At 39.4% G+C, this 70,665-nt stretch overlaps 4 protein-coding genes and 6 non-coding genes across 22 annotated transcripts in view; 7 read left to right on the forward strand and 3 right to left on the reverse strand.

Moving 5' to 3' along the window:
• Nucleotides 1-255: 255 nt before the first annotated feature.
• crcp (calcitonin gene-related peptide-receptor component protein) lies at nt 256-8,624 on the forward strand. 3 transcript variants are annotated; one of them, XM_060936223.1, is made up of 6 exons: nt 256-525; nt 1,151-1,187; nt 1,339-1,437; nt 2,329-2,423; nt 4,299-4,356; nt 7,812-8,624. In XM_060936223.1, exons 1-6 carry the CDS (start codon nt 518-520, stop codon nt 7,953-7,955), a joined length of 441 nt encoding a protein of 146 aa, XP_060792206.1. In that variant the 5' UTR covers nt 256-517; the 3' UTR covers nt 7,956-8,624. The 3 variants fall into 3 exon arrangements, with proteins under 3 accessions (XP_060792206.1, XP_060792207.1, XP_060792205.1); XM_060936224.1 differs by having other exon boundaries at nt 257-464; XM_060936222.1 differs by having other exon boundaries at nt 473-771.
• A 1,806-nt stretch (nt 8,625-10,430) lies between these two features.
• On the forward strand, nt 10,431-24,025 carry tpst1l (tyrosylprotein sulfotransferase 1, like). Of its 2 annotated transcripts, XM_060936226.1 has the most exons (5): nt 10,431-10,962; nt 17,168-17,225; nt 17,446-18,300; nt 22,164-22,362; nt 23,740-24,025. In XM_060936226.1, exons 3-5 carry the CDS (start codon nt 17,462-17,464, stop codon nt 23,782-23,784), a joined length of 1,083 nt encoding a protein of 360 aa, XP_060792209.1. In that variant the 5' UTR covers nt 10,431-10,962; nt 17,168-17,225; nt 17,446-17,461; the 3' UTR covers nt 23,785-24,025. The 2 variants fall into 2 exon arrangements, with proteins under 2 accessions (XP_060792209.1, XP_060792208.1); XM_060936225.1 differs by having other exon boundaries at nt 17,168-18,300.
• Nucleotides 24,026-24,963: 938 nt separating this feature from the next.
• trnaw-cca (transfer RNA tryptophan (anticodon CCA)) lies at nt 24,964-25,035 on the reverse strand. Its single transcript has one exon. It is a non-coding gene; the product is annotated as a tRNA-Trp (tRNA).
• A 92-nt stretch (nt 25,036-25,127) lies between these two features.
• On the forward strand, nt 25,128-25,199 carry trnae-cuc (transfer RNA glutamic acid (anticodon CUC)). The gene has a single exon. It is a non-coding gene; the product is annotated as a tRNA-Glu (tRNA).
• A 2,928-nt stretch (nt 25,200-28,127) lies between these two features.
• Nucleotides 28,128-28,199, reverse strand: trnaw-cca (transfer RNA tryptophan (anticodon CCA)). Its single transcript has one exon. It is a non-coding gene; the product is annotated as a tRNA-Trp (tRNA).
• A 701-nt stretch (nt 28,200-28,900) lies between these two features.
• Nucleotides 28,901-28,972, forward strand: trnae-cuc (transfer RNA glutamic acid (anticodon CUC)). Its single transcript has one exon. It is a non-coding gene; the product is annotated as a tRNA-Glu (tRNA).
• On the forward strand, nt 28,923-44,938 carry zgc:152891 (uncharacterized protein LOC767741 homolog). Of its 5 annotated transcripts, none has more exons than XM_060936228.1 (15): nt 28,923-29,001; nt 30,286-30,469; nt 30,575-30,788; nt 31,079-31,160; nt 31,288-31,377; nt 31,705-31,820; nt 31,922-32,094; nt 35,765-35,908; nt 36,095-36,298; nt 37,632-37,718; nt 37,956-38,125; nt 38,660-38,781; nt 39,639-39,739; nt 40,691-40,861; nt 44,616-44,938. In XM_060936228.1, exons 2-15 carry the CDS (start codon nt 30,323-30,325, stop codon nt 44,793-44,795), a joined length of 2,001 nt encoding a protein of 666 aa, XP_060792211.1. In that variant the 5' UTR covers nt 28,923-29,001; nt 30,286-30,322; the 3' UTR covers nt 44,796-44,938. The 5 variants fall into 5 exon arrangements, with proteins under 5 accessions (XP_060792211.1, XP_060792213.1, XP_060792210.1 ...); XM_060936230.1 differs by lacking the exon at nt 28,923-29,001 and adding an exon at nt 29,050-29,168 and having other exon boundaries at nt 36,170-36,298; XM_060936227.1 differs by lacking the exon at nt 28,923-29,001 and adding an exon at nt 29,051-29,168.
• An 8,375-nt stretch (nt 44,939-53,313) lies between these two features.
• On the forward strand, nt 53,314-53,385 carry trnad-guc (transfer RNA aspartic acid (anticodon GUC)). Its single transcript has one exon. It is a non-coding gene; the product is annotated as a tRNA-Asp (tRNA).
• Nucleotides 53,386-53,856: 471 nt separating this feature from the next.
• Nucleotides 53,857-53,928, forward strand: trnad-guc (transfer RNA aspartic acid (anticodon GUC)). The gene has a single exon. It is a non-coding gene; the product is annotated as a tRNA-Asp (tRNA).
• A 4,639-nt stretch (nt 53,929-58,567) lies between these two features.
• Nucleotides 58,568-70,665, reverse strand: part of st6gal1 (ST6 beta-galactosamide alpha-2,6-sialyltranferase 1) — a 94,592-nt gene continuing 82,494 nt past the window's right edge. For 4 of the 6 annotated variants that reach the window (XM_060936235.1, XM_060936234.1, XM_060936232.1 and 1 more), the window contains 5 exons: nt 70,068-70,165; nt 68,378-68,479; nt 67,492-67,533; nt 62,982-63,156; nt 58,568-62,162 (listed from right to left, as the gene is read on the reverse strand). In XM_060936235.1, the coding sequence (XP_060792218.1) occupies nt 61,888-62,162; nt 62,982-63,156; nt 67,492-67,533; nt 68,378-68,479; nt 70,068-70,165 (692 nt within the window). In that variant the 3' untranslated portion in view covers nt 58,568-61,887. The remainder of the gene's footprint in view (nt 62,163-62,981; nt 63,157-67,491; nt 67,534-68,377; nt 68,480-70,067; nt 70,166-70,665) is intronic. The other 2 variants (XM_060936237.1, XM_060936236.1) reach the window with 1 other exon arrangement.

Genomic DNA, 70,665 nt, shown 5'->3' on the forward strand with positions numbered 1-70,665 from the left:
AGAAAGACGCGGAACAAAAATAAAAGGTTTCTGAATTGTAATAGACTGATATTTTGCACGATTACACGAATAATTTGTTTGCCAGTCTAAAAAAATTGACTTTTTTGTTTTTTTGTATTTTGATTTGTCGTTTTTGTTTGATATTTCAAAAGTATTGTATGAACATTCTGGCACAAAATTGATTCCATAAACTAGCAAACAGAATTTAGGTGTTTTTTTTTTGTTATAATCAGTCTGCAATTTAATATCCCTTGAGATCACACCTCAGCCCGGTAGATGGCGGTAATACACATCGATTGTTAACCGCCAATAAATCGACAGAAGAAGAAGAAGACCTCCTTCAGAGAATCTAGTGTAATAATGGAATGACACTGTAGGTGGCAGCAATGCAACAAACTGGATGCCAGCTGCCATAAAACGCCATAGAAGAAGAACTATTTGCTGTAGGAACATACAACCTTGAGGTAATGTTTCCACCCGACTACTTTTCAGGATCGGACCGGTGAAAACAGCAAGGATGGAAGTGTGAGAAGCGATTTTTAAAATAACTATAAATGAACTATTTAAACATGTTTATCATTTCTATGTTTTGTGCAGATGTTACCTAGCTGGTTGAATACACTGGTGTGTTGGCAACATGTTAAAATGGTGGAAAAGAGAAGTTTATAATTTTAACTCTACATGTTGGGTGACAACAGCGGTAGAACATCAGATGTTTCCGAATGGCAGCTTTGCCCTGAACCCCACCTTTGTGAAATTCAACACGTGCAGGTTTTGCTCAGTGAATGTTGTAATGTTTGTGTATTTAGCAACTATCCTGTAAAGTTCTCCTCTGTCCCTGACAGTGAACTTCGATAGTGGCCACCTCTTTAGTTCTCTAATGTTGCTTTGAAATCTCACATCAGTGTTTAATTGTCAGTCCTCTTTTAGTTTTAAGTTTGTAGCAGATACATACATACTTTGCAGTCCATTTAATATAGAACATCTGTGCAGTCGTTTGTAACTGCAAATGCTGGTGAAATGTATTATGTTTGTCCAACTTTCAGTATGCTAGAAAAAAACCTTTTATATTTTAACCAAGTTCATGCAGAGAAGTGACTCGAGCTGTTCATACTTCACAAATTAATAATCTATCATGGCTGCATTGCAGGAGGGATGCTAACGCTGCTATGCTCAGCAATTATGAGGTCAGTAAAGATTCCCTGAACCATATTTATACTGTTATATAATGCCACAATCAATACTAAATCGTATGTGATTATTTTTCATGTATGTTTAAAGATAATGTTACTCGGGCATGTTGGTCCACTGTGTGTTTGTGTGTATTGATAATACTAGGTGTATCAGCTGCTGATGGAGCTGAAAGAGAAGAGGAAAGAGAGCGTTAAAAACAAGCACAGCACTGGGCAGCAGAACCTTAACACTATAATGTATGAGGTTCGTGATATAACCATTGGCAAATGAATCCCATTGATGCCTCAGCAGTTTCATGAACAGTTCAGTGCTTCCAACTTACCCCAGATAAGGTTGATCAACCAAAATATTTTTGATGATTCCTGTTCTTGGCTGACAAGCGTGAATTCCAGTGTGCCTGTCTGCTGTTGTAACCCATCTGCCTCAAAGTTCGACATTTTCTGTGTTCAGAGATGCTTTTCTGTTCACTGTAGTTGTAAAGAATGGTGAATTGAGTTCCTATAGTCTTCCTGTCAGCTCAAACTAGTCTGGCCACCCTCTGACCTCCCTCATCAACAAGGAGTTTCTGTCCACAGAACTGCTGTTCACTGAATGTTTTTTTGTTCTTCACACCATTCTGCGTAAACTCTAGAGACAGTTGTGCAGGAATTAATATTCAGGGGATCATCAGTTTCAGAAATACTCAATCCTCGCAACAACAACCGTTCCACAGTCAATGTCTCACACACACACTGAAGAAATACCTCTTCACTGAGCACTTAAATGGGGCTAATCTACTTTTTAAAAAAATCCTTTGACTTGTGGGTTTTTCTTGCTGGTATACTCGCTCAGTTTAAGCTTGATGGTATTCTTAGACCCTTAGTTGTTGAAGTAGCTGGCAGATATTTTTAATGGCGATTATAAAGTTCCTTTTCAAGCCACTCTGGCTAAGGGCATCTGCTAAATGCTGTGAATGGAAATGAATAGTATTATAATGAGAGACTTTGGATTTTTTTTTCTAACATTATTTATCTTCAGTGTTTGAATTGAGAACCAAGATGACGATGCTTATAACAGAGTATGTGTATACTTTAATATAAAATAAAGTTGTTCAGCTTCTTTGATTTTGATTTACATTTGTCTTTTCTTGAATAGACACTTAAGTATCTCTCCAAGACACCATGTGTTCATCAGAGTCCTGAGATAGTGAAAGACTTCTTAAGTGCGATGCTTCCACACAAACTCACCAAGTGAGTACAGCAACTCCTGTTGTTTACAACTTAATTGTCCACACTATGCTTGGTTTTGAATGGGAATTTGTAGTTTCAAAATGGCTCTACAGCAAGATTTAGCTGCATGTCATCACTAATTACTGAGTGGTTTGTCTGCCCTCTGCTGAGGAGTTCTGTAATTTGCACTGCCTGATATGGCACAAGGGTCATGTGATATGGTCCAGCTCATGTTCTGTGGGTTGCACATGAGTATTAATTAGTATTATAGGATTCAAAGACAAAGGATTTTTAAATACAAAAATAAATGGCTTCATAGGAGACACTGAGATGTTTCTTACATTGTATTATATTGCTGTATTTTGTTTTCTTTTTAATGAATAGTTATTTTATATGAGTAGAAATTTCTCCAATAGTGTTTTCCTTCAGCATATGAGGTTTACTAAGGCATACATGTGTGGAATAAGGTATGTACAATCATATAAGCCGATATACTAGTTTTTACAAGAATTATACATTTAAAAAATAAAATAGGACTATATTTTGATATCCCTTTATTTAATCATTATACAGTACTGTGAAAGTTTATGGCACATGTAAAGAAATGCCATAGAGTGAAGATTCTTGAAATGAAATGTTTCTACATTTAAAAAAAAATACTATAGGGGCGTCATGGCTCAGGTGGCTAAGGCGTCATACCATAAATCCGGGGACCCGGGTTCGATTCTGACCCGAAGTCATTTCCCGATCCCTCCCTGTCTCTCTCTCCCACTCATTTCCTGTCCTGTCTCTACACTGTCCTATCCAATAAAGGTGAAAAAAGCCCAAAAAAATCTTTAAAAAAAAAATACTATAAAGGATCAGTAAACAGTAATAAATTAAAGTCAGTATTTGATATTAGACAATCCTTTGCTTTAAAAAAAACCCCCCAATATTAGTCTCAGGTATGATTAGTGCAGGTTTGTAAGGAAATGAGCTGTAGGTTTTACTGAGCATCTTGCAGAACCAGCCACATTCTTCTGGACACTTTGACTGTCACACTTGCTTCTTAATTTTGAAGCAAAACCCAGTAGCCTTCATTGTGTTTTTGTCTGAAAAGTGCCCTTTTATGTAATATGCTGCTTTCTTTACCGAAATACATTTTAATTTTGTGCTAGAAAACTGGAAATCTAAAATGTTTTTGGACTGACTCGATACTATAGAACAAAGTTTGTACTAAAAATGAAGTGCCTAAGCCTTTTGCCTAGTACTGGTTATTTTAAATTTCATCAGTGCTAATGTTTATGGTTTAGCTGTAGCATTTCTGAATTTTTGATCCCTTGCTATAGCAATACAAGACACTTCTGCTTTTTCAGTAATCAGATCATATCTGAGTAAAACTGGCCAGTTCACTGAAGGTCAAAGGATGTGGGATGTATATGCATTTGTGTAGTGGTTACTTTGACTTTATCTAACTTTACCTGACTCTTATCTGGTGAATCTTGAGTCGTGAGAATTCACAAGCTTCTTTCTAGTGAGCCAGTAGAAAACACAAAGGTAGGACTGCAGTATGTGGACTTTTGCCTCACTGCTTTCTTACTGTTCCTTGGTGCAGATTTTGAAAACAAATGCCGTCTCATTCTGTTTCATTTTGGTTCGTGTTCTCTCTCTCTCCCTTCTAGTGTTTTCTGGTTAGCAAAAGTTGGCACCTCTGTTTTCACATTTTTGACTGTCTTGTGGATTCTTGTTGGACTGTACTGTGAGATATATGAAGCCTTTTTTAGTCTTTAAAATATGTCTGTCTGTCTATGACACATGACTATGCAACCTGTTTTGCTTTTGACCTCAGATTCAGTTTTTTTTTCCCCCCAAACACTAACCATTCTGCCTTGTCCTACATTTTCTCTCTCTTTGCAGAGCAGAGAAACTGCAGCTGCTGAACCACAGACCACAGACGGCTGTTGAGATCCAACTGGTCAGGCTTTGATTTGTTCTCTGCCTTGTAATTTGTGTCTTTTCTGACTCAGTCTGTCTCTGATGAGGATAGGTAGTCATGTTTCATGTACTGTATTTTGTAGACTATAAAACATGGGGTTTTCTTTTAGCCTTCTTGCAGCTGCTGCAACGTGTACAACAAAGTGATTATTTTTGTAGTAGACTAACATAGTTGTCTGGTTCTTTTATAAAATGTTAATGAAAACATTACAGCCAACTGCTACATGAATGTGGCAACTGAGGTACACTGGGAGTTACACCAAAAATTAGGTTGTTCAACTTGAAAGTGGCAGAATGGTTGGTCCATTGATTTTTACTACAGCATTGTCGAATGCTCGATTCTGATTGGTCAGAAGGTGCTGACGGTGTTGCTTTTCTATAATAGCAGTTCTGACAGTAGTTTCGGCTGGAAGTCAAATCACAGGTTTATGTTAATGTGCTCTTTCTGATGCATTTTCTTGTTTCTATAGTGACAACTTACACAGGGAGTTGTATGTATAAACTTTTTTTAAACTTGTATTTGGAAGCGTCTCCAGTGGTGTTAATGATTAGTAGCAGTCAGCGGTTTAACTACGTTTTATGACGTTGAAGAATCTTCAGGGCTTTATGCTTTTACAGGTTCTTGTTGGCATGACAGACTGCATTTTGGCTGGTGAGGGAAACTGTTTAGCATTATATAGTTTAAGTGATACCTGGAACTAATTTTTTTCACAGACATTCCATGGCAGGAAATGTGACTACAGATGTGGATAAATTTGTTGGTACACTTATAGCTCATTGTTTTCAATGCTTTATTCCTCCTGAAAAGTAATGAAATTAAAAGCAATTTTCTTATGTATACTTGCATGTAATTGGTATGTCATAGAGTAAAGCAAAGTGTGAAAAGAAATGATTTGTTATTCATTTTACAAAAATATCCTAAAATAGCCTGGACAGATTTGTTAGTACCCCTAGAAAAGATTTATAAATAATTGGATTTTAGTGATATTTCAAACTAATTTTTTAACCTTAATTAGTATCACAGGTGTCTTCAGTCTTTTAATTAATGATTCAGTCTATTTTTAAATGGAGAAACGTCATCATTTTGCCTTTTGGTATCATTGTGTGCATCACATTCAACATGGACCAGAGAAAGCAAAGGAGCAAGTTGTGTGAGGAGATCAGAAAGAAAATTATAGAGAAGCATGTTCAAGTTAAAGGCTTTAAGACCATCTCCAAGCAGCTTAATGTTCCTGTGACTAGAGTTGCAAATATTATTAAGAAGTTTAAATTCTATGGGACTGTAGCCAACCTTCCTGGGTGTGATTGCAAGAAGAAAATTGACCACAGATTGAACAGAAGGATAGTGCCAATGGTAGAAAAAGAGCCAAGGAGAACTTCCAAAGAGATAAAAGTTGAACTCTAGGGTTAAGGTACATCAATATCTGCTTACAACGTCCATCACTTTTTGAGTGACGGCAGGCTCAGTAGAAGAAGACCCAGGAGGACTCCGTTGTTGAAAGAAAAAGAAAAAAAAGCCAGACTGGAAATTTATTAAAATGCATATTGACAAGCGACAGTGCTTCTGGGAGTATGTTCTTTGGACAGATGAGACAAAATTCAAACTTGTTGGCAAGTCACATCAGCTCTGTCCACAGAAGAAAAAACTGAAGCTTTCAAAGAAAAGAACACCATACCTACTGTGAAACATGGAGGAGGCTTTTGCTGTGTCTGGCACGGGGTGCCTTGAACCTATGCAGGGCACAATGAAATCTCAAGACTGTCGAGGCATTCTGGAGCGAAACGTACAACCCAGTGTCGGAAAGCTCTGTCTCAGTCGCAGGTCATGGGCCCTCCAACAGGATAAAGACCCAAAACGCACAGATAAAGGCACCCAAGAATGATGAACAAAACATTGGACTATTCTGAAGTGGCCTTCTGTGAGCCCTGATCTGAATCCTATCGAACACCTCTGGAAAGAGCTGAAACACGCAGTGTGGAGAAGGCACCCTTCAAACCTGAGACAGCTAGAACAGTTTGCTCTGGAAGAGTGGGCCAAACTACCTGTTGGCAGATGCAGAAGTCTCATTGAGAGCTACAGAGATCGCTTGTTAGCAGTGAGTTGCTGCTAAAGGTTGTGCAACAAAATATTAAGTTAAGGGTACCATCATTTTTGTTCATACCATTTTTCATTTGTTTTATGTAAAATATTCAGTTGAATCAAAAGAAAAGTCTGATTTGGGTTAAGCATGATATAAACAATGATGAATGCCATTAACTTTTTTTTTTTTTTGTCAGTTTCAAGTTTATTTCAGAGATAGTGTTTTTGTTTTGTCCCCCCCCCCCCCCCCCCATGGAAGGGTACCAACAAATTTGTTCATGTCTGTAAATGAAGTATGACCTGTCATTCAGTAATAAATAATAAATGTTGTTACAAGAGGAATAAAACACTTCAAGACTTGCTGTTATTGGAAAGTATTTAAAGGTTCTGACTGCAAAGTTGAATTCTGGGCAAAATATTCTATTTCTGTTGCTGTTAGTTTTGAGATGTTTTGTTGCTGCTGCACACACGGTGTATCCTATGTGTAAATGTTTTGCTGAGATAAAATGCGTCCCATGTTTTACGATTCCAAGTGAGCAACAATACCATGTGACCACCGTGGGGCATTTGACCTACTTTTAACCAAAACAAGTTGGCGTGGGCAAACATGGCAGACTCCGCTCTCCTGCCAGCGGAAAAGGAAAGCTTGCCTAGTGAGTGCAACTGCAAGACAGAGCAAGATTTAGATGACGCATCATTTTTATGGACTGAAAAAAGATATATTCATCTTTTGTTTCATGGATCTATTTGCAAATGTCAACCACAAATTACATCCCTGCAACTCAAAACTCTGAGATCGATGCAGAATCATGTTTTCTGTGTGCCGCCATCTTGGTGTGATGCAGTTACATGGTTATGCTAATTAGTTAAAGCTCCTCACGTTTGGCTATTTCTGTAGGGCCATGCTGTTTACCTTAAGAGGTAGGAAAACAGTCCCAAAACGGAGAAAAGCAACCCTCAGCACATCGAAATAATCTCATCTCGTCCGCATGATATTGTTTTTGCGAGACATAGGAAAATTCCATGCATGGTTTAAAAAAAAATTAAATTTCTAATTACTTTGTAGTCAGCACCTTTAACTTTGGGGTTGAATAAGCAACTCTGCTTTGGCAACAGGCCGCATCACACCACCCCCTCATTGATTATTTTCCTATAATACTACACCCACAAATAGTTTAATACCTTATGTGACTCGCATAAAATTGACTGACAGGTAAATACTTTTTTCAGGTGGAATTTAGTGTGTGTGTCTTTACCTGTAATGAAGCTTATTTTCTGGAGGTACTTTTGGAACATACTTTTCTGGAATGTTCTATTTGAGGTCAATATGTTGATTATACCATTCCCCCCCCCAGATGGTAGAAGAGAGTGAAGAACGGTTGACCGAACAACAAATAGATGAGCTTATTCAGACTGTCACAGATATTCTTCCTGGAGATCCTCAGCAAGAAGGTGGTGCCACAGAAGACCCTGAAATGGACGCGAGCACAGATCAGTGATTTAAAAAAAAACATTTAAAAATCCAGAAATTCTTTACGTCATCATCAAACAGTTGTTTAAAACATCTGTTTATCCAAATGACCATGTACAGTATATTAGGTGTCTGAAGTTTTGACTGGAATAAGTAAGTAAGGAGAATTTGTAAAACCTGCAGAAGACATTATTTGGCTTAATTGTAACGTTTGTACATAAACCTATTGTAACTGAAGCCACATAGATCCATGTCAGCTTACAAATTGCCTTTATGCCTGCAACATTTTACATTCACTTTTTGCGTAACATTTTGCAGCTGAAGCTTGCAGCATGTTTACAAAGAGCAGGTTGGTATCAGTTCAGCATTGGCTGAGATGCAGAGTTTTGATATTGGTATCATATTGAAATGAAAATGGGGGAAAATAGCAACTTTGAATTTCATAAGCCACTTCATATGAGATTACTCAACAAAAATGCATGGTTTGAAACACCTTGCACAATGCTAAACCGTTGGTTGTAAGTTTATCTTGCTGAGCTCCGGTGCAAAAGTAAAAAAGGAACTTTGCACACCAAAAAGGGAAACTTGCGTATAACTAAGCTGTTGTTGAATCATTTTGAGTTTCATTACATTAATGAAAGTTTGTATTGCTTATACGTTCACTGTGATTAATTAAAGCTGGATCATTACATGCTGAGGAATATTTATTTGCTTCATTTCATTGGAAGTTTTTATGAGGTATTTGAAGGTTAAACTTGTTCAGTGTGTGGGCTCCCCCCCCCCCCCCCCCCCTTGTTTTTTGTACTGTGGTTTTGTTGAAACATTTTCAGCAGTACTCTAGTTGCTAAAACGGGTCGGGGCAAAAGAAAAAGTTAAGAGCTGCAAAGGTGTATTTCCCCTCCTACATATTTCCTGCATTTTTATGTGAATATATACACTACCGTTCAAAAGTCTGGGGTCACTTTGAAATGTCCTTATTTTTGAAAGAAAAGCACTGTTCTTTTCAATGAAGCTCACTTTAAACTAATCAGAAATACACTCTATACATTGCTAATGTGGTAAATGACTATTCTAGCTGCAAATGTCTGGTTTTTGGTGCAATTATAATATAATAATAGGTGTATAGAGGCCCATTTCCAGCAATTATCACTCCAGTGTTCTAATGGTACAATTGGTTTGCTCATTGCCTCAGAAGGCTAATGGATGATTAGAAAACCCTTGTACAATCATGTTAGCACAGCTGAAAACAGTTTAGCTCTTTAGAGAAGCTAAACTTTAGAGTTTCTGGAGCATCACATTTGTGGGGTCGATTAAATGATCAAAATGGCCAGAAAAATGTCTTGACTATATTTTCTATTCATTTTACAACTTATGGTGGTAAATAAAAGTGTGACTTTTCATGGAAAACACAAAATTGTCTGGGTGACCCCAAACTTTTGAACGGTAGTGTATGTAAAGTGGATAAGTCTTTGCAGTTTTATTCATTCTGTTTAGAAGCTAAGCATAAATACTTGCTTGAGTTCATGATATTTTTATAGTGCTTGACTCATCTGTCTGTGTACAGGCTTTCACACAGGAAGCTTTTATAAAAGCCTGTAGCACTAATCTTGCTTTTATTACTAAGCTTGTTTCACTATGTGCTTGTATGTTATTTTAAACAGTGTGCTAGATATTCTCATTTTACAAGAATGACTTTTAGATGTAGTTGTTTGAGAAGTGAGGATCTTGTTTCCTGGCACTGCTGGGATTTGAACTAATACAAATCATTAACTCTGAGCATTAAGCAGTCATAAATAAGACATGTGCCTTATAAATGAGAGTTTAAACTTAAACCACGAGGGGATCCAGAGCATTTATATTTTTAATGGTGTACTGGAGGTCATTGTTAACAAACTAAATATCAGTAATATTTCCTTATTACAAGCTGCTCATTTTCTAATCTTAAAAAGCATCATTAGTAAAATTAGGAAATATTTCAATACAGATGTTTGGTGTCTTTCAGCACAGTGTAACCTTTTTGGGTTCTGTAGGTGGAAAGTTTAGAAATAATAAATGCAAATACAGAAGTAAATATAATTGGCTCATTTTTAAGCATCTAAATTAGACTGTTGCAGTCAGAAGCGGTTAATGGAAAGGTTTTACACTATATAAAGTCACTGGCTGAAAAAAGGTTTGAGATTTAGAGAATATAACTGACATGAAGATATGGCATTGGTGTGTCAGTATTACAAACAGCAAGGTAATTACAAGAGGTCAAACATTTATTGAGTTGAGCGTTAAGGAAGATGGAAAATGAATGGCTACTTGGCAAAATGATTAACACTGGTCTGTGTTTTGGCAACTGGATATTTCAGCTGGACTGCCAGCTAGCATGATGCTAAAATAGCATCTATAATCTTCCCTTACTTAGCTTCAGTGCAAAACTGAAGAAGAAAGTTTTACACAGCAAACATGTCTTGGCTAATTGGCTGTATCTTGTGTAAGGGAAAATTTGTGTATATTTATAAATATATGCACAGGTACATAATTGAAATGCTGTCACTTTTACTGACTACATATTGAGGACCGGAATACTTTTTTTTTTTTTTTTACCAACAGTTAGGACATTTTCGGCAGGTGAGGACATTTCGGATGGTCCTCACTTTTTCAAAGGGCTGCCTAAGGGTTAAGAGTTCGTTTTAGGGTTACTTTAGACATTTAGTTGTGAAAGTTAAGGTTTATGCGTGTCCCCACAAAGACAGAAGTACGCGCGTGCGCGCGTGTTTGTGAGAGAGACGAAGGAAGGACGAACGAAACCGTGAAACTGCTGGCTTCAGATTCAGAGCTCCCGTGTTAACGCTGCTGCTAGTGCAATTATGAGCAGAGATGGAAAACATGACGGGTGATTTCTTTTCCTCGTTATGCGGCCAGATATTCACCTCATGTCCGCACGAGTACTTCGGATTACTACAGTCATCTCTATCCAAAAAAGAAACACACACACAAAATACACAGCGTGGGTATGAAAGACGGAAGAATGGAGCCGTTTTTCTGTGGTAAGACATCATGAATTAATAAATACATTAAGAAACACTGGCTCTTTTCTCTTTGAGTCGTGATATTGTAGGTTAGCAGGGTTTTTTTCTTTGCTCCTGTACATTTCGCTGCATAGTCGTAAATGTGAGGTGCTAGCTATTGGAAGCTTTAAGCTAGGCTAAAATATTCACCTCAGAGTTAGAGGCTCACACAGCTAAGCTACTGTTTTAGCTTGCACCAGTAGCTTGTTTGTAGTATGCAGATTTTTTTTTTTTAAACGTACAGTTAGGGCATGATTTGTATGCAGAGTAGTTTCGCATCCAGGCCTCTTTAATACAGTGTGTGTGTGTGTGTGTGTGTGTGTGAACGTGCTGAATTTTGTTGGTTTCAGTGTTCTGTACTGCAGCTCAGTACTTATTTTGCAGCGGGTGACCAACGTTTCCTAAAATATATAAGTTGACTGTTGACGCATTATGTTCTACTTTAAAGGGATGCGCTGTTAATGTTGGTCTCTGCCGACCATAAATTAAAGGGGCAATAATGTATGCATGCTCCGTGTCCGAAATCGCTCACTCATTCACTACTCCCTATATAGGGAATTACTGTATAGAGGACTATCTAGTGAGCTCATTAGTAAAATGAAAAACACTTTCGGATACTTGTCCGTCGCGCTGGTATTTACGTCATTACTGTCGCACAATTAAAACGTCCCAGATCAGTCGGCTGGTGGATTTTCAAAATAATAAATACATGCATGTATTTTTGTGATAAATACATATTATACTGACCGTACTTCCTACATTAATCAGTACAAAGTACCTACATCTTTCGTTTTTTTAATCAAGGGTGAATACTTTCCTCTTTGAGACTTTTAATTTGATTTCTTTCAGCGCGACCGCAATGCATGATGGGATATAGTGCTTGGTTAGTGACCATTGGTTGTACACTACTTTTCGTGATGCATTGTGGGATACTTGGAGTGCATTATATAGGATGTAAATAATCCTCACTAAGGTTTTGGACAGCACTACAAAATGGCGTCCCCACTATATAGTGCCCTATATAGTGAGTAGGGAGCAATTTCTGACACAGGGATGGTTCTCACTGTTTATGAAGTTCATGGTTTACAAACGTGGTAATTTTATCCTCAAAATGTCTCACATCTGCCAATAATTAAACCCCTGACATCCCCTTTCTCTCTCTCACACACACGTGTGTTTGTTCCACAGTTAAGTTTTAATAGAATATAAAGTTGAGCTGTATACTTTTCCATCCATCATCTGTAACTGCTTATCCTGTGCAGGGTCACAGGCAAGCTGGAGCCTGTCACAGGCAAGCTGGAGCCTATCCCAGCTGATTATGGGTGAGAGGCAGGGTACACCCTGGACAAGTTGCCAGATCATCGCAGGGTTGACACATAGCCCATGTTTACATTAGACCGTATCAGCGGATCATCAGATTAACGTTTTTAAAACGATTAATATGCACATAGCAACACCAATACACGATTTGCGTGCACACAGCAATACCAATACACGGATACGCTCGGCTCCGCAGGCATCCTGCGCTCCAAATCACTCCGCCCTGAACAGCGAGTGCCCTCTGGAGGGTGCGCACTCCGGCCTTGCGCAGCTCACAGAGCACGCGAGTGAAGTGAACAAGCTGTGATTCGGGACTGAGCCGCTGTGTGTGTGATCCCAGCGCATATCACTTACCACTTGCAAGTGGAAGGATGGCAAGCCTAAAGACAATCATAACTACACAATGGGCAGTATTTGCATCAGTATTTGCAGTATTTTCATACTTTTATACTCTTTAATGAAAGGTGATACAAGGCGGAAGTCCGCGCCGTTTTTCAGCAGTCGCGTCACATGACCAACACCAGCGAATCAGGAAGGTGGATGTCACAGTGATGTTGTCCAATGAGACGCCAGCTAGAGCTCAGCACAGCGTATCCGCGTATTCTGAATGTTTACACAGCACCGGAGCTGACACGATCTGGATTGAATACGTGGACGCTGGCGGATTCCCGTTTCCCGGCGGTTTAATGTAAACGGACAGTGCATCCGCGAAGAAAACGAGACAGATACGGTCTAATGTAAACGTAGCCATAGAGACAAACAACCATTCACACTCACGGTCAATTTAGAGCCACCAATTAGCCTAACTTGCATGTGTTTAGACTGTGGGGGAAACTGGAGCACCTGGAGGAAACCCATGCAGACACGGGGAGGCCTCCATCAGCCACTGGGCTTGAACCCAGAACCTTCTTGCTATGAGGCAACAGTGCTAACCACTACACCACCGTGCCACCCTGAACTGTATACTGACTGACTGAAAACAAACACATATTTGTCTGACTGTCCTTGTGAGGACTTTCCAATTAATAATTGGAAAGCCACTAATTAATTGGCTCCCTTTAGTTTTTTTGAAATAGAAGAGTAGAAAAAAAACGTAGCCAAATATCCCCACAAGGTAAAAACTATCTGGTATTCCTGTCCTTGTTGGGACACTTGGTCCCCACTAAGACACAAAAATATTTCTCACTCAAGACTTACTTAAATATAGGCAGGAAATATGGGGCAAATATATTCTCTGCACATTCACTGGATATGAGCAATCGTGCGCTCTGATTGGCTACTCTACTACTAGGATATCAGCTCATATACCATGAGTAGAGAAAAACAAAATGGCAGAGCGTTTTGCTGAACCAACTGAGGACGAAATAAGAACTCTATTCAAAAACAAAACCCCAAAAATGATCAAGTATTTAAAAGAAACAGAAATGGCTAAAAGAATATCGTCCCCCCCCCCCCCCCCAATATCTGATTTTACACAGTTCAGCTGGTAATGCACCCTTAAGTTGCTTTGCCAACTACCAAAAAGCCTGAAAGAAAAAAACCCAAAAAAATTACAAAAAAGGCAACAAAATATGGAATAAAAGTATTTGATGGTAAGAACATTTTTTTAATTTTTCAACTATTATTATTATTATTATTATTATTATTATAGCACTTTCACAAATTGCTCCTGTCATTTCACCAGTTAGTTTACATTCTAAGCAGAAATTATTTTGCCAGACGTTTTGTATAAAATTATTTATTGAATTTGAAAAAAAATGCTCGGTTTCTCAAAATTCAATTAATGTGGAGGGAATAAAAGTTATTCCACTCAGTCTCGTCGTACATGGCTTATGGACCCTTTTCACGTGACGTCACGACAAACGCGGCCGCCATTTTGGACGTGTACTACCAGTAGTTTACCACAGCCAGCATTGAGGAACGGCAGCAAAGAAAGTGTTTATTTTCAGCAAGACTTCCATCATGCCACTATATTGTTGTGCACCTGGATGTAGTAACCATCAACAAACAAGGCAAGGGTTATCATTTTATCGGATCCCGGTAGATGCTGACCGACGGAGAAGATGGATAGCGGCCATAAACAGGAAAGATTGGCAGCCCTCGGCATACCAGCGCTTGTGCAGTGACCACTTTGTTGGAGGCAAGAGGAATAAAATTAGCCAGAAAAGGCATTACATTGCTGTTAACATTCTGTGGCGGCGAGTGTGTAACCAAATAGGCTAAAATAACCCATTGTAACCGCTTTGTTCTTCTGTAGTAGCTATTAGCTAACGACATTAGCTAGCGTTGTGTTCCTTTGCTGTTGGTAGACTGTAGGACAGATCAGAGGCAGTGTCCTACAAACAGCGCTTAATTTGAGGGGGAGCAAGCCGGAGCGCGCTCCGGAACCTCGGGCGTTAGCTCCGGCAGCTATTTACACTGGATCCGGTGATCTGACACCTCTTTTGACTATGAAAAAAAACAACAAATAATTAAATAAAAAAATGCAAGTTTATTTAGTGTTAATGTCTGATGTTGATATGTCTTGTTGGTGATTTCTCTCATGAAACGACATCTACAAAATATCTGCAGATGAACTTAATTTGCAGTGTTATTACAAAACATGCCCAGAAGCGCAGCGCCGCGCCCCCCTCTCCACCTCTTTTTTTCCGCACCGGAGCCGCTCATCCTCTGCGCTCCGGAACCTCCCACTTTACAAATTAAGCACTGCCTACAAATAAGTGTTCAAACAAGAGTTTTCAGATCAATACCTGTGTATGGCAATGGGTTTTTAACGACATAGGTATAACGATCATGTGGGCCGAAGTCAGGTAAAGATGAGGGCTTCGTGTACTTCCGTACGTCAGTGAACAATCCAGGCGGAAGCAGATAAACGTCGCTCTCTAAGCCTGCTAACCTCAATTTTTGCAAATACCTCTCCCTCTGCTCGCCCTGTAAATGCCCTACGTCGCTGGATAGTGAAGGTGTTTTCTGCATCTCACTCCTTTTTCTTGTATGTTCTCCATTTGTCGCCTTCCTCGCATTCAAACCAATTCGAGCCGAAGTCCGCTACATGTCCAGAATGGTGGTTGCGTTTACGAAGGTCACGTGACTGAAAAGGGTCTATAGCCAACTTGGTGCTACGTGCTTCATCAGCTATCAGCTCATGTACGACTCGATTTCGTGGAATAGCTGTTAAATATTTATATAAATATAAAGAATGTGTAACTGTATTAACAGTGTAATAGAACATATATATATACTTACAAATTAACTGGCATCAAATCCAGTGATAAAAGTGCAACAGTTTTCCAACAAGTCAATTTTTTTTTTTAAAACAGCAGAGTCTATTCCCCTCAGCCCCCAGCAGAAGAGTCCAACATTCAAAGACATGCAGGTTAGGTAAAATACCCAGCCACTGGAGTTGCACAAGACAGTGCATACTTAGTGGCAGTCCCAAGGCCAGATAAACTGGGGAGGGTTGCATCAGGAAGGGCATCCGGTGTAAAAACCTATGTCAAATAAAATATGTGGAACAGATCCACTGTGGCAACCCCTAATGAAAGCTGAAAGAAGAAGAGTCCAACTTTCAATTTTTATTTCATTTTGCTGATACAGTTATCATGTGTTCTGATTGGCTCCTGAGTAATCTGCAATAATGTCTGACGTGCTGGTGATAAATTCCATGCATTTTCAGTGTAGTGAGGCCGAATACCCCATAGGGCCTAACGTCCCACTTTGCCTTACTGACTGACTGAACACACACTTCAGTAACTGCTTTCTCCTGGTCAGGGTTCATATCCTGCAAACACTGGGCATGAGATGGGAGTCCTTCATTGGGACATTTAGCGTGTCAAACCTACCTACAGGAATGTTTTAGGGAGGTGGAAGGAAACAGATACATGGGGAGAACATTCAGTTATTAAATTGAAATGAATTAAACTGACCATAAAGTACTAGGTAGAATAAGACCAAAGAACAATTGAACACCTAAACTCAACTCGTGTAAAATTTTCAATGATGCTAGTCTTTTCACCAGTTGATCACACAGTTACAGAAAACCAGCCTTGAATTGACAATTTGTGAAATGTTTTTCATGTGTCATTGGCTGGCAAAGTCCAGAATGTAAAATATAACTGTTTTGTCACACCTGTAGGCAAATTTAAATGCAAATACTATCTATTTTCAATGCAAATTCACTCTTTCCAGAGATAGTTTGATTTGGATACAGTTTGAAAGGTCAGACAAATTTCAGGATATTTAATGGCTGCATTAAGAACTGTTGATAATTAAACTGGTATAAGGTTTACAGTTCACAGGCAAAGTTTGGAAATGAAACCTTTCTTAAACACAGTTGTTTTATTGAACATGCAGACAGGAAGATGACAGACGAAATACAATGCCACAAACAACTGAATGAATGAGTGAAAGTCCTAACAAGTTGAAGGGTTTTATTTAAAACAGGAAATGGAATGTATTTGTAAATGTTTAAAAGGAGTGTGGCATCTTTCATCAGGAATTTTTTTTTGTGGATTATTATATCAGGGTATTATAATAATAATCCACACATCATAAATCTAAAGAAGATTTATTACGTGTATCTTGGTGAATGTGAATGGTAAATGTGATAATGTTATAAACAAATAAATGTGCTTCAAAGTGATAGTTTCAGTAATTTTGTTAAACAACCCAAAACCAGTGTCTTACCTGGTTTATCAGTCCTGGATATGTGTAAATTTGCCCTGGACATCAGTTTAATTAGAGGATAGTCTGTTGTTTATTTGCAGTTGCAGTACAGTAATGTTAATGGATCATAAATAATTCCAAAACCTTTGCATTTTGCCTATTTTTCTAACCATCTGCTTTCTTTGTTCCCATTTTCCAGAGACAATGGAGCAGATCAACAGCCAGAAGCTTGATATAACAATCAGCCCTTGAGCAAGGTTATAAAAGGCTTTTATCTCCAGACTGTTCTTTTTCCCCTGCCCCTCTACCTTACCTCCACCCTACATTCTTCTCGGTCTCTTCTCTTCTGTATATCCTTGACTTTTTGTTTCTTATTTATCTTCTTTTCATTGAGACTTTTTATACTTTGCTACATGCTGCTTTACTCTATATCGCTTTTTTTCTTCTTTCTCCATACCTCACACAAACCTATTTCAGTATCTGGATTTTCACCATGAGGAAACCAACTCGTCGTGTCTTGCTGGCCTGCGTGGTCTTCAGCTCCATCACAATCTTTTATCTCAGCCTTAGTGCCATGGAATGCCCACACTCCCAGTCTAGGCCCAGTGCTTGGGCTGTATGGGCAGCTAACCAGCGTCTGGGCAAGAACCTCAGTTACTCGCTGCCTATTCCTCTAGAATATAGTGAAGACACTCCTCTGATTTTTGTTGGTGGTGTCCCTCGTAGTGGCACTACTCTAATGCGAGCCATGCTGGATGCCCATCCTGAGGTGCGCTGTGGAGAGGAGACACGCGTCATCCCCCGCTTGTTAGCCATGCAGGCTAGCTGGAGCCGCTCACCTCGTGAGAGGACTCGCTTAATCGAGGCTGGCGTCACAGACGAGGTCCTGGACTCTGCTGTCCGTTCCTTCCTCCTAGAGATCATTGTGGGTCACGGTGAACCGGCCCCACGCCTCTGTAACAAGGACCCTTTTGCTCTGAAGTCTCTTGTGTACCTCTCCAAACTCTTTCCACGTGCCAAATTTGTGCTGATGCTGCGTGATGGAAGGGCCACGGTTCATTCCATGATATCACGCAAGGTGACCATCACAGGATTTGACCTGACGAGTTACCGGGACTGTCTAGTGAAATGGAACCGAGCAGTGGAGGTCATGTATGAACAATGCCAGACTGCGGCCAAGGGGAGCTGTCTGCCTGTGTACTATGAACAGCTGGTGTTAAATCCAGAGGAAGTGATGCAAAAGCTCCTTCAGTTCCTGGAGCTGCCCTGGGATCAGGCTGTACTACACCATGAGCAGCTGATCGGGAAAGCTGGAGGAGTGTCACTTTCTAAGTGAGTGATGTCCTAGGGTTTTAACACAGACACAGTATATTCTCCCTGTTCTGTTGTAACAGAATCAATTTCACTTGTCTAACATTCCCATGCCAGTTCGGTAAAAAGCAAGCTATGCTCCATGTGGTGTTCTGCTAAAGACCAACTAAAGCAGTGTTTCTCAGTCTTTTTGTAGCCAGGGACCCCTTTAACTGGAAAAAAAAAATTGCATAGACCCCCACCCTCAGTATGGATTTATTTCATGAACATTATTTTAGATTTTTCAAATAATATTTTTTGGCACCATAGAGCTTTCTATTCCTGAATTTTCCTCTGATAGAAGGCATTAGGGCTGAGTTGACTTTGGTGCTTGGACCCCTAAATATAATACCTTTGTGGCTTATGATTTTCATTAGGCGTGTAAAAATTCACCCAATTCACGATTCAATTTGATTCACGATATTGGGTTCTCAATTCAATTTTTCCACAAGATTTTTGAAAAAAAAAATTAAATGAAGAAAATTTTAATACAAAAAGCAACAATTATTTTCCTGCTATTTATCAACTTAAATATTCCTTTCATTAAATTTAAATAAAAAAAGTTTTATCATTTTCTTAAAGGAAAACTCCGGAGTGAAATGCTTTCTAGGTCTGTTTTCACATTATTGGGAGTGCATATGTTGAGTTGCTACCACAATCACTAGGGTGCATCAGTTGCCCTCACTTTCATAAAATCTGATGTATTTTTGTTTGGGTGTTCCTTTTCACCAATAAAGACATCCTGTAAAATTTTTTGACCATATTCAAAAGTCTAATGGTGGCACCATGAGGTTCATTTTTTGCCAAAAAACACTTATTTTATGTTTTCGCGTAAAGTTTGAATCACAATGTTGGACTCCATTTATTGATTTCTTGTGACCCAGAGATCATGTTAAGAACCTTTGCAAGGGATTGAGAAGCATTAATGTGATTCATAATACATTTGTATTGTTTAAAAGTAGTTGAACAATGATTCAATGAACAGCTAAAACTCAAACGGTGCTTGATAATATATTTAGAATATGTACTAAAAATGTGTATCTAAGATATTTGGTATACTCTATAAGGTGCCATAATGTTTCATGAAAAGTGATCGAAATTTTGTCATAAAAGTCATAAAATAGCAGCTTTTTCCATAACTTTGAGCTCCTGGTGCCACCATTAAACTTTTGAATTTTGTCAAAATATTTCACCCAGTGTGTTTTCTTACCAAAAGGAACATAAAAACAAAAATGCATCATGATCGGAGGAACTTTTCATTTTTAGGGGGCAACTGATGCACCCTAACAATCACGTCAATCGGATGTGTTTTGAGAAAATTAGTTTTTTGCGATTTCAACCGGAAAGCGCTAACACGGCAGTGCGCGGGGCATGTCTTTTTGCCGATACAAAATGCTAGTTTTAAAACCATTGCAAAGCTCAAAACAACATGACAGTTCTGTGGAAGTGAGTAGAGGGTTCCTACAAACAAAACGAAGTGTCCCTGGCTCTGCAAGTGCACAGATAGAGTGTGTAGAAGAGTAAATATAAAGCCAGTGACCTTACCTGAATTTGGTCTTCTCCAGATGCCATCTTCATGGGACAGTCCGTAAAAGTCGAGTGCCGAGTGCAGAGCCCATCCCACTGGAAATGCACAACATACCCCACGCACTGCCGTGTTAGCGCTTTCCGGTTGAAATTGCAAAAAACGAATTTTCTCAAAACACATCTGATTGACGTGATTGTGGTAGCAACTCAACGTATGCACTCCCAATAATGCGAAAATAGACCTAGAAAGCATTTCACTCCGGAGTATTCCTTTAATATCCCACAGCAATTATTTACCCACATTTGTAAAGGTTGTAATAAAATAAAGTAGCCTATTAAATAAAATATTCCTTTCATTACAAATGCAAAAAGTTAATAACAATTAGGCCTTTTTTTGCAATAACATTTATGAACATACTATCTGTATTTGCTTCTCTTTTCTTTAGCTTTCAGCCGTTTGTAAAAAGAGAGCTTTGACTAATTGTTAAATCTATATGTACAGTCAATCACATAACAGCTCTTTCCCATTTTAGATTGTGTGTGTGGGGGGTGGAGCTGTGTTAAAGTCCTTATAACGCTGTGTTACTTTTGCCTACAGTGAAGTCACATGTATTCGTTCTATTTTATTTTGCCCTCTGCTGTCTAAACAACAGTTATATCGAGGAAAAATGAAGAGATTTCACAGCCTGATTATAGTCTCATTCTCATTATCTCTAGCCGCTTTATCCTGTTCTACAGGGTCGCAGGCAAGCTGGAGCCTATCCCAGCTGACTACGGGCGAAAGGCGGGGTACACCCTGGACAAGTCGCCAGGTCATCACAGGGCTGACACATAGACACAGACAACCATTCACACTCACATTCACACCTACGGTCAATTTAGAGTCACCAGTTAACCTAACCTGCATGTCTTTGGACTGTGGGGGAAACCGGAGCACCCGGAGGAAACCCACGCGGACAACGTGCAAACTCCGCACAGAAAGGCCCTCACCAGCCATGGGACTCGAACCCGGACCTTCTTGCTGTGAGGCGACAGTGCTAACCACTACACCACTGTGCCGCCCCTGATTATAGTTACGATTCATTTTTTATTTCTTCGAAACCTCATAAATTTGTATCGCGAGTTTATCCTCACTCAAGATGTCGTCATTACATGCCTAATTTCATTCACTGTAACCTTCTTGCTGTGAGGCGACAGTGCTAACCACTACACCACCGTGCCGCCCCGATTATAGTTACGATTTATTTTTTATTTCTTCGAAACGTCATAAATTTGTATCGCGAGTTTATCCTCACTCAAGATGTCGTCATTACATGCCTAATTTCATTCACTGTAACGAAAATAAACAAACAAAACAATCATGGACACCCCAAGCTCTGCTTTATGGCCCTATCTGGGTCCCTGAACCCCACTTTGACAACCACTGCACTAAAGGACTCAAAATACACCACCCTGTTCTCTGTTGTATTCAGTTCAGTGGTTCTCAAACTTTTTGTAGTCAGGGACCCATTAAACTGTAAAATAAATTCTGCAGACCCCCAGATTATAGCTTTATTTTATTAATTTTTTTAAATTTCATTATGTTTTTTGGAGCCATAGAACTTTCTATCCCTGAAATTTTCACTGATGGAAGAGGTTAGGTCTGAATTGACGTTTGTGCTTGGACCCCTAACTGTAATAATTTCGATAATGTGACATTGTGATTTCCACCAGTGTAACAAAATTAACCACCAAAAAAAAAAAAAAGTGTCATGGACCCCTTAGCTATGCTTCCCGAACCCCTGGGGGTCTCTGAATCCCACTGGTTTAGATTATTTGATAGTGTATTTCTTTGGTATGATATATAAACAAATAGTGACAATACTGTCATTATAGTGACAATAATCTGACAGTAAATAAAACAAATAGCATGGACTTTAACAACATGGTCTGCATTTTAACAGAGATGTTGTGCCTTCAGGTGGTTTATAAAACCTGCAGTGGAAAGTCACTTTAGACACAAACTTTTTCAGTGGTACATGATTATTCCTCAGAAATGTAATCATTTTTATTTTGTTTAATAGGTCTGTGATCTGGTGTGAATGATTTTACTCCAGAATGTACCTCTCTTCCTGTATACCTTACGCAAATAAAGTAGTTTACATGTGACTATGCAAATAGTACAAATATGCAAAATTATTTCAGCCACTTGGTAATCTAACTTCTTAAAAATGAGACATTAAATGCACATCCTTAGACAGCTGTCTGCTGTAACGCATGATCGCTGTGATCTGGGTCTGATTTTGTGATGTATAAATATCTCCGCTTTTCTGCTACAGATTGGAACGGTCAACCGACCAAGTCTTCAACCCAGTGAACACACAAGCCCTGTCTAAGTGGGTGGGACACATTCCTGATGATATAGTGAAGGACATGGCTAGCATAGCTCCCATGCTGAAACGCCTGGGTTACAACCCTCTGGCTAACCCTCCAGACTATGGCAAGCTTGAGCTCTTATCCCTGCACAACATGCATCAGGTAAGAAGACTTGCAACAACCCAAAATCAGATGTTGAGAGGGTATGGAAAATGCAAATAAAAGAGAGAATGCAGTGATTTTTAAATTTACTTTGACTTCTGTTTCATTGCAGACAGTATGAACCCAGCATTTCATGTTTTGTCTGGTCAACTTCAATTCATTTGTTAATTCCTATATTTTAGGCCTGCAATACATTCCAAAAAAGTTGGAACGGGGTAGTTTAGTGCTAGTAATGAGGTACAGTAATTGACTAATGATATGATTTGAAACAGGTGATGTCAGCAGGTGATCATAATCATGATTTGGTACAAAATCAGTATCTAGGAAAGGCCTAGGCTTTGAGGAGATGGGCTGGGGATCTCCAGTTTGTCAACAAATGCATAAGAAAATAATTGAAATGTTTAAAAACAGCATTCTTCAAAGAAATAGAAGAAGGAATTTGGATCTTTCACCCTCTCTGTTGCATATCATCATTAAATGATTCAAGGAATCTGGAGGAATTTGTGTGTGTAAAGGGCAAGGGCACAAGCCTAAGCTGAGCATCCGTGATCTCTGATTCTTCAGACAGCACTGCTTCAAGAATCATCATTTATCTATAGTTGATCTAACCACATGGATTCAGGATTACTTTGGCAGGCAAACCTTTGTTGAGCACTACAATACAAAGTTACATCCACAAATGCCAGTCAAACTTTACTGCGCAAAAGGAAGCCCTATGTTAACTGTGTCCAGAAGCGCTAAACAAATTCTAAATTAGTCTCAGCAGGGATATGGCTCTGTTGAACCACTATGCTGTTTGCCACTCCCGGTAGGTGAGGCGAGTATTCCATAAAGATGTAGTGCATGTATTCAGAGACATGTTTCGAGTATGCTTCAGAAACGCCCATCTGTGTCTGTGTTGTGTGAAGCCATGTCCACTGAAGTATACTGTACCTGGGCCTTAAAGGCAAACAGTCTCTTCATCACCAGAGTTTTTACACCATTATTACTTGAATGATAATATAATCTAGATTGCAAGTGAGGCTAGTTTAAGTTATCTAGAACTGGTATCTAGTGTCTGAGACTCATAAGCACTGTTGTGGGTACATTAGGTATGTCATCTGAGGACAAAAGGCACTCTGGCCAAAGCCAAGTATGAACGTACTGTGTATACTTCTGAAAGCGAATAATCAGAAGGGTTTTCAAAAATGAAGATTTATATACATGTTGAACATGCAACCCACATGGAAAACAGCAGCCTTGCCCATTTTGATTTCACCAGTGATATTACCGATTGAGGAGTGATGAAATGTAAAAATGGTCTCAGTAGTGCTGTCTGATCTGAAACAGATTCTCTTTGTATAATCTAACACTCTTCTTCTTTTCTCATTTCCACAGCATAAAGAAGCTAAAGAAAAGACAGATATTTATCATCCTAGTTAATCTATTATGGAGGATCTTGATTCATGTTTCACATCCGGATGAATTCCACTTTCAAGGTTTATATGTTGGTGAAATTTGCAGGATGCTTGAACACAGCATTAGACTGGACTTTTTTTGATCGATGCCTCATAATCACCAGCTCGCCAATATCCGATATGGAAGATGTCTGGTGCATCTATGAAAAGTATTACTATTTGTTTAAGTGTCTGTTTAAAAAAATAAATATTTATTTTAAAAATAACATGAGCTAATTTCACTGAATTTCACCAGCAGTATCAGTCTCCTGAGCAACACACAGGCACAGACACTGCAAGCTAGCATATACCATTGAGTGCAAGTTTGCGTACCCTTAGGACAAAATAAAGAAACTGAAATATAATTTACACCAAGAAGACATTTATTGTATTGGGTTTCACAGATGTTCTTTTATACCAACTAGCAAAGGTAGTTTAGTAGTGTGGATGTTAAGTGAGGAAAAATCTAAATCATATCAAGATAGCGTCTCCTTTTCAGAATGTAATATAAATATTCTGTAAATACTCCAAGCCTGTCACTTATCTTTATAACTACATGAAAACTGACAACTTTTTGATGAATTATAGAATTAATAAACATACATGGGTGCATTCTTTTTTTTCACCTAGAAATCATGGGTGATGCAAACATTTGCATGAATAAACTGGAAAACAGCAGCTAAACAGAAACAGATCAGGTTTTTATAACTCCTTTGGACACAAGGGAAAATGCTATGAAACTTTATACTATGGAACTTCATGTGTACAATTGTACACATTATGTCTGAAGGGGATAAGATGGTTCAGATTTTCGTGTTCTTTTGCATATTCAGTGGGTGCATCGGTTTTGTGTTTTTGTGGGTATTTAATCAGATATCTTGTCTACCGCGATGGAAAAGATAAGACAGCATTGCATGTTCATTGTGAGACAAATGCAGATGTAGACCATTAAGAAATTTAGATTATTAAGAAAATGAAATGTCACGAACATTGCTTGCATTTTCATTTAAATGTCATTTTTACACGCTATTGCACCATATCAGTAAGTATAGTGTAATAGCCAAGACACGGATCAGGAGCATTACCCGTGTTTATGATCGGTGATGTTGACAGTACAAACCTCAACTGAGAGTGAAATTAAACAGTATTTCTAATTAAAATAGCGTGACCCCGACGTGATTTGAACACGCAACCTTCTGATCTGGAGTCAGACGCGCTACCGTTGCGCCACGAGGTCGTCTCCGATAATAAAGTTTGTGTTCTCATATTTAGTGGCTCGATCTGAACGTTATAGTTATGTTAGACTGTATACAGCGTTTGTTATTAACATCCCTGGTGGTCTAGTGGTTAGGATTCGGCGCTCTCACCGCCGCGGCCCGGGTTCGATTCCCGGTCAGGGAAGTAAAGGTTTTTCTTTGTGTTATAGAGGCGTTTTTTATCAAAGCATCAGCAGGACTAAAACGTCCGTCTTCCACCGGTAAAAGAAAAAATATATATCAATATAAGGTTTCACATCTTGATCATACACATAATCTTAACTGCGTTTAACAAACTTTTTTTTTTGCTTAAAGTTTTGTGACTTTGATTTTTTTTTTAAACCAAGTGTAAACGCACCAGCTGTCGTCCAAAAACACACAGAATGATATGAATTGGGCTAAAAGCTGATTTATTTATACTCCTCGGTCGAGTCTGAATCGCATTTCCGGCTGCTCTTCCTCATCTCATCTCATCTCTAGCCGCTTTATCCTTCTACAGGGTCGCAGGCAAGCTGGAGCCTATCCCAGCTGACTACGGGCGAAAGGCGGGGTACACCCTGGACAAGTCGCCAGGTCATCACAGGGCTGACACTTCTCCACGAAAATAGGAAATCTACTGTTAATTACTGTGTTTATATAAATATATAAATTCAGTGAGAATTCACTTGGTTTATAATGAATCACACGAGATTTATTTTCCCCAGTAGATTTGTTTCAAAACAACATTTTGTCCACATTATTTTGTGTTTATTATTCCTACAACGAAACACAGAGCTCATGTTTAGCTCTTGTTCCACGTGTAAAAGCAGTAAAGTCTGGTATGTTTTACGCGACAGCGCCTCCTACAGGAGACGCGCGCTATAAGTGCTTCAGCCTGCGTGACCGTATCAGAAGAAAAAGTCCATTATTAGGATGGCTGAATTTTTTTTTAACTGTCTTTCTGGCAGTGGTCCAGCACCGCTTTTTGTAGATAAGCTGCATGCAGGTCAGGGAGCTCAGTTCGGATGGTGTGCAATTTCACTTGTGAAATTGATCCTTAATTTTACGAGGAACCATACGATAATATATAGGGCCAACTTCATACTTCGGAAGCCATTCAAGTTCGCAACATTTGTCATTCACGTTTTTTGAACCAATCAGGGCACAAGACTATCTTGTGAGCCATTCCACCGAATCGGTGCCATTTCCGTCCCTAGAAAATTATATGTATAAATGTACATAAAAATGTACTTTAAAATACATTTCCTTATTACGCAGAATGTCCTGCACATTGATCTGATTTCAAATTTAAGATATATAATTGTAAGGATTAATAACAACTACCTAAAACACTGAAAAATAGCATGTGTTATCTGTCCCCTCACTCTAACTTTATGAAATATTATGATTAAAATCCTTCAGAAACAGTATTTCTTTTGCACTGTTGTGTGACTCCATATCCTATCCATGGTTTAAATATATTTTTTTCATAAGAAATCCACAATATCTTTAGTTAAAATACACATTTTAGTCACGTCCCTGGGTTTTCACTCAGTCCTGCTACCCAAACATATTACCCCATCTGACAAATTTGGAACATTCCATAAATCACATGCTCAACAGGAAGTTACATCAGTTGTGTCTTCTGAAGGCCATGGGAAGACCAAAAGTTAGTTCTTTCATTTACTTTTCTGTATATTTGATGATTTTTTAACTTTGACTGATAAGGTCAATGTCAACATACTGTCCTGTTACTTAAATTATTTCTTAGATGATATTTGTTTATTTTAAAAATACAGATTTTTGGTAAATCACTAGAATGTGCTAAGTGTGGTCATACTATTAGTGATGACACCATGTGGCTTAATTCCATGTATTAGCTAATCCTAGGCTAAAAACTCATTCCTGTTACTTTCAGAGTTTTGGTAACAGGACTGAAAAAATGCAGCCATCTTTGACTTCCAAACCTTGTAACGTAGCCTGAGATTGACCAATACACATTTTGAATAGTTAAATACGTGTGTTATTATAATCAGTGTTGAAAAGATATAACAAATTAAGTTTAATTTGGGAGTGGTACAACAAGCAAATGGCACCCATTCGGTGGAATGTCCCTTGCATGTTTGAATCAGTTTCTAAAGCATTCCTTGTTTTCACAAATCTCTCACTTTTCCCTCGAGGACTTTTCATGATTCTTGAAAAGTAACATCTTTCAGGATTGATCCCAGACTTTTCTCTTGTCTCAGATGCCGATCCAATGCTGCCTGCATTACTTTAAGAGAGTCTGGTTCGTAGTTTTCCCCATTTTCTTTCCTCACTTCTGCATAAAACTGCGATAGCACCTTGTCTAACTCACAGCATTCATATGCCACTAGAGAGTCGTTTATTTGTCTTTCTGCGGCCCATTTCTTAAACACGGAAAGCCAAAAATTCATGCTTTTTTGGTATTTTCATTTTCGCTTGCAGTTTTCAATTAGCTTATCATTTCTTCGTCAAATATAGCGAAAGGTGGCATTGCTGAGTCAGCAGAGTCAGCCATTTTGTTGACAAAATTTGCTAAATTTTGTAACTGTAACCAAGCAACGAACTAGCCAATAGCATTTCAGAAATATGGCCCCGTGTTAAGGAAAAAAGCCCTCCTTGATTGACCAATCAGAATTGAGTAATTTGGCCCTATGTATTATAAAAAGTTTTAAGGTGGTAAAGATGCTGACAGGCTTATTTGAAACTATGAAAAAATGTGCACAGAGTGGTATCTGTTTACTTAAAGGTTATATAACTGAGACATAAATGTATTTTGTAAAGGCTTTTCTGTTTTTGGAGTTCCTCTACTATTATAAATTTAGTGACATTTTCTCAGTTCAGCTTCTACAAAACTTCCTATTTGGCCTATTTTTCATGCAGTATACAGCCGGCGCATAGAGGTTCGGGTTTTAACTAGATATCGTGACACAGAATAAGCTTTAACAAACGTTTGAGGAGACAGTTAAAGGGTTAAAAGGTTTTACTTGGAAGCATTCTTTGATTTAATTATTCAACTCATGGTTCAGGAAACCAAATGAAAGAATGGTGAAATATTATGCTTAAAAAGAGTTGACCCCGACGTGATTTGAACACGCAACCTTCTGATCTGGAGTCAGACGCGCTACCGTTGCGCCACGAGGTCTGGAGTTACCGGTTATGAATTTACATTTTCTTCAGTGTTTGTATGTTTAATCAGTATCATGACTTATTATAAGCATCAGAAGTACGACGACCATCTCCACGTGCTCGGTACCAGTCTTCAAGTACTTGTTTACTGTGATTTCATGAGTCCAGTACAATTTGATTTTCACTGAGAGGGAACAAAACAAAGCGACAAATAACGGAAGTAGTGATCAATGGTACTATGTGCCCTGTGTATTGCGTAGGTCATGCGAGTTTCACCGTTGAGAGGCGAGACTAGACGCCATACCCTCTCTCACCCACGCACAGACAGATACAGTGTTTAATTGCAATGAATGTTGAAAATCTCATTATTACTAAAGCAGGTGTTCTAAACTAAAAGTTACACAAGGAAAACACATCTGTATTTATGCATAAACATAGAATAATAAATAAAAACATAAGCAAAAGAAACATTAAAAAAAACGTTTGTAAATATTTGAGCATAGTGTACGTTTAGTATGTGTGCACTTTGGTGAGCTGAGTCTGGGACTGGTTTCTGTGCTAGTGAGACTCTGGACCAGCTCGTGGTTTTCATTACTTTATGTAATATATTTAAAATTTAAGAACTTTTTTTTATACAGGTATGATCAATGAAAATCAACATACGTCATGAACCTGCCTTGATTCATATGCTACTATTTTGCCATTACTGCAACGTCTTCCCTGGTGGTCTAATGGTTAGGATTCGGCGCTCTCACCGCCGCGGCCCGGGTTCGATTCCCGGTCAGGGAATGAGCTATTTTCTTCATTCTAGAAATCAGGTACAATTTTGAATCGCCATGAGACGCTGTAACAATTTCCATAAACGTCACTCAGCTTGTAACAAAGGAAGTATTAAGCTTATCAACAACCCACGCACTATGCATAACTGAATATCCAAACAGCACACTGAATATCCTCATTGTGTTTCTCTGTACACGTAGACAAGGTAGGCTAACAAACTTTTGCTTTTTATCATAGGTGTAAATTAAATAATTTAAACATAATTATGAAAGTAGTGTACCATAAGACGTTAAAAATTAAATGATTGCAGTATACTTTCAGTGTGTTAAAGACTACTATAAAATAGGGGTAAAAATGATAATAATGATAGTATGATATCACTGCTGGAAAAAAAGCAGCATGATGCATGCTGTGTACAATCAACACAGTTTTGAGAGTATGGTTTTGCTGGTCAATCAGTATGCATATACTTGCTAACGTAAACCAGCCCTAAACAACTTGGCTGGACCAGTCTGGATGTCATGATTTTCTAAGATGTCTGTGAAGATTCTCAGTCATCCAGGTCATGGTAAACTGTGGGTGGTAAAAGAGAGCAACTGGACTTGCTTGAAGATTCTTGAAGACGTTTCACCTCTCATCCGAAAGGCTTCTTCACCCTAACGGGCAATCCATTGATCATCCTAACGACGTTCTTGAGGCCGTTCACAACCAGCCCCCAGTGACCCACACCAACAGGATGACTCAATGACACCTTAGATGAGCTTTTCATCCATGAGAGGATAAATACCTGATGCTCCCTACCAGTCAGACAGAACTGAAGAAGCCTTTCGGATGAGAGGTGAAACGTCTTCAAGAATCTTCAAGCAAGTCCAGTTGCTCTCTTTTACCACCCACAATGATTTTCTAAGCCATTTTAACTCTGCTGGGACTATGTAATAATACTGGAACCATGGGAATATTTGGAACCTTTGCAAACTTTTTATTAAAACTTTTAAAATATAAAAAGCTTATGCATTTACTACCATTGACTTTTTGTACATTTGCATTGTACATCTAACTTTTAATGAAATGATGCTAGTGGTATTTGCAATTCAAATGTTGATCTGGCTTGTTTGGTGCTATATGTAAATAGTGGCATTAGGCATTGCTTTGGGGAGACGATCTGAAAAGGTATAATTTGTACAATGTTGATGGTTATTATTATTATTATTATTATTATTATTATTATGTTCATTTGGCCTAAAAGATCAGATACAGTACATATTTAAAGTTCACTGTGCCTAATGGCATGTACATACTTGTACAATTTTTTACTTTTACAGTTTTTGTGATTAGTAAACTCCACACGAAGTCAGGTAAATGGAGGGCATTTATGTGACAATCCGAACATCATTAGCCCCTCTCTCAGGATCATACAACGTTCTGTGGATGTCTCTGGTTGGTTCTCAATGTGAGTGTCCACCATTTAAGCCACTTAGAGATACACAGTGTCTCATTCCAGGTTCGGTAAGGTCTTCATTTTTGTTTTAAAAAATTTAAATGTTTGAGATCAGCAGTCATCTGAGTGTGTGGCATTGCATTATTTTATTTTATTTTATTTTCCTGAGATAGAGCTACACTATTCTGGTCAAGCCTAATGAGCAAATAGGCACTGTGGTCCTGGTGCGTTTGTGGCTTGAGGCTCGGCCTGGCTTCCCCAATCTCAACTGGCACTGTCTGGATGTACAGCTGAAAATGAACTCCAGTGCCACAGAAGTGGAGTGCTTCCCCTGCAACAGGTGGATCAAAACTGCAGATGGTGATGTGGAGCTTCGCAGCAGTAGAGGCAAGCTGTACAAAAAGCCTGAGCTTTTTGCTATAATGTTTAACTGATGGCCTGCAGTCAGGTTCATTGTACTGAGCTCACCAAGAAGAGTCTTTAGAGTCTTGATCTCAGGAGAGAAGCAAACAATGAATATGCCTAAAATATGCATTGCATTGGTGAAGAAAGCGCATTTTGGAAGCTAAAGAAAATCCATGGTGCATTATGTGGATGTGATATTGAAAACAAGAAGTACTAGGCAAATATGAATTCAACAAAGTTTGTATTTGTGCTGCTTCTTTTATTACCTTTAGTATGCTTGCTGAATTGCGAGTCACTGCAGATACTTCAAGAGCACAGGGCCAGGGAGCTGCAGAATAAACAAAAACATATCAGGTATGACATTATTCCAGAAATCATCTCTCACATTCAAACTGCTGATCTTCAATCAATCATATTCCTCCCACCAAGGAATCACTGGTGTTGCTTTGAAAGAAGACAGCAAATTTATTTTTCCTTGTAGATGGATGGCTTTTGCTGAAGGCAGCCTCCGTTGCATTGACATGTCAAGTGTGCAGGCCCTGGGTCCCAACTTGAGTTTTACCCGACAAAGGTACACCATCACCCACGTCAAACTTCTCATGTTTTTCAGATAAGGGTTATATGAACAGATTATTCAGCATGTTGTTTCCAATAAACTTGGCATGTAGTGATGGAATATTTCTTTGCCATAATGTGGGAATTGATTAATGGTAACCTGATTAGGATCTTGTTGGATAAACATGCATTGCCTCACTGTACAAGGTGCACTGATAGTTACATGTCTTAAAACCTTACAGAAAGTGCTTTGTTTCATTTTTTCAATCTGTATACATTTCTGTTCCAAAAAAGGGTTGCACTGCTAATCAATAAACTTAATTTTTATATCTCTGGCTCTCAGCCCAGGCATCAATTTGCACTACCTTAGGGGCTTTACTGATAGAGCTGAACCATGGAGTAGCATGAAGGAACTGGAGATGGCATTCATTTACAATGGAAAAGATAACACAGTTGCCAGTAAGTCAGTGATTTTTTTAACCTTAAAAAATAATGCAAATAATATCGTACATAACGTATGGGCTTATTTATTTGCCTTTCTTTCTTCCCTTGTATTTTAGAGTACGTTCAGGCTCACTGGAAAGAGGATGCCTTTTTTGGTTATCAGTGTCTGAATGGATGTAATCCTCTAATCATCAAGCAGATCCACTGCTTCCCAACTAATCTAGCTGTCACATCTGAGATGCTCACGGATTTTCTGCCAGAGGGTTCTTCTCTGGAGCAGGAGTTAGAGGTTTGTGTATGTGTATAAAAGACATTAATGCATACATGCATGCACATGTACAAAATAATATAAAAATTGGAAAAAGATTGGTTTACAAAAGTCAGTATGTAATCACATCTTTCAAAATACAATTGCTTTACAACCTAACAAAGAAATGCACAACATAAATTATATATATTTTTTCTTAATAATTAGTCACTTTACTGGTAAAGGCTCAAGGGCCCAACAGTAGCAGCTTAGCCTGCAACCTAGTGCCATAAACAGAAAGCTTGTGGTTCCACCAGGGCTTGACCCCAGGACCTGCTATATGCAAAGTAGAGCTGATAACCACTACACTATGGAACCAACCAAACAGTGCACTATTATTATCAGCTGCAAGGTTAATCACAGCTTGATATTACTAAATTCTAACATTCATTCATTCTAATACATTATCATTTCTATAGTATCAATTAATTCACAGGGACTTCTGTGGTGGATGCCCCATAATAATCTGATATATGAATAATAAATCACAATAATATACAGTGCTGTGCAAAAGTTGTAGGCACCCTATTTTTTTTATTCAAACATTGTTATAGATTTCTATTTTATAACTTCTACATTATCGAGTCAGTACATTTTATAGTTCCAAAAGTTTGTTTCCAGCACAAAATTAAATTTTACAGGAAAAAAAATGTTTGTATCTGAGCAGCATATTACATCAGAGAGCACTTTTCAGATTAAAAAAGAAAACAATGAAGGCTACTGTGTTTTGCTGCAAAATTAACAAGCAACTCTGACAGTCAAAGTGTCCAGAAGAACTGTGGCTGTTTCTGTAAGATGCTCAGTAAAACCTACAGCTCATTTCCTTATAAAACTGCACTAACTGTACCTGAGACTAATGGTTTTTTTTTTAAAGCAAAGGGTTGTCCAATATCAAATATTGACTTTCATTTATTACTGTTTACTGATCTTTATAGTATTTTTTTTAATGTAGAAACATTTCATTTCAAGAATCTTCACTCTATGGCATTTCTTTACATGTGCCATAAACTTTCACAGTACTGTATAATGATTAAATAAAGGGATATTAAAATATAGTCCTATTTTATTTTTTAAATGTATAATTCTTGTAAAAACTAGTATATCAGCTTATATGATTGTACATACCTTATTCCACACATGTATGCCTTAGTATATAACTATTCATTAAAAAGAAAACAAAATACAGCAATATAATACTATGTAAGAAACATCTCAGTGTCTCCTATGAAGCCATTTATTTTTGTATTTAAAAATCCTTTGTCTTTGAATCCTGTAATACTAATTAATACTCATGTGCAACCCACAGAACATGAGCTGGACCATGTCACATGACCCTTGTGCCATATCAGGCAGTGCAAATTACAGAACTCCTCAGCAGAGGGCAGACAAACCACTCAGTAATTAGTGATGACATGCAGCTAAATCTTGCTGTAGAGCCATTTTGAAACTACAAATTCCCATTCAGGCGGCACAGTGGTGTAGCGGTTAGTGCTGTCGCCTCACAGCAAGAAGGTCCTGGGTTCGAGCCCCGGGGCCGGCGAGGGCCTTTCTGTGTGGAGTTTGCATGTTCTCCCCATGTCCGCGTGGGTTTCCTCCGGGTGCTCCGGTTTCCCCCACAGTCCAAAGACATGCAGGTTAGGTTAACTGGTGACTCTAAATTGACTGTAGGTGTGAGTGTGAATGGTTGTCTGTGTCTATGTGTCAGCCCTGTGATGACCTGGCGACTTGTCCAGGGTGTACCCCGCCTTTCGCCTGTAGTCAGCTGGGATAGGCTCCAGCTTGCCTGCGACCCTGTAGAAGGATAAAGCGGCTAGAGATAATGAGATGAGATGAGAAATTCCCATTCAAAACCAAGCATAGTGTAGACAATTAAGTTGTAAACAACAGGAGTTGCTGTACTCACTTGGTGAGTTTGTGTGGAAGCATCGCACTTAAGAAGTCTTCTTTTTTTAAAGCAAAGGGTCGTCTCACACCAGATATCGACTTTGTTTCATTTATTATGGCTTACTGCTGTTTATAGTATTTTTTAAATGTTGAAACATTTCGTTACATTTATTTTTAAGCTATTTTTGGTCTATAACATTTTTATACATGTGCCTAAGACTTTTGCACAGTACTGTATATCACAATAATAATATATGAAAATACCATATATTTTAAAAATATGAATAACACAGGGCGGCATAGTGGTTAGCGCTGTCGCCTCACAGCAAGAAGGTCCAGGTTCGAGCCTCGTGGCCGGCGAGGGCCTTTCTGTGCAGAGTTTGCATGTTCTCCCTGTGTCCACGTGGGTTTCCTCCGGGTGCTCCGGTTTCCCCCACAGTCCAAAGACATGCAGGTTAGGTTAACTGGTGACTCTAAATTGACCGTAGGTGTGAGTGTGAATGGTTGTCTGTGTCTATGTGTCAGCCCTGTGATGACCTGGCGACTTGTCCAGGGTGTACCCCGCCTTTTGCCCGTAGTCAGCTGGGATAGGCTCCAGCTTGCCTGCGACCCTGTAGAACAGGATAAAGCGGCTAGAGATAATGAGATGAGATGAGTATTTAACTAAAAATGTATATTTGTTGATATGTTGAAGCTTTCTGTAAGGAGACAGCCCTTTGTGTCACAACTTGTACTGTTTGTCTTATGAATAAGAGGAACTAATTTGTTCATCAATGTTCCATATTAGATGTGACTAAAAATGATTAAAACATTGAAATTATTTTATTAAAAAATAGTAATAAATTTTAGGGATGTCCCGATCAGGTTTTTTTGCCCTCCGATCCGATACCGATCATTCGATTTTGAGTATCTGCCGATACCGAGTCCCGATCCGATACTTCTTATAATCCATAAAAAATAAAGACGAGGAAAGAAACGGATCCAGGATGTTCCTCATTTTTTATTTAACACCTTATTTTAACATCCAACAACTCCGTTAGCAAACAGAGCACTTACGTGAGGCAGTTTGAACAATAAATAACAAATTTTAAAAAATAACCTTAAAATACCTGGCAGGAATGTAAACAAATAAAAAAAAATAAAGTGCCACAGTGCCGGTAATTTGCTTTTAAGAACACATCTCACAGTGGTGTACAGTAATTTCAATTAAGGAAATGAACGTTTTTCTTGATGAAAACAAGCATTTCTACCCTTTCAGGTTTGAGCCCGTTTCTTTTGTCATCCAACGAAAAAAAAAAGATCTCATGCTTTGCTTTCCGCTTCGAACTGCTTCCGTGTTCAACTTTGCCGGCAACAGGCAGCCAATAACCAATAGCGTCTCCGCTACAAAGTGATGTCATGCTGCACACGTTGATGTTGCTGTGTTGAGACAAGAGGTCTGGTCTCACTCTGTGCCAACGCATAGCTATTGATGTGTTAAAAATGAGAATATATTATATAGATATATATCCGATACCTGATCGGGAGGCAATGCCCGATTCCGATCGAGTCTGAAACCATGTGATCGGGCCCGATTTCCGATCACGTGATCGGATCGGGACATCCCTAATAAATTTATATATGATGGCCAAATTGTGCTTGTAAAAGTAGAATAAAACACTTTGGGACGTCCCACCAACCCATTATTCATTGTTTAACACTTCTTGCTGTATTTTATTTCCTTTATAACACATTACTTTCAATTAACATACTTTTATGCACCATTGAGAGAGGAACTATATATCTCCTGGACTATGAGATACTTGATCAGTTACCTGCCAATGTTATCAACGGCAAACAGTCATATCTGGCTGCACCACTGTGCCTCCTGCATTACAACCAACATGGAGAGCTGAAGCCTATTGCTATCCAGGTGTGTTTAATGTTACTAGTCTTTTAGTCTAAATAGTTATTATTGACACATTCCTACTAAACAGAAATGCTTGTTGTCATATGCCTTGATATATTTTAATGTGTTTCATTTAAGGCAGATCAACATTTTAAGAATCATTAATTTGATGCCCAACAATAAAACAGCTTTCTGAATATTTGATGTTAGCTTCAGAAAACCGCTGGGCCTCAAAACCCTGTCTTCCTGCCTTCTGATTCTGCACCTGACTGGCTCTTAGCAAAGATGTGGGTCCGTAATGCAGACTTCCAGGTTCACCAGCTGCTCTCCCATTTCCTTCGCACTCACTTGATAGCAGAAGTGTGCTGCATCGCCACACTTCGAAAACTGCCAGAAATACACCCTCTGCACCAGGTATGTAGGAACAAATACTGAAATGAAGGACCATTACACTACAAAACATACAGTGGTGCTTGAAAGCTTGAGAACCTTTTAGAATTTTCTATATTTGTGCATAAATATGATCATATTTGTGCATAAATATGATCATCAGATTTTCACACAAGTCCTAAAAGTAGATAAAGAGAACCCAGTTAAACAAATGAGACAAAAATATTATACTTGGTCATTTATTTATTGAGGAAAATGATCCAATATTACATATTTGTGAGTGGCAAAAGTGTGTGAACCTTTGCTTTCAGTATCAGTGCTTTCCTTTCTCCAAACATAACGCTTCTCATTTAAACTAAAAAGTTCTATTTTGGTCTCATCTGTCCACAAAACATTTTTCCAATAGCCTTCTAGCTTGTCCGTGTGATCTTTAGCAAACTGCAGATGAGCAGCAATGTTCTTTTAGGAGAGCAGTGGCTTTCTCCTTGCAACCCTGCCATGCACACCATTGTTGTTCAGCGTTCTCCTGATGGTGGACTCATGAACATTAACATTACCCAGTGTGAGAGAGACCTTCAGTTGCTTAGGAGTTACCCTGGGGTCCTTTGTGACCTCGCCGATTATTACACGCCTTGCTCTTGGAGTGATCTTTGTTGGTTGACCACTCCTGGGGAGGGTAACAGTGGTCTTGAATTTCCTCCATTTGTACACAATCTCTCTGACTGTGGATTGGTGGAGTCCAAACTCTTTAGAGATGGTTTTGTAACCTTTTCCAGCCTGATGAGCATCAACAACACTTTTTCTGAGGTCCTCAGAAATCTCCTTCATTCATGCCATGATACACTTCCACAAACATGTGTTGTGAAGATCAGACTCTGATAGATCCCTATTCTTTAAATAAAACAGGGTGCCCACTCACACCTGATTGTTTTCCCATTGATTGAAAACACCTGACTCTAATTTCACCTTCAAATTAACTACTAATCCTTGAGGTTCACATACTTTTGCCACTCACAGATATGTAATATTGGATCATTTTCCTCAATAAATAAATGACCACGTATAATATTTTTGTCTCATTTGTTTAACTGGGTTCTCTTTACCTACTTTTAGGACTTGTGTGAAAATCTGATGATATATTAGATCATATTTATGCAGAAATATAGAAAATTCTAAAGGGTCACAAACTTTCAAGCACCACTCTGTCTAAAGACAGCTTTTTAATTGCTTTGTAGGCTAACGTGTTTTATTTTTTAATTCTATTTAATTAAATATGTTCATGAAGAGTTAGCTTGAAGATTTTTTACAAATATTTTGATGTTGACTTTTATTTATTTATTTATTTATTTGTTTGCAGTTTCTGATGCCTCATTTAAAGAATTCTCTTCAGATCAATGTCCAGGCTCGAACTTCTCTTCTGGCTTCTAATGGTATATTTGATAAGGTTGGCATCATTACCCTCAGTTACAATTTAAGAGTGTGTGTGCGTGCGCTGTTAGTTATTTGGCATGATGACAGTCAAACACAATTACTCTGACACTGATGATTCTGATTTTATCATGAAAAAAGTAAAAAAAAAAAAGAAAAAAGATAAAATATATAAATGTTTTGTAGCGGTAGACTATTTTTGTGGTGTTCATTTATAAGGAAACCATTATTCTATTTACCCTTTTCCCACCAGGCTGTAGCCTGTGGCATTAAAGCAATGCCTCTTTTGCTTGCTCGAGGCACTGACCAACTAAACTACACTTCACTGTGTGTGCCGGATGACCTGAAAGAGCGAGGACTGGACAAACTGCCCAACTGTTACTATGCGCAGGATGCTCTGAGGGTGTGGAATGCACTTCACAGGTGCTTTTAAAGATACACTATAAATCTGGCTCATAACTGAATCTTTGATAGTTCATTTTATTCAAAGTTTCAAGTGTCAACATTGTTAAATCAGAACAAGAAGATTAGACAATGATTATTTACAATGTATTATGTAAGAAATAAAACAGTCCAGGGTGTGCTGTTATAGGAAAACATGCATCATCCAAAAAAGTGATAATTTTCCCATAAATGAGACACTGCAAAATTAAACCAAGAATATCCAAAAGTATTTCTTGTATTTTTTTTCTAGATATACTGCCATATTGGTGTCCAGTACACTAAGGGATACAGACAAAAAGCTCTGAAACACCTATTTAGATTTCATGGGAGCTTTAGGTCACAATATAGATTTCTGGTTCTCTGGGTTTGAAAGTGTTACAGTATCAACATGTTTGTAATACTAGATTGTGACCACTCTCTATATTAGGAGTATGTGCATTTCTTTAAAGTCTTGCATGTGGTGCATGTTAGGATTAATTGTTGTATGATGTAGTTTATGAACGTTTGCTGTAGGTTTGTGGCAGGCTGGGTGGAATTGTACTACCATGATGACCAGGCGGTCCAGCGTGACTCAGAACTACAGAGTTGGATCCAAGAGATTCACATTGAGGGATTTCTGGGGATTACACACACAGGTGAAAACACTGAATCTGAAAACAGTCATTTGTGAAAATCTGAGCAAGATTTGCCATAATTACCAGGGATGGCCAGAATAAAGGTCTTTCATTGATAAAAAGACATCAATATAATGTTTTGGCACCAACATCTGTATAATTATCATTATTATTTATTATTGCTGTCAACAAATGTCTTGAAGTGAATTATTCTGGATTTTTGTGGAACCAAGTGCAACAGTGCCACTAATCATGAAAAAACATACACAGAATTGTATTAAAGTAGCGAGGCTGTGCCTGATTCTTTCTTGTCCAGACTGCAGATTCATTCAGTGACAATTATGCCAGATGCTTACACCCTGTGAAACACCACCTAGATTTGATCAGCATCTGGTCTCCAGCCTGCATCGCTAACACATCCATAATGTGTCATCAGTACTGTGAAGGAAAAATTAAGAGTAGATAATCACACACTGTCCAGTCAAAGTACAAATTACACAAAAGGACAGAGCACAGATCCCTAAATGTAGTGTTTTTTGGTTTGAGTGAAAGGATTACAGCTTCTTTGTTTACCATGTTTGGTATTCGGAGGAAACATGGCATGAAGCCAGCAGAGATTAAAGACTTGGAACATTTAAGTATAATTAAAATTTAAAATCACAAGTGCATGAATGCAGCTGCCTATATCTGTGTGCGCGCGCGCCCTACATTATTCTTATAATTCCACTGATGAGATCTTGTGATGTGATGAAACGAGATTGATATTTAACCCGAAATTGACATTTGATTTTAGTCCTCCCATCTAATGTTACAGCCAGTAATTACTATCAACATATTTGAGTCAATATTCAGTTGCTAAAACTCATTATTTCCATCAGGTTTTCCACAGACATTTCAGACCACAGCAGAACTGACCAAGTACATCACCATGGTGATCTTCACATCTTCAGCACTGCATGCAGCTGTCAACTTTTCTCAGGTGAATTTATTCCTTTTCAGTGACGATATACCAACAACTATTGTTTGAAATTAAAAAAATATATAGATTTGACTGTGTGTGTCATGCTTTACACTGTCATGCTTTACACTGTCATGCAAGTTAATCACAACATGGCTACTTCATAGTTTGTAATTAATAAAAAAAAAAAGGCCAAACCATGCTGATGTTTGTGGTTTTGGAAAAGACACTTTAACAACCTAACAAACAGCTGAACCTTGTTTCACACTTAGTTGGTATACATGGTGTGCACCTTTCCTTGGGTTTAGATGTTTCCCCTGGTGACACACAGATGAGTCACTTCCCAGTGTCTAAGGTTTTACTGTATTAACCTCATCTCATCATCTCATTATCTCTAGCCGCTTTATCCTGTTCTACAGGGTCTCAGGCAAGCTGGAGCCTATCCCAGCTGACTACGGGCGAAAGGTGGGGTACACCCTGGACAAGTCGCCAGGTCATCACAGGGCTGACACATAGACACAGACAACCATTCACACTCACATTCACACCTACGGTCAATTTAGAGTCACCAGTTAACCTAACCTGCATGTCTTTGGACTGTGGGGGAAACCGGAGCACCCGGAGGAAACCCACGCAGACACCGGGAGAACATGCAAACTCCACACAGAAAGGCCCTCGCCGGCCACGGGGCTCGAACCCAGACCTTCTTGCTGTGAGGAGACAGCGCTAACCACTACACCACCATGCCGCCTGTATTAACCTGAGATGATAAATTTCAATCTGAATGCTGACACTGCCATCCATGACATATTCTGTTGGTGAACAGAAAACCCGAAAATTGCACTTAGTTAGCTGGGAGGCATTTGGGAAAAAGGCGAGGGGATAACAATATACTAATATACTATTTTTGTCATAGTCTACTTAATAACAGCAATCTAAAATTCCGATGGAACATGTTAAATTTAAATTCAGGTGGACTTCAACTTGTGGATGCCAAACTGCCCGGCTGCCATGTTACGGCCCCCTCCTCAGGTGAAAGGCTCAGTGACGGAAGAAGAAATTTTGTCCTTCCTTCCTGACGTTAACAGCACCTGCAGTGTGCTCACTGTACTGCTCCTGCTGTCAAAGCCTGCTCTTGACTATGTGAGTATAGTCATCATTAACAACTAAACAAGACGAACAACAAAAAGTCCTAGGCCAGATAAAAGGAAGTCTCTGCTTGGTCAGAAATGAGTCTCTGTTTTTAATGAAATTCCTGGTAACAAGCCTGCAACTAAAATGTTCTTTCAAAGTAAAGGTATTGTATCACTCAGCAAACATAAGCGGGCTAGTATAGACTGAAATACTTATTTACTGTTAACTAGCATTATTATGTAACCACAGCACCTCCTATGAAACATCACAGGCCTTGTTCATGCCTGGCATTAACATACATCCTGAGTGGACAACACCAAGTAGAGGTGTGAAAGGGGCCCAGCGTGTCTCAAAGACACCTTGTGATCTGATCACTCAAACCACCCATGGAGGTGGTCTGGGATACATATGACCACATAACATTTGTATTGTGAACATAAAAGATTCTCGATGCAGCCCAGACATCAACAAAGGAACACCTAATTGCCCCAGCTGAAAAACTTGTAATCATTGCAAGACTGTTTGAAATCATGCTGAAAGATGGAGTTCTCCACTGCTAGGCTCATTAATAAAGGTGATATTATAACAGTAGAAACAAAACAGCGGTTTTTCTTAGCTTCTTTCATCTTATACCACAGCAATTTGTCAGTGATTACAAATGTAATTTATTTAATTATACATCATATTTTTTTAACCATTTATAATAACAATTAATGTTATGAAACATTGAAAAGACAAGATAATTCCTGTTAGTATAAATACAGAGGTGATTATAGGAAATCGCGTGCACTGACTAGTCAAGAAATTTGGATTATTTCTCAATAATCACCTCGAGCAACTCGGCAAAACGGCGGCCACTTACTGTCACCGTAAGTGAGGAAGAATTACACATTATGAAAGAAAATGCTGTTCCTAAAAGCAGTAAAGATGCTATGAAGTTTGGTCTAAAACTATTCAAAGGTAAGGTGGAATTGCGATTTATTTTATGTACTTTTAAGTACTTTATGTGAGTCGGCATAGATAAGTGACAAGTCTGTGCCACGCCGTTATTACAATTGCATACCGCTTTTGAAGTTTGAAATAAATTATTTTTTTAATACAATTAAAAATAATCACTTGTGTATTTCTGCCTAAACAATTATCTGTCTCAGGCTTAGTGAAGATCAGTGAATAATTGTTAATTATTACTTACATTATAGCAGCTATAAACAGCTGTTCCCACACTGGCTTCTCTTTTTTTCTTTCTCTGGAAGTTAATAAGACATAAAATAAAAAAAATAAAAAAAATATTGCAACTATCATAAAACTAGAATTCACAAACTCCTTCGTCCTGAAGACTTTCCTGTGGAGGAAAACTTACCGACTGTTACAAATTGCTCACAGTGGAGACTCCTTCCATAAATGTTAACTAACAGAAACCTACCGATGATTGTTTTTCTGTGTTAAATAACATGGTTTTTTTATATGTTCATTATTAGGCTTAGATTATGTAGATTGTCTGCCATACAAGTCCATGTGAATGAGCTGTTGCTACAGAAACAATAATGTATGAAAATGAGCACTTTAATATAAAACCATCATTTGAATTACAGACAGACAGGACTATTGTGTGCACGTCTGTTATAGAAAATTAATCAACACCTTCTGATCAATCAGATTTGTGAATTCAACAGCACTGTGGTTTAGATCTAATTAACATCTAATTTTTAGCAACAAATTAGCATCTAATTACATCTACAACCCCGATTCCAAAAAAGTTGGGACAAAGTACAAATTGTAAATAAAAACGGAATGCAATCATTTACAAAAATCTCAAAAACTGATATTGTATTCACAATAGAACACAGACAACATATCAAATGTCGAAAGTGAGACATTTTGAAATTTCATGCCAAATATTGGCTCATTTGAAATTTCATGACAGCAACACATCTCAGAAAAGTTGGGACAGGGGCAATAAGAGGCTGGAAAAGTTAAAGGCACAAAAAAGGAACAGCTGGAGGACCAAATTACAACTCATTAGGCCAATTGGCAATAGGTCATTAACATGACTGGGTATAAAAAGAGCATCTTGGAATGGCAGCAGCTCTCAGAAGTAAAGATGGGAAGAGGATCACCAATCCCCCTAACTCTGCACCGACAAATAGTGGAGCAATATCAGAAAGGAGTTCGACAGTGTAAAATTGCAAAGAGTTTGAACATATCATCTACAGTGCATAATATCAAAAGATTCAGAGAATCTGGAAGAATCTCTGTGCGTAAGGGTCAAGGCCGGAAAACCATACTGGGTGCCCGTGATCTTCGGGCCCTTAGATGGCACTGCATCACATACAAAATGGGCTCAGGAATATTTCCAGAGAACATTATCTGTGAACACAATTCACCGTGCCATCCGCCGTTGCCAGCTAAAACTCTATAGTTCAAAGAAGAAGCCGTATCTAAACATGATCCAGAAGCGCAGACGTCTTCTCTGGGCCAAGGCTCATTTAAAATGGACTGTGGCAAAGTGGAAAACTGTTCTGTGGTCAAACGAATCAAAATTTGAAGTTCTTTATGGAAATCAGGGATGCCGTGTCATTCAGACTAAAGAGGAGAAGGACGACCCAAGTTGTTATCAGCGCTCAGTTCAGAAGCCTGCATCTCTGATGGTATGGGATTGCATTAGTGTGTGTGGCATGGGCAGCTTACACATCTGGAAAGACACCATCAATGCTGAAAGGTATATCCAGGTTCTAGAGCAACATATGCTCCCATCCATATGGACGTCTCTTTCAGGGAAGACCTTGCATTTTCCAACATGACAATGCCAAACCACATACTGCATCAATTACAGCATCATGGCTGCGTAGAAGAAGGGTCCGGGTACTGAACTGGCCAGCCTGCAGTCCAGATCTTTCACCTATAGAAAATATTTAGCGCATCATAAAACGGAAGATACGACAAAAAAGACCTAAGACAGTTGAGCAACTAGAATCCTACATTAGACAAGAACAAGTTAACATTCCTATCCCTAAACTTGAGCAACTTGTCTCCTCAGTCCCCAGACGTTTACAGACTGTTGTAAAGAGAAAAGGGGATGTCTCACAATGGTAAACATGGCCTTGTCCAAACTTTTTTGAGATGTGTTATTGTCATGAAATTTAAAATCACCTAATTTTTCTCTTTAAATGATACATTTTCTCAGCTTAAACATTTGATATGTCATCTATGTTCTATTCTGAATAAAGTATGGAATTTTGAAACTTCCACATCATTGCATTCCGTTTTTATTTACAATTTGTACTTTGTCCCAACTTTCTTGGAATCGGGGTGGTAATTTAATGAATGTGAATGAGTCTTTTCAGTTCCTTTTCCTTACTGTATTCAAACTTTTATGCACATTTCCACTCAACCAGGCACATCTGCTCATTTCTTGACCAATCTGAGGCTTTGGTCATCACAGGGCTGTGGCTAGATATCACTTGTCCTAGACTTCTAACTGAGGTAGTTGCACTGATTAGTGAGGTCAATGCCATTATTTTGTTCCTTTGTGGTTTAGTAGGCAGATCTTACAAGCAGTCATTTTCTTTGCATAATGGCAATCAGGCTTATTTTCATAAATTTATCATCACCCATTGTTTGTATGGCTAGCTCAGGCTGCGTAATGTGCTGCTGTACTAACCAGCAAAGAGTAGCAAGTTAAGCTAATTAACTAACCCTTGTTCATGTGTCCATGAATTGTAGTATTACATGATGGTAAGTAACGCTTATGGTTGTACTGTAGGTGCCCTTGTGCCAGTACCGTGAGTGGTACTTCAACAGTGGCGCCCTTCACAAGCTTGTCAAAATGGTCCAGCAAGACCTGAAGGCCATCACTTATGACATCCTCAAGAGGAACAGCAAACTGGAGCTAGCTTACCCTTACCTTTGCCCAGATAACATTGAAAACAGTGTGGCTATCTAAAAAAACTGATTTAAATCACTATCATTTAGTAGCTAAACAAATCAAACAATAAGCATTATTAGATGATGTTTCATGTTTCACATTTCTTACAGTAGGTCTTTTGGTGCATAGTTGGAAAACTAATTAAAGAGTTTGCACAGCTACATTACTGTTGTTAATTTTGTTTCAATGCACACAGCTATGTAACTAAATTGATAGTGGAAAAAAAACATTGGCTGCATATTGTTTAAATATAACATGAGATAACACAGAACAGATAGATGTGTTTCAGTATTTTGTGGACATCACTGTAAGACACAAGGTATAATGAAAATGAAGGTAGAGAGGTTATCATCAAAATTATTGCAACCTACTCCACGACCTCTGTTGAAATTACGCATACATTGTATTTAATATCCAGAGTTTTGTAGGCCAATATTGTGAATCACAGTTCATTAAGACATCTAAGATATGAAATATGGTTATCATCAATGCAGAAACATTAAAAATAATACAACTGGCACCTTTATATAATTAATGTTGAGATCTTTTCCCTGAAAGTAATATCCAGATATTGCCATTATAAATTCAATGCAGACTATGATATATATGTGTTTGTTAAAGGAGATATGCAGAACTTTTATTTTTAAATACATTTCTGAGTGGATGGTATCTCCATCCTTGACTCTTGTATGCTGCATAAATGGGAATAAAAAAAAAAAATATATATATATATATATATATTTGAGAGTTAAAATCAACTGCAAAGTTGGCATTCAAGCTGCCCTGCTGAGCCAGCCAGCCCTAAGTGCGTGACGTCATAGCAGGAACCAGTTTTAAGGCCAAGGCCTTTTACAGCTATAGACCAAAGTCTCGTCTCATCTTCTTCCGCTTATCCGGGGCCGGGTTGTGGAGGCAGCAGTCTGAGCATGGAAGCCCAAACTTCCCTTTCCCCAGACACCTCGGCCAGCTCCTCGGGAAGAATACCGAGGCGTTCCCAGGCCAGCCGAGAGACATAGTCCCTCCAGTGTGTCCTGGGTCTTCCCCGGGGCCTCCTCCCGGGGGGACATGCCTGGAACACCTCCCCAGGGAGGTGTCTAGGAGGCATCCGAAAGAGATGCCCGAGCCACCTCAGCTGATTCCTCTTGATGTGGAAGAGCAGCGGCTCTACTCCGAGCTCCTCCCGAGTGACTGTGCTTCTCACCCTAAGGGAGCGCCCAGCCACCCTGCGAAGGAAACTAATTTCGGCCGCTTGTATCCGTGATCTTGTTCTTTCGGTCATTACCCAAAGCTCATGACCATAGGTGAGAGTCGGAACATAGCTCGACCGGTAAATCAAGAGCTTCTCCTTTTGGCTCAGCTCCTTCTTCACCACGACGGACCGGTAAAGCGACCGCATCACTGCGGAGGCCGCACTGATTCGCCTGTCGATCTCACGCTCCATCCTTCCCTCACTCGTGAACAAGATCCCGAGATACTTAAACTCCTCCAGTGGAGTAGACCAAAGTCATATAAATAAAAATTTATGATGAAAGTAAGAAATACCATTACCGACTTGCTCAACTAAGACGGATTTGACTTCATTGATTGTGAGTTGACTCTCATTAAAACAGGATAGGTGTTATAACTTATGCAACATACATGTACATGCATGCATTTTCACTGATAAAATGTAAAAGGCTAATTAAATAATCAGATGAACTGAGACAATCACATTCTGAAGCAAATTAAGTAATCTTATACCGGTAACTTAAATACACAATACAAGTTACATGTGTTAATCTAAATGCAGGTAAACAATGAGTGGTGTTGTTTTTGTGGTTTTGTATCCAAATGAGAGTCACATCTTACCCGTCTGTGTTCTCGCTTCTTGAAGGCCGATCTTGTGGCCGATTGTTTCAAAACAATCTGACGCTCAGTTGTTCATTCAGTTCTCTGTTTATTTGCTTCTTCAACGTAAGGGTGAGATATTGCTGCTGAGGCAAGCATATCCAGCGGCGAAATCAGATGGCTGGTCCACTCATTCTCCATTTTCTCCATACTGAGTACTCCGCCATTACTGCTCGGCTCAGGCAATTACTAAAATCTGGGACCGGACGTCACTGGTTTTAGGAACAACCACGGGGAGGTCACTGCCCGAGCAATAATATGTCACATCCCATCCTGTTCCATCTCGGGTTTTAGCAACAACCCTCTGCTCACACTCCAGGAGAACTGGTGCAACTGAACTTACTTTCCTTTTCTTGTAGTTTTATTTTCCTTTAATTGTTGGTACTGCACCCTCTTTCAATTCAGGCTTATAGCCAGCGCTCCTCAACAGATCAGAGGTCTCGTACGATTCTTCAGTTAAATGTGCAGAGCAGAGGAGAGACCACTTTGGAGGTGCCCAATGTGCCCATGAACTTTTCGCAAAACACGTCCAAATCTTTGCAGTTTGAACATTCTTGGGCCATGAATGCAATGTAAATCCACCTTCTGTCATGTTGCTGCACCTTCCAGTAACACGTCTACGTGGCATAGCGATAAATTAGCTCAAAATGGAAGCTCGAAGTTGCAGTCAGCTCTGTATTTTAGTATAACGGAAATGGCGATGAGACCGATAGTCTTCCTGCAGTGATGTCACAGATGCCAAGGTCATTCACTCAGACCGCTACCTATATGAATCATTTTAATCATAAAAATTACTATATTAGATTTATTGTTAACGCTTAAAACTATTTCTATGTCATTCTTGAGGTCTCAAGGCATTTATAAACAAAAAGCGAGGCCATGGTTCTGTGTATCTCCTTTAACAATTCTTCTGAAATTGGGAATTTGAAAGCTATTGAAATGGTCAGTCCTTGCCAATGGAATGTGAAGTTTATGTATGTACTGTGTCCAGACATTTGCAGAGGCTCCAACTCTCCCGCCATGGGCAGGAGATCTCCAGCTTTAGGGAACATTTAGAAAATCCTCCCGCTGACAACATAAAAATCTCCCGCCCGCCCTTACTACACACGATTAGTTAAAAAAATATATAACTTGATACGTTTATGTTGACAAAAATTAATAGTTGACTTTCCGTTTTTCGTGTGTCTGACATCGTATGGGTGGACTCAAGTGTGTACCCTGCAGTATATGCCGATTCCCCGGTCAGTACACCGATCAGCGTAACAGGGGGGATTGGAGTGAATGCCGGAGGCATGCGTGCATATGAATCAAGCGGAATTCGGTACACCGGGGGTGCACACTTGAGCCCACTCAATGTCTTAGCAGTCACCGATAAAGCATACAGATGGCGCCATTAATGATGCGCGCAAGAGAACGAGAAAACCCACGACACTCGACCATTTTGTTTGGTTTTTTGTGTCTGCATTTCTCGCCTGCTCGGCTTTAACTTTATGTTCTCTTGAATGAGATAATGAAACAAAGTTCCATTGGTGGAAATGGCGAAAGCCATTTCTTCTTTTTGGTGGAAATGGCGAAAGCCATTTCTTCTTTTTCTACAAAGAAAAAATATCAGAAAATCACCAAGATAAAGTTCGGATCGCCCGTTGCGATGGTCGCCAGGGACGAATGGCGGACTATTTGGGACGGCAGCAAGACGACCCTATATCTGACAAGGTTAGATCACCAGACCAGATGTTAGTTTCTAACAAACTTGTCTGACTTTTAGGCCGAATCCCATTTCACCCCTTGGACCAACCCCTTGGCCCTTCCCCTCCATTTTGCGCGTTCACGTGAAGGGGTAGGGGTATCCCAATCCCAGTTAACGCGGAGGGGTAGGGGAAGGGGGAGGGCTTCTGTACCCCTCCAAACGGAAATTTTCCTGGAGCAGACTCCGAACGAAGGGGTTTGAGTGATTTCCCACAATGCCATGCGGATTTCAGCGAGATTTCATGCGGATTTCATAAAGATGGCGGTTCCCGCGGCGAAAGATTGTCATAAATTTATTTTCTCCATTATTTACGTGTTTTAAGTTGTTATCCAGAGGAAACACGCCGCTTGATTCGCTTTCGAGCTGAGAATGAGCAGCGATTTCTGAAATCCAAGCTGCTGCTAAAAAGCTTTGGGAGTGAGTATTGTTTTCGGTTGCTTTACTGCGTACGTTTTGTTCTGTTATTCTCGCTTTTATTGTTTACATGAGTGTTCTGACACCTCATTCTGTCGGATGTGGTGCACGAAGCGCCAAAGATCTCCCATTCAGTGGTGTTAGTTAACAAATCACACCCTGCCAGCAGAGATTTCTGCCTCTGACTGTAGCGGCTGGTCGCAGCCAATGACGCGTCGCGTTTTGCTAACGTAAACGCTGACGGAGGTACGCGATGACGTATGCGATCATTGAAGGGCTATCCCAATACGTAAGGGTTGAATTTCAAGCCCTATCCCTTGTAGCTCAGTTTCAAGGGGAAGGGCCAAGGGGAAGGCGGAGGGGAAGGGGGAGGGGTAGAAATTAGAATTGGGATTGGGCCTTACTAACTTAGACTTAGAATATTATTAGAAGAACATTATCATCAGAGGGTCTACCATTGGCAATTTATAATAGTCATTATTGACATTAGGCATATTAAAGTTTGGTCTATAGTCACTGGATTTATCTAGATCTGTTACTATTAATAAGATTTAATTGACACGAAATGTGGTGAATCATTCATTCATTCATATAATATTTACACACACACACGTTATATAATATATAACTCTCCTTCAGGCCTACGGCACTCAAACTTGTCTCCCTCTGAGCTACTCGCAGAGAGGGAGAATCTCCCTCTTTGCAGTTTCCCAAGTTGGAGCCTCTGCATTTGATTCCTGGGTGATGGAAACCAGTCCACCAGTGAGTCAGCAAAATGAAGGCAAATTTTGGTTTTCCAAAAAAACCCATACATTTGGTTTTCCAGTATGCTGATGTAGCTGTATGGATGATTCAGCATGTGCTTATTTACACAGACTCTAGCTGTATCAACCAGACCAACATTTTGGGTAAGACTAACATCACTTTCAGGCACTGCTTCGTTGCCTGTCAATAAGGTCACACTTTTTAACAAGTGGCACACACGTAGAACAAAATGGGCTATTGGCAACATTAAGCTGCTAGGGTTTATGATCTCCTACACTTTAATCCCCAGAATAGGGCCCAGGATGTCATCATGGCCTTTGTAGATTAAACTCTTAGGCCCAAACTCATATGCCACTGCTATGGTTTCCACAAACTAGTGCAATATACATTGCTTAGAAATAGAGTGACCTATATAAAACGTAACATCATTTTGCTGGATGCTCTGTTCAAGTACACACAGAAGGCTCACATTGTTAGGCCATATACTCACTCTCAATCTGATCACCTTCTGATCTTCCTTGAATGTAAAGGTGGTGAGTGAAAAGCATTAATTTCCAAGACATGATAGGTAAAGTGGGAAAACATGTAAAGACTGGATTGACTTGAGAGACATTATTTCCATATTAGAGAGGAGAAATTACTGCATTAAGGATAAATAGAGAGCAGATGTTTTACAGTGAACATGCAGCTGCCTCCTGAATGCAAACTATTCAATCCATTAAACCATGGAAACATAGATGTGACTGTGTACTACTCTTTCCAGTTTCATGCAAGTTAAATTGTTCATTGCTTATCAGTAATAAAAAGAGATAAAACCATGTTGGGATTCTGTACCTTTGATTTGTGTAAAGTCACTTCCCAAACAAACAGTTCATAAAATAACAATAAAATGCAGTGAAACCATAGACTGTAAAAAGAGATATATAAAGCCTTTGCGACGTCACTCATAAGATTTCTGAAGAGCAGGTTTGAAGCTCAAATAAGGAAGCTACGGGCGTTGCCATCTTGGCAGCACCTGACTCCGCCTAACTCCCGGATAGTCCATAAATGGAGAAAGGGGTGGGGATAGTGAAGCCTGGCCACTGGAACACACCTACTAACCTTGAAGCTAACAAGCTAGCTATGCAAACTGGCCAACAAGCTACTGGAAAAACTAAAAGAAGCCGCTCCAGAAGATACAGACCAAAGCCTCAACGGCTGGTTTACAAAATAATAATAATCACCGTGCGATAATACCAAGGAGTGTTGTCTTTTCAATCTAAATAATTTTAAATAAAAACAACATTAGCAATGATATTTTCCCCTGATAGCTTAGATAACTAACGTTAGCTTGGTTAATAGCTAGCTTGCTAGTGATATAGCTAGCTAGGAGAGGCTGAGGTTGATAGCAGCTACTGTTGGCTGGGCAGTCTATGATGGTCACATAGCACATTGTATGTGATATGAAACAACTGCCCAAACCCACAATTTACTTAAGAGCTGTGCCTCTGGGTGAACAACTGACTGTTGCTATGCGAATCTTGATGATGATGATGATGCCCTTTATTGTCACTAGTCACATGTACCAGCGAAACTAGCCATTAACCTGTCCGTACATATACAACATACAATTGACATAGGGTAGACAGGACAGGAAGACAGGGATGAAGATAAAAAGGAAACACAACATGAGGAGAGATAAGGAAAAAAAGAACACCCCCCCATTATGCTCCTGTCAGGAGTACAGTGTGGGAACATTTAAAAAACCTTTGCACATAAGCACACAACAACACAAGTACACTTTAAACACGGGACTTGAGAGGGGGGAATCAGGGGTAGGGGGAGAGGGGTAGGGGGAGAGGGGGAGGAGGTAATCCAGCGCAAGCAAGCAGCCGTCCGCTCCTGCAGCCATGAAGGCGCTGGTCACGCACCTGCTTGTCACACTGGGGGTAAAAATGGCGACCGCGGAAAGTTAGAGAAGGAATGCGAGAGTGTCTCCTGGCAGTAACCTTCAGGGGGAAATGATGCCTCAGCAACGGCCTGAACCAAGGCCGGTGCTGTCTCAGGGAGCCGAATGTCGATAAGATATAAATTGTTTGGTCTTTCCAGACGCAGTCTTTGCATGTCCACACCGCTTGTCCATATCTGTCCATTCCGTCCATTCTATTCAAATTGATCTCCGAAAAATGTATTCCTTGCAAAGCTGAAAGCTGCTCCGAGATAACAACCATTTTGTGGTTAAAGTTCTGAATGTCCACAGTTCGAGTGCCAACAGCTTTGCCCACCACTCCAATCATATTGGGCAGCTTTGTGGGGCTTTGAACAGCTGGCACCGTTGTCTGATTTCCTCGATATACCAGGGCAATGCCTAATCCAATCAGCAAAAGTCCTGTAATCATGGTTCCAAATAGGTAGATATCTTCAATGTTCTCCACAGAAAGAATCACCAGGCACACTACCCGCCACCACTCCCACGCGTCCATCGTATAACCAGTCGCAAACGTTCCGGCAGGACAGACGGGTTCCCCCGAACCCAGGCTTCTCGTCGAGAAAACTGTGTCAATTTCGTTAAGAGACCAGTTTATCAATTCCATGCTTTTTTTAGTTTAGAAAGTAATGCAGGGAGATTCTCTTCAAAAAGTACAGCAGACGAGACAAGACACAGAAGCACAAGCAGGGAAAAAAAAGGAGGGAGAGGGAGAGCAGAAAATGCGACCGCCTTCCGTGGAAGCACGGAGGAAAAAAAAGTATTAGAATCTTCATCCTGAATGGATATTATTTCTATGTAAAACTTCAAAATGTAATTTTTTAGTCGCTCAAGGTGTCTAATTGTCAGTCTGAGCCTAATTTACTGAAGGGGAGACCCTGATAAACTTGATCAGCAGTGACTACGTAAAAAATATTGAAAGGTAAGTACAATCTAATAAAGCAAATTAAATTAACTTACAGGTGTAAAAGTTGTGTTTGCAGGGAAAAGACGAAAACAGACAAGGCTCCATAAATTATTAACATAAATCCATTACCTACAGTGAATTTGACTTGAGTTCTGAGGTAATGTCAGCTAGCGGCTAACAAGATGACACAAATCCAGCTGTCACTCAAATCGGCCCCGCCCCTATTTAATGCATAAATATATGGCTCAATATAATAAAACTGTTGAATTATATCAAAATTCACCCCCAGTACTGTTGTCATGAAGGGGGAAACTAGCTATAGAGACCGAAACTGGTTTTTGTACCAGGCTGTAAACATGTTTGTTTTCGCTGTAAAGTTGAACATTTTAACATGGGGGGGTCTATGGGAACTGACTCGCTTTTGGGGCCAGCCTCAAGTGGCCATTCGAGAAACTGCAGATTTTAGCACTTCCGCATTGGCTTCACTTTTCATAACGGGAGATCGCTGCTTGATTGAATCATACAACATTGAGATTAAATTGAATTACCTTTAGATTTTAATTCAATTGATTTGTTATTCGTATGGGCATTGTCACAAAGCAGATTTGAGAAATATATATGTAATTTTTAATATTTAGATCCCTATGAGCTAGCCAAACATCACAATGCTGTAGCAAAGAAAAACTCTTTTCTGTTAACTTTCTTTTATTCTCGCATATATTCTTCCTCCGTCACCGTCCCTGTAAACACGCTTTTCCCCTTCACTCTGTACCATTTTAAGTTGACTGTAAAAACATGGGTCTGCAAGGTCATGTTTAATTATATTATTTGTGGAACGCTTTTCATGTACTCCTCGTTAGTATAGTGGTAAGTATCCCCGCCTGTCACGCGGGAGACCGGGGTTCGATTCCCCGACGGGGAGGCATAATTTTTTTTGGGGGGGGGAGGAGAGGGTCCTTAAACTCCAGATAACGTACATATTAGCCTGCCGAAAATATTTGTACGGCAAGAGCAAGTCCTTTTTTGGCTATAGACTGAAGACATTTGGATTTAATATCTAGACGTGTTAAACAGCTATTAGCAAAAACTGCCAATTGAAATACTCAAACAGCACTTCTGGTACCCTTCAGCCAGAAATGATATTTTTCTCCATCTGGTTTTGATGTTGATGTGTGTATCTATATCTGCATTGTGCTGATATCACTAGGTATGTGAAAATCAGGTAATCTGATCACCCGGTTCACTGCTGCCGATCGTTTATGCTACCATAAATGAAGTCAAATTTTGAATAACTAATAAATAATTTTGAATAATTCAAAAATTTCTCTTACATGCTGTTAAGAAGATTATATGCATCATTTTCAGATCTCCTTTGAAGCTAATTTACGGGTGTTCCTCGTTAGTATAGTGGTAAGTATCCCCGCCTGTCACGCGGGAGACCGGGGTTCGATTCCCCGACGGGGAGGCTCCATATTTTTAAATGCTGAAGTATAATTTATGTTGTACATTAGTTTTCTTTTGCATGAGTGCACAGTCACAGTTTGAACAACAGATGCAGAAAGCTTGAACACAAACCATACTTGTTCCTACAATTTTGACTTTGTAATCTGAGACTATAAAACTATCAGTCTTATTTAAATGGAACCTGTATCATAACCATGTATCATAACCATGTATTCTAATTGCTGTCTCTGAACTACTGTATTTACATTTAAAACATTTAGAGCATTTTGTAGACGCTCATCCAGACATATGACTTGCCTGTTTATTATCAAAACCATCAACTCTAGCCATGGAAGGTGTGGCTCCATAGCCTCCCATTCTATAGAAATGAAACCAAAATACCTCCACCATATTACCAAATTTGGAGCCAGATTCTGCACAGTAGGAACTTTCTGCTGCTAGAGTCTGCACAGTAGAGACAAGAGTCAAAGTCAGGTACACCTATTCTTTTGCTAGGCCCTGTCCCCTTCTCCCAGTGTACAGTGGTAGAAATGATCAGATGAATATGCACATTCTCAAATTCTATTTATTACATCTATCTAGAGAGCTTAAAAATAGTTTTGGCTGGAGATATTTCATTAATACTGACACATCTAGGAAGGACATTTATCACAAACTGGAAATTCATGGACGTTGATGTGACTTTACCCATTCATCACTGGTGTTCAATACAGTGGTGCTTGAAAGTTTGTGAACCCTTTAGAATTTTCTCTATTTCTGCATAAATATGACCTAAAACATCATCAGATTTTCACACAAGTCCTAAAAGTAGATAAAGAGAACCCAGTTAAACAAATGAGACAAAAATATTATACTTGGTCATTTATTTATTGAGGAAAATGATCCAATATTACAAATCTGTGAGTGGCAAAAGTATGTGAACCTCTAGGATTAGCAGTAAATTTAAAGGTGAAATTAGAGTCAGGTGTTTTCAATCAATGGGATGACAATCAGGTGTGAGTGGGCACCCTGTTTTATTTAAAGAACAGGGATCTATCAAAGTCTGATCTTCACAACACGTTTGTGGAAGTGTATCATGGCACGAACAAAAGAGATTTTTGAGGACCTCAGAAAAAGCGTTGTTGATGCTCATCAGGCTGGAAAAGGTTACAAAACCATCTCTAAAGAGTTTGGACTCCACCAATCTACAGTCAGACAGATTGTGTACAAATGGAGGAAATACAAGGCCATTGTTACCCTCCTCAGGAGTGGTCGACCAGCAAAGATCACTCCAAAAGCAAGGCGTGTAATGGCGAGGTCACAAAAGACCCCAGGGTAACTTCTAAGCAACTGAAGGCCACTCTCACATTGGCTAATGTTAAGGTTCATGAGTCCACCATCAGGAGAACACTGAACAACAATGGTGTGCATGGCAGAGTTGCAAGGGGAAAGCCACTGCTCTCCAAAAAGAACATTGCTGCTCGTCTGCAGTTTGCAAAAGATCACGTGGACAAGCCAGAAGGCTATTGGAAAAATGTTTTGTGGACGGATGAGACCGAAATAGAACTTTTTGGTTTAAATGAGAAGCGTTATGTTTGGAGAAAGGAAAGCACTGCATTCCAGCATCAGAACCTTATCCCATCTGTGAAACATGGTGGTGGCAGTATCATGGTTTGGGCCTGTTTTACTGCATCTGGTCCAGGACGACTTGCCATCATTGATGGAACAATGAATTCTGAATTATACCAGCAAATTCTAAAGGAAAATGTCATGACATCTGTCCATGAAGTGAATCTCAAGAGAAGGTGGATCATGCAGCAAGACAACAACCCTAAGCACACAAGTCATTCTACCAAAGAATGGTTAAAGAGGGATAAAGTTAATGTTTTAGAATGGCCAAGTCAAAGTCCTGACCTTAATCCAATGGAAATGTTGTGGGAGGACCTGAAGTGAGCAGTTCATGTGAGGAAACCCACCAACATCCCAGAGTTGAAGCTGTTCTGTACAGAGGAATGGGCTAAAATTCTTCCAAGCCGGTGTGCAGGACTGATCAACAGTTACCGCAAACGTTTAGTTGCAGTTAATGCTGCACAAGGGGGTCACACCAGATACTGAAAGCAAAGGTTCACATACTTTTGCCACTCACAGATATGTAATATTGGATCATTTTCCTCAATAAATAAATGACCAAGTATAATATTTTTGTCTCATTTGTTTAACTGGGTTCTCTTTATCAACTTTAAGGACGTGTGTGAAAATCTGATGATGTTTTAGGTCATATTTATGCAGAAATATAGAAAATTCTAAGGGGTTCACAAACTTTCAAGCACCACTGTAACTCTTTATTTGACACATGGCTATTCCAAGTGCACTGTAAACTAACTAACCTACTTATAAAATCCACCCTAATGTTATTGGTAGTGTTCCCAATGTAACTCAAAAAGTAGTGGACATATTTCGCTGAAATTTTGAGGAAAGGTGGGCTGTGTGTGTGTGTATGTATATACGAGTGTTTAGTCTACGTCTAGTTCATATCTAGAGTGTTTATACTGTTTATATTGTCTGAGTGTTTAGTCTTTGTCTAGTTTTTATCTAGTGTTTACACTGTTTATATTGTCTGAGCGTTTAGTCCATATCTAGTTCTCCTTATCTAGTGTTTATACTGTTTATTTATACTGTTTATATTGTTTGTCTGAGTGTTTAGTCTATGTCTAGTTCCTATCTAGTGTTTATACTGTTTATATTGTTTGTTTTTTTCAATTATTCTATTTTTATTTATTGCATTGCCTGTTTGCACCGTGGGTCAGAGAGGACTGAAATTTCATCTATGCTGTATGTCGAGCATGTATAGCATATTTGACAATAAAGTTGACTTGACAATGGGCCAAGAAACTATTGATCAGATTTTGATGCAAATCTGAATATGTGGCTTGACAGAGGTATACACTCTACCAAGTGCTCTTGTAGTTATTACTAAAATAATATAGCTCTCAAGGTTGCTATATGGCTAAGTAGCTAACACGATTAAACTAGCCTTTTAATATTAAACCTCTCAAGGTTTCAAACATGTTTATCGAAATGGCTAAAATTTCGTTTGTGCGCATGTGTCCAAAAAAGTTCAAATAAGTATGTATATGTAATGAGACAGGTGCTGCCAGGCCAAGCCTATCAATCACTTCATTCCCAAGTGTATCCACACCTCATGATGCAGTATAACAACATTTTAAGCACTAATTTCTTGGGGGGGGGGGGGGGGGGGGGGGGTTGCAGAAATCAGCATAAGGAATGCTAACTATTTGAGTTAGATACTGTGGATGGAAAGACAGTTTAGACAAGAAAAGTGCATGAAAAATAAGCTGTTTTGTCATTGTGATGGGTGGTGCTAAATATTGCATGGTGATGGTGGTGCTAAATATTGCACTACAATCAGTCAAAAGGGCTACTAGACTTGGTGGTTTCACTTTTTAGAGATGATACGCTGTCCATGTTTTCTACAGTTGATGATCAAAACCCCTTTGCTAGGTTAGAGCTCATTCTAGTACAGATCAATCTAGTTACCAAGATATTAACCAGCTAAAACACTGCCAGAACCTAACCACTATCCTATCCACACTGTTGTCACTGCTGTATCCTAAGTGTGCTCAATGTACCGTGCGTTAATACAACCTATACCCTAATTATTGCAATGTCATTATAATTTTAAATACTGTATTCTAACCAGCAGCTTCAACATAAGCAATTCAAAGAAGGTTAAAATAGATTAAACACCACCTAGAATGTCTGCAGTTGTTTTTGATATAGATACCAAATGGTGCATGCTGATTTTGGCTACATTAAAGAACAAGTCACCTGAAGAGGTTAATGTGCTCCAGGTTAGTGGCTACTGGGTGCCACATGATCTGATCAGCACAATACCCCCCCATATCAATAAAATAAAATAAAATAAAATAAAATAAAATAAAATGTTAAACACTGATGCTCATGTGTACAATTTACTTTCTCAAAGGTGACAATTCAAAATTCATGAACACCAACCTGTACATATTTTATATTTATTAATTCAAACATACACAATGGTACTTCATTATACAGTGCTATGTGGCAAAATTGTCATGCTTAATGGCAACAGAAAGCCTTTACACATATAGCATGGCCAGAATAAACAATGAGGGAGGAAAAGAAAATTTTGGGTACATCCTATCCTGAGAAGTAGGCGAGAATGTGGGGAGTGTCACTGCTTCGTTCAGGAGTTTGAGACTGATAGATAACAAGCTTCACCACATCACAAAATACGTTACCACTTTTTTTTTTTTTAATAAAACAAAGACATTGCCTGTAAAGTAATTATCTTTATAATTTTTTTTGCCCTCGTCAAACAGTGCTGGGTTTTGACTCTACCAAGCCTGCAACAGTGTGATAACGTTTCCACAACCTACACCCTGACTGGTTGAACATGTTCCTTTTGCGGATCTCATATCATCTCTAGCCGCTTTATCCTTCTACAGGGTCACAGGCAAGCTGGAGCCCATCCCAGCTGACTACGGCTGAAAGGCGGGGTACACCCCGGACAAGTCGCCAGGTCATCACAGGGCTGACACATAGACACAGACAACCATTCACACTCACATTCACACCTACGGTCAATTTAGAGTCACCAGTTAACCTAACCTGCATGTCTTTGGACTGTGGGGGAAACCGGAGCACCCGGAGGAAACCCACGCGGACACGGGGAGAACATGCAAACTCCGCACAGAAGGGCCCTCACCGGCCACGGGGCTCGAACCCGGACCTTCTTGCTGTGAGGCGACAGCGCTAACCACTACACCACCGTGCCACCCCCTTTTGCAGATGATTAAAAAAAAAAAAAGCTGTGTGCACGCGCGTGTGTGTTTGGGGGGGGGCACTCACCACTTTTTTGCCCACAAACATTCACCTTTAATGTGAAAGTGACAATTTATGGGACAGTCATTTTGAAAAAAATATATACATTGTCAGTTTTCCGATGAAGAAAATTGTAGACAAATTGCACTGTATGTGTAAAGACCTAAAGACTGTGCCCCCAAAAAAGCTTGCATTAGAGATTACAGAAAGCTTGAAATGTTAAGAGGTTTAATTGTACATTTCTTGGTCATCACAACCAAGGTGCAGTGATTGTGAAACAGATACTAAAGGTAGTTTTGTCTATGGAAGGCAGTGAGATTTAACCCCCCCCCCAACAAAACGCCTAAAATGGTTTTTGTGGAAGAGACAGAAGTGGCAGACTGCCACTGTATTTTAACACTTGAGTACATACTCATATACATTATAGTTATTTAGCTCAAATTCACATGTGCACTGTAACAATGTGTGCTTTTAGTAGATGTTCAGACTCAGGTTCAGAATAATTTCATAACCTATTGCATCAATTTTGCCATTTTGTTTAAATACAAATATCAACTGCCATCATGCACTACAGTACTGCATCTTAAAATCCAAGTAGAATTAGGAATAGAATCAATATGTACAGAATATTTATATATAGTCATTGTTCATCTTTTTCTCTGAAACTTGTGTAGAGGACAAAAAATTGTATAAACGATGGAAAAGTAAAATAAAATGATAGCGTCTTGATTAATCCTCATACACTCAGTTATAAATGAACAAAAAGTGACATGTAAAACCAACAAACATCTCAAACTCATTTTACAGTTTAACTTATGGTGTACATGCTAATTTTTTCCTCCTCAACATTGGGTTCATGGACCCATAGAAATTGAGTCACATGCATAACAGCTTTGGTACTTAAATGCCTACTGTGTCTGCCGAGAAAATATTTAAATAACACTGTACAGAGAAAGAAAAAAAAATTACAGACCTAATTCTACAAATGAGAAAATGTACATAATATACATAAATATACTTTTGTCATTTTCTTTAGTGGGAATGAAATGTGCATAGCTCTCTTTTACACTGATCTTGCAGTGTAGTTTTTACATGAGACGGACACCTCATCAAAATGCAGATGATGCTCAAGGCGATTTCATAAGTCAATAACCAGAAATCAGACTTGCTATGACACACAAATGAAAACTAGTCTTCATTTTGGCAACAAAACCAAACTTTCATGCATGTTCAGCAAATATCTTTTTGTAAGAATAACACAAAGAATGAACCTGAAGTTTCTCAAAGTTAGGGTGCAGTGCAATTTAAGCTATGCATGCAAGAACATTCTGTAAAGAATTAGGCTGAGCATTATTTTTGTTGGTATAAAGCCTCACAGTGCAATAAACAAATGCAAATACACACATTAAAACCTTGCCTTGACTTGGGGCTTTTAAAGAGACATCATAGAAGATTGTATGCATATTAAATAAATAAGCTTTGTTTATATTAACAGGCTGTTAGAGAAAGTGGACATCAGTTCTCTATGCATTTGTAATGTTGCCTCCATTGGAAATAACTTGCACATTCTTATATCCAGTCAAATTGCATACTAGATTGTCAGATGCAGTACTGTGCAAAAGTCAGAGCATCCTTTTAATTTTTCAATCAAAATTACACAGGTCTTCATTTTGTTTGTAATATTACACTTCAGTATAGACCTGCATAAATATACTATGGTCAAACATCTTTGGACACCCGTCAGTTATAACCATTTGTGCTTTTTGAACATCCTATTCCAGATTTAGGCCCCTCTTTGCTGTTATAATAACCTCCACTCTTCTGGGAAGACTTTCCACTAGATTTTGGAGCATGGCTTAGGGGATTTGCCAATTCAGCCAGAAGAGCATTAGTGAGGTCAGGCACAGGTGAGGAGTTCTGGGGCTTCGCCAATGTACTGTACATTTTCACACCATTGTTTACCACCAAATAAGTGCTGAATGGCCATTTGATTGAAAACAAAAGGAGTAATCTCTAACTTTGGTCCAGGACTGCATATCCAAATCGTTCGGCTATTACATGGAAATTTTTTTTAACGTAAGCTCACTTGTTCCTTTTTTGTCCAACATAAACTCCCTTTGGACATCTGCATCAAATGTGAACACGTATTGGAGTACATCAAATAAGTTAAATGTTCCATCTTGCTACTGTTTTCCCTGAATTTATATCCTCAACCCCACGTTTGCAATTTTATTAGGTAAACATATATTGGATTTCCTTACTACAAGGGAAAGGCATCACTAGATGATCACTTTAAAGGGTGTGTTTTATTAACAAATAAATAAATTTTAAAAAACCCACACTTGTGCCAACACCACACTTTGTCACTGCTGTGCTTAAAAAAATATTGGACAACCACCCAAATAATATCCGGTCAGTGCTGTCCTACAGTAATCTCTTTCCACTGATCAATTGGGGCTGACAACTAATGCATAGTGACAAATGAGCTACAGTCAGTAACATAGGCACAAAGCATATCTCTTTTACTTGGTAGATTTAACTAATAAACTGGAAACTGAGTTCTAACTACTCCACTAAGAGACAATACCTGGTATCCATGTGATATATTTGGCACTCAGATTTACCATCCTCTGCACTGTCAGAAATAGGGGTACAGCAGGAGTCCATTTCTGTCCTCCAAGGTACAATCTACACTAACGTACCCCCTAGGGCTCATTATTGGACTTCAAGGTAACCATGTGTACCTTTTTAGGGCCAAAAAGGTACACATGTTCCCAACCAGTATATAAATGGCATACATAAGTACCTTAGAGGGTACTGCCCCAGTGACGTGCCATTGTACCCCTAAAGGTACAATGATGTACTTTGTTTTCTGAGAGTGTGGACTGGTGATGGCAAATAAGTGCTCTTTAGGTATTCAAGCCATCTCATTAACAAATAGCTTACAACCAAAAACATTCACAGCTTATGGAGAAGGAGCCAGCTTGTGAGACACTGGCATAGTTTTTCTAAAAAAAATAAGCTGCAGTAGTCATACATCGAGTCATGCAATAAATAATTCAGTTGCATTCTGAATGCTAAGTTGAACACAGTCTTTCATTTATGCCTTTGAAGTCGAAGAGTTGGAAGTCTGCATACAGTTAAAGACGTTAAATCCAGGCAGAGTCACCTTGCCAAGATTGTAGAGGTCTTTGTCAGAACCCTGGTTCATCCTCTTGACCAGGTTCTTCTCATAGAGCAGAGGGTGGTAGGCACCCATGGTGCAGGCTGTGTCTTTGAAGTTCTGATAGTAATGGCAGAGCTCAGTTCTGCGCCGTGATGGCAGGAATTCATAGACATGGACCACGTCACAGATTGACATCATTAGTATTGTCCCTGGGGGAAATGGGAGACATCTTTACAGAACTGGTGATTGCACAGAACTGAACATGACTGCATTGTGTTTGGTTAATGTCTTGGACAAGCAAACATTTCTGCCACATACTGAAGAAAACGATAATGTAATGTGCATTTCATTTTTCTGAATTATAGAAAAAAAGTAGGAAATTGCATGAATTAATACCCAGATTGGGAGATTAATTTTTGTTAATATTAGCTCTCTCTCACATGCCACAACCCGCAGACGGGTAAAAACCACAGATTATGCTCCCTTTCTCTCCATTTCACCCTTCTCCTTTTGTATTCCTTGATCCCCTTCGTGTTATACTCAGTGCAGACAACGCTAATCAGTCTTTTCCACTCCGTTCTGTTGTTCACTGTTGACTGCCATTTATCAAGGACATGACCACACTTTAGAGCACTTTTACAGGTGCCCTTGAAACGGAGCAGAAATCTGTAGGTTTGACTTTTCTATTCAAACTCGTAACAAAAACTCTGTCCTGTAAGAAAATGTTTGCCATGTACACAGATATCCTCTAATCTAGACTGCTCATTTGAAGGTACTGTACAACATATTTGGCTTCAAACATGATATATGTGCTGTACTTGCTAATTAGCAAATCTACAAAATATTATGAATTGATCTTTTGCTTTGAAAGTCAGTTTAAAAAAAAAAAAAGTGTATCAAAAAGTATGTAATTCAGAGCTTCAGCATTTGTCATAAGAAAAAGTACCCAAAGAATAACCAATAACAAAGCTGTTTTTCCTATTGTATTGTCAGTACTGCAAGTATCTGTAAAAGTGAACATTGCATACCTAGTAGGCCTGAGGAAGGTGGGTTCTTCTGAATAGGCTCAGCCATGTTGCTTTGTAGCTGTTTCCATATCTCCCATTCCATGCTGGGATGTAGGATATAAAACGGTTGTTGAGGGTGTAGCCGTCTGTACCGTTGATATTGTTTAAATATTGGATAATCAGTCTTGTTATACCACTAAAAATAGGGAAAGGAAAATTGAGTCATTTACCTAGTTACTGATTCATTACAAACATTACTGATTATTTCCATTTTTTCTTCCTTCCTACAGAGGATCACTCACACTTTTTACATATCTGCCATATTCATACTTGTACTGAATATTCTGCTCATACTGCCATTTTTTTAGTTAATTGCACTGTATAAAAACTGTTTACAATACTTTACACTTTATACATCTTTTATCTTTGATAGACTTCACTGCTACATTGTTTATCCTGTCAAATCTGCCATATTTATACTTGCACTGAAAATTCTGCTCATACTGCCATATTTCCTCATCTCATTATCTCTAGCCGCTTTGCCCGTAGTCAGCTGGGACTGCCATATTTATTTATTTATATTTATACTGATAATTACTATACTGTCAGACTGCTGTTCCCGTTTACATTGTTCATTCTGTTTATATTGTCATTCCTCACATTTAAATTTATACCGTTAATTCTGTTCACACTGCCACGTTTGCACTTTCTGGATTGACACTGTCGTTTCTTAGGCTACATCCACACGACAACGGCAACGAGATGTTATTTAAAAATATATCGCGTCCAAATGGGCAACAATCAGTAAAATATCAGGTCCATATGGCAACGCAACGCTGGCTGAAAACGATGCAATACACATGCCACACCTCTAGGGGCGCTGTAAGACGGTCCCTTCGGAGACACCAGAACAATAGAAGAAGTAAGGATGCATATTAGCCACAAAGTCAGGAAAATCTGTTTGTAAAATTACATTATAATGACCAAATACAATGAAAAGTATTTTTCCAGTCTCACCTGTGAAAGGTAATCCCATGTGATCTCGTTTGGATGGCAAACCTGTTGGTACAGTTAAACGCAGCTAATCTTTATTCTCCGCTTTGACCTCTCCAAAATGGCGGCGAGGATGACCTATGATTCTACGCAGAAGGCGGCGTCTTTAATGGTCCGGAATAAATTGAATGCTAATTAAATAATGATTAATTTGCTCCTCTACGCCCTTTTTGAGGAATGTATTGTAGGACTTAAAAACCCACATCTGAAGAGGTGAGATCGCTCTTTTTTTCTCTATTTTTGCTGGCTGGATTGACTCTCTCTCTCTCTCTCTCTCTCTCTCTCTCTCACTTTGCACCATTACACAATAAATATTCACAGTGAAAATATTTTGTAAGCGCGTTTCATGAACCAAGTTATAGGATTTGTTGACAACTCGCATCGCAATGAGAAGATCATTGGCACTACTGGTGTTAAGACTCAGACCATTTCATAAATGAATATTTTGCTGTAGAGCTGCAGTGTTTGTACAATTGCATGTTTTTGCTTCACTATTACTGTCACTATTCTGCTTCTTGCATTACTACTGTGAACTAACACTGAACATAATAATAATAATAATAATAATATCTAAGCTCGTGTTTCACTCTCACTAGTGCTCTGTAAGGCTTTTTCCTGGTGATATTCGTTACACTTCTACCCGGCGTGAAGCACTCACAGTCATGTGGTTGTGACGTCATCGTAAACAAATCCGTTTTACTCATCCAGACGACTTCACAACGGCAACGTTGCCAGATCTTTCCACTCTGGAACCCGTTCTCAAAAAGATTGCGTTTTGGGTACCCAAAACGCCGGTGCCGTGTGGACGCCAGGCCTAAACGATAAGCAATTGTATCGGAGTCACCTGAATCCGTTGCCGTGTGGACAGGGCCTTAGATAGCTTTAGCTTGTGTGTGTAAATACCCCCCCCCGTTTTTTTTAAGTTTATATCTTGTACCTATATTTTATATTTCATGTTTATTACTGTTTGCACCGCGGATAAGACGGAAACACAATTTCAATTCTCTGCATGTCCTGCACATATGGCATTATTGACCATAAAGTTGACTTGAACTCATAGCACAGCCTTCCCCCCTCCAAAAAACTATGGGATAGTTCTCCCATGAAGAACTAATCTATAAAATTCAATAATGAAAAGATAGCCCTGTCCACTAAAACATGAAAAATTAAGTAATTATTAAAAAGAAAAAACTAGATAGGGCGGCACGGTGGTGTAGTGGTTAGCGCTGTCGCCTCACAGCAAGAAGGTCCTGGGTTCGAGCCCCGGGGCCGGCGAGGGCCTTTCTGTGTGGAGTTTGCATGTTCTCCCCGTGTCCGCGTGGGTTTCCTCCGGGTGCTCCGGTTTCCCCCACAGTCCAAAGACATGCAGGTTAAGCTAACTGGTGACTCTAAATTGACCGTAGGTGTGAATGTGAGTGTGAATGGTTGTCTGTGTCTATGTGTCAGCCCTGTGATGCCCTGGCGACTTGTCCAGGGTGTACCCCGCCTTTCGCCCGTAGTCAGCTGGGATAGGCTCCAGCTTGCCTGCGACCCTGTAGAAGGATAAAGCGGCTAGAGATAATGAGATGAGATGAAAACTAGATAGAACTCGATGCCAATGGTGTCGATGGGGATGCCTCTGCCTGGTAGACTACACGCCTTATTAAATTGTGATTTGAGGATGGACATTTGACCTCACAGTAATCTTGACCTGGTGAAATTACTTGTATTAGCCTTGGAGATATTGTGTTCACAAGGTTTTCAGACAGACATTTGACCACAGTGACCTTGACCTTAGACCTTTTGATCTCAAAATCTAAAATCAGTTCATGTTTGTCCCAAAGCACACGAATGGTGAAAGTTTGGTGAAATTCCTTTCATTAGCCTTTGAGATATTGCGTTCACAAGGTTTCGGGACGGACGCACGCACGGAAGGACAGACAACCCGAAAAAATATAATGTCTCCTGCACCTTACGGTGGCGGAGGCATAAAAAACATCTTGAGATTTGTATATATACACACACACACACACACACACAATATGGCTACCACATGCCTGAAAGTTCTAGGAAGGTGGAGCCCAATTTGCTCAAACAAATAACTCATTGATTGCATGGATTCACATTAACATTGGAAAAGCCATCTTCAGGACAAGTTCCAGAGGCCCCACACTTTGCAGATGTCGATCACTGATAAGAGCAGAGTTAAGTTTAAAATAACCACTTCTCAGGAAGCGCAAGTTCAGGCAAACTAACAAATAATCTTAAAGGTCATTTTTAATTCCTGGTTACAAATCCTTTGCAATAAGTGATTTCCAGAAGTCTGGACAACATAGATATGGTCAGACACTAGGTTTCTTTCCTGTTGATACTCTTCCAGGCCTTTATAGGAACAGTCCACTGTACTTCCATAATGAAATATGCTCTTATCTGAATTGAGACGAGCTGCTCCATACCTCTCCGAGCTTTGCGCGACCTCCCAGTCAGTCAGACGCGCTGTCACTCCTGTTAGAAATGTAGCTAGGCTCAGCATGGCCAATGGTATTTTTGGGGGCTGTAGTTAGATGCGACCAAACTCTTCCGCGTTTTTCCTGTTTACATAGGTTTATATGACCAGTGATATGAAACAAGTTCAGTTACACAAATTGAAACGTAGCGATTTTCTATGCTATGGAAAGTCCGCACTATAATGACAGGCGTACTAACACCTTCTGCGCGCTTCAACAGCGCATTGATACTGAGCTCCGTATCAATGCGCTGTCGAAGCGCGCAGAAGGTGTTAGTACGCCTGTCATTATAGTGCGGACTTTCCATAGCATAGAAAATCACTACGTTTCAATTTTTTTAACTGAACTTGTTTCATGTCACTGGTCATATAAACCTATGTAAACAGGAAAAACGCGGAAGAGTTTGGTCACATCTAACTACAGCCCCAAAAAATACCATTGGCCATGCTGAGCCTAGCTACATTGCTAACAGGAGTGACAGCGCGTCTGACTGACTGGGAGGTCGCGCAAAGCTCGGAGAGGTAGGGATCAGCTCGTCTCAATTCAGATAAGAGCATATTTCATTATGGAAGTACGGTGGACTGTTCCTTTAATGACTTACAGATTAGGAAGAAGTAACACGTTTACCTTTGGACTGTGGGGGAAACCGGAGCAGGTTAGGTTAACTGGTGACTCTAAGGCTACATCCACACGACAACGGCAACGAGATGTTATTAAAAAAAATATCGCGTCCACATGGGCAACGGATCAGTAAAATATCAGGTACATATGGCAACGCAACGCTTGCTGAAAACGATGGAATACACATGCCACACCTCTAGGGGCGCTGTAAGACGGTCCTTCAGAGACACCAGAACAATAGAAGTAGTAAGAACGCATGCGCATAAACTATTATGCGCGAGACTTCATATTAGCCTCAAAGTCAGAAAAATCTGTTCGTAAAATTACATTATAATGACCAAATACAATGAAAAGTATTTTTCCAGTCTCACCTGTGAAAGGTAATCCCATGTGATCTCGTTTGGACGGCAAACCTGTTGGTACAGTTAAACGCAGCACATGAATGAGGCATCTTTATTCTCCGCCTTGACCCATCCAATATGGCGGCGAGGATGACGTATGATTCTACGCGGAAGGTGGCGTCTTTAATGGTCCGGAATAAATTGAATGCTACACGTTGATGGATTAATTTGTTCTTCTACGCCCTTTTTGAGGAATGTATTGTAGGACTTAAACCAACATCTGAAGAGGTGAGATCGCTCCTTTTTTTCCCTATTTTTGCTGGCGGGATTGACTCTGCCCCAAGAGCTATTCTCTCTCTCTCTCTCTCTCTCTCTCTCTCTCACTTTGCACCATTACACAATAAATATTCACAGTGAAAATATTTTGTAAGCGCGTTTCATGAACCAAGTTATAGGATTTGTTGACAACTCGCATCGAGTTTGTTACACTTCTACCCGGCGTGAAGCACATGTGGTTGTGACGTCATCATAAACAAATCCGTTCTACTCATCCAGACGACTTCGCAACGGCGCCGTTGCCAGATCTTTCCACTCTGGAACCCGTTCTCAAAAGATTTCATTTTGGGGCACCCAAAACGCCGGTGCCGTGTGGACGCCAGGCCGAAACGATAAACAATTGTATCGGATTCACCTGAATCCATTGCCGTGTGGACAGGGCCTAAATTGACCGTAGGTGTGAATGTGAGTGTGAATGGTTGTCTGTGTCTATGTGTCAGCCCTGTGATGACCTGGCAACTTGTCCAGGGTGTACCCCGCCTTTCGCCCGTAGTCAGCTGGGATAGGCTCCAGCTTGCCTGCGACCCTGTAGAACAGGATAAAGCGGCAAGAGATAATGAGATGAGATGAACATGTTTACCTCATTTAGGTCAGAGGAGAAAGGGGCAGGATCCCAAGCCACTAAAATTCCACTGCTGTATAAAGAACTGGACAGGAAGTGGTGATCATCTGATGCCATCACCTTAAAGGAGATACGCAGAGCCTTTATTTTTAAATACATTTCTAAGTGGATAGTATCTCCATCCTTGACTCTTGTATGCTGCATAAATGGGAATTTAAAAAATATATATTTTTGAGAGTTAAAATCAACCGCAAAGTTGGCATTCAAGCTGCCCCACTGAGCCAGCCAGCCTTGAGTGCATGACGTCACAGCGGGAACCGGTTTTAAGGCCGACGCCTTTTACAGCTATAGACCCAAGTCATATAAATAAAAATTTATGGTGAAAGTAAGAAATACCGTTACCGACTTGCTCAACTAAGACGGATTTGACTTCACTGATTGTGGGTTGACTCTCATTAAAACAGGATAGGTGTTATAACTTATGCAACATACATGTACATGCATGCATTTTCACTGATAAAACATAAAAGGCTAATTAAATAATCAGATGAACTGAGACAACCACATTCTGAAGCAAATTAAATAATCTTATACCGGTAACTTAAACACACAATACAAGTTACATGTATTAACCTAAATGCAGGTAAACAACTTTTTTTTTTTTTAATCCAAATGAGAGTTGGAGCTTACCCGTCTGTGTTCTCGCTTCTTGAAGGCCGATATCGTGGACGATTGTTTTGAAACAATCTGACTTTCAGTTGTTTGTTCAGTTCTCCGTTCATTCACTTCTTCCATGTAAGGGAGAAATGGCAGCAATATCCAGTTTAGAAATCAGATGTCTACTCCCCTCATTCACTTTTCTTCATACTGTGTATTCCGCCATTACTGCTGGGCTCAGGCAATTACTAAAACCCGGGACGGAATGAGATGTCACCGGTTTTAGCAACAACTGCGGGGAGGTCACTGCCCGAGCGATATGTCCCATCCTGTTCCATCCCAGGTTTTAGCAACAACCCTCGGCTCACTCCGGGAGGACTGGTGCAACTGAACTCACTTTCCTTTTAAAAAAATAAATAAAAGACTTTCCTTTTCCTTTAATTGTTGGCATTGCATCCTCTTTCAGTACAGGCTTATAGCCAACGCTCCTCAACAGATCAGAGGTCTCGTACAAGTCTTCAGTAAAATGTGCAGAGCAGAGGAGAGACCACTTTGTAGGCATCCAATGTGCCCGTGAACTTCTCACAAAACACGTCCAAATCTTTGCAGTTTGAACATTCTTGGACCATGAATGCAACGTAAATCCACCATCTTCTGTCGTATTGCTGCACCGGCCAAAAACACATCTACGTGGCATGGCGATAAATTAGCTCAAAATGGAGGATCGGAGTTGCAGTCAGCTCTGTGTTTTAGTATAGCGGAAGTGGTGATGAGACCGATAAGACTTCCTGCTGTGACGTTACGGACGTCAATGTCATTCACTCAGACCGCTACCTATATAAATAACTTTAATTGTAAAAAATTACTATATTAGATTTATTGTTAACGCTTAAAACTATTCCTGTGCCATTCTTGAGGTCTCAAGGCATTTATAAACGAAAGTGAGGCCATGGCTCTGTGTATATGCTTTAAAGTGAATGTCTGTCATTAGATTTGTCCCATGTTACACAATCATTAGATTTTTTTTCCCCTTTTGAGACTTTAGAAATACCTGAGAATTGATGAGGCGCACTGTAGTTTTAGAGCCCACATCTTTCTCAAAGCCCGCTGTGGGTGCAGCATTGAATCGGACCACTGCATCATGGGCATCTGGAAACAAAACATTTCACAAGATGGATTAAAGCTGTGATGTTTACCGTCCTGTTTGTTACCAATCATGCTAAATGATAATGTACTGATATTAGTATTTAAGAGGTGGAATGTCACTGATGGTCTAATTGAGTGAAAGTATCTTGCAATTTTGTAGACTTTTTACATGATTAAATGCCATTTTGGATTTCATCCGATTCTGGAGTGCGAGGGGTTTTTATTTTTTTAATTTATCAATCAACACAGATCCTTTAATATTTAAACAATACACCATTTACAATTATGGAAATAATAATGGAAAAATATAGCTAAAAGCAGGGGCAGCATGGTGGTGTAGTGGTTAGCGCTGTCGCCTCACAGCAAGAAGGTCCGGGTTCGAGCCCCGTGGCCAGCGAGGGCCCTTCTGTGTGGAGTTTGCATGTTCTCCCCGTGTCCGCGTGGGTTTCCTCCGGGTGCTCCGGTTTCCCCCACAGTCCAAAGACATGCAGGTTAGGTTAACT

The sequence above is a fragment of the Neoarius graeffei genome, chromosome 12, assembly GCF_027579695.1.
Source record: "Neoarius graeffei isolate fNeoGra1 chromosome 12, fNeoGra1.pri, whole genome shotgun sequence".
NCBI classification, from domain to species: Eukaryota; Metazoa; Chordata; class Actinopteri; order Siluriformes; family Ariidae; genus Neoarius; species Neoarius graeffei.

What these genes read in the sequence shown, in the direction of transcription:
- tpst1l (XM_060936225.1), top strand. Translation starts at nt 17,462, where the DNA reads ATGAGGAAACCAACTCGTCGTGTCTTGCTGGCCTGCGTGGTCTTCAGC. An exon ending in GGAGGAGTGTCACTTTCTAA is followed by an intron (nt 18,301 to 22,163) that starts GTGAGTGATGTC and finishes TTTCTGCTACAG; the next exon opens with ATTGGAACGGTCAACCGACC. An exon ending in CCCTGCACAACATGCATCAG is followed by an intron (nt 22,363 to 23,739) that starts GTAAGAAGACTT and finishes TCATTTCCACAG; the next exon opens with CATAAAGAAGCTAAAGAAAA.
- crcp (XM_060936222.1), top strand. Translation starts at nt 638, where the DNA reads ATGTTAAAATGGTGGAAAAGAGAAGTTTATAATTTTAACTCTACATGT. An exon ending in GTGAAATTCAACACGTGCAG is followed by an intron (nt 772 to 1,150) that starts GTTTTGCTCAGT and finishes GCTGCATTGCAG; the next exon opens with GAGGGATGCTAACGCTGCTA. An exon ending in CTATGCTCAGCAATTATGAG is followed by an intron (nt 1,188 to 1,338) that starts GTCAGTAAAGAT and finishes TGATAATACTAG; the next exon opens with GTGTATCAGCTGCTGATGGA.
- zgc:152891 (XM_060936228.1), top strand. Translation starts at nt 30,323, where the DNA reads ATGGAGGGCATTTATGTGACAATCCGAACATCATTAGCCCCTCTCTCA. An exon ending in GGAGCTTCGCAGCAGTAGAG is followed by an intron (nt 30,789 to 31,078) that starts GCAAGCTGTACA and finishes TATTACCTTTAG; the next exon opens with TATGCTTGCTGAATTGCGAG. An exon ending in AAAAGATAACACAGTTGCCA is followed by an intron (nt 31,821 to 31,921) that starts GTAAGTCAGTGA and finishes CTTGTATTTTAG; the next exon opens with AGTACGTTCAGGCTCACTGG.